This window comes from Rattus norvegicus, chromosome 5 (assembly GCF_021556685.1).
Source record: "Rattus norvegicus strain SHRSP/BbbUtx chromosome 5, alternate assembly SHRSP_T2T, whole genome shotgun sequence".
NCBI classification, from domain to species: Eukaryota; Metazoa; Chordata; class Mammalia; order Rodentia; family Muridae; genus Rattus; species Rattus norvegicus.
The window spans coordinates 120,099,041-120,170,982 of record NC_141538.1 but is presented as its reverse complement, the minus strand read 5'-3'; the positions used below and the strand labels follow the sequence as shown (position 1 = coordinate 120,170,982).

General features: G+C 44.6%; 1 protein-coding gene, 2 long non-coding RNA genes and 2 pseudogenes across 3 annotated transcripts; 3 read left to right on the top strand and 2 right to left on the bottom strand.

Annotated features, from left to right (window-relative positions):
- Nucleotides 1-6,853: 6,853 nt before the first annotated feature.
- On the bottom strand, nucleotides 6,854-9,220 carry Foxd3 (forkhead box D3). Its single transcript, NM_080774.1, is given in 1 exon segment — nucleotides 6,854-9,220. A coding segment is annotated over 1 exon segment (1,410 nt). The 5' UTR covers nucleotides 8,897-9,220; the 3' UTR covers nucleotides 6,854-7,486.
- Nucleotides 9,221-9,506: 286 nt separating this feature from the next.
- LOC102556374 (uncharacterized) lies at nucleotides 9,507-11,910 on the top strand. Its single transcript, XR_015620381.1, has 3 exons — nucleotides 9,507-10,274; nucleotides 10,454-10,554; nucleotides 11,213-11,910. It is a non-coding gene; the product is annotated as an uncharacterized LOC102556374 (long non-coding RNA).
- Nucleotides 11,911-45,939: 34,029 nt separating this feature from the next.
- On the top strand, nucleotides 45,940-52,157 carry LOC148005938 (uncharacterized). The gene is made up of 3 exons (XR_015620380.1): nucleotides 45,940-46,186; nucleotides 50,096-50,227; nucleotides 50,846-52,157. It is a non-coding gene; the product is annotated as an uncharacterized LOC148005938 (long non-coding RNA).
- Nucleotides 52,158-52,160: 3 nt separating this feature from the next.
- Nucleotides 52,161-52,957, top strand: Nsmce1-ps1 (NSE1 homolog, SMC5-SMC6 complex component, pseudogene 1; annotated as a pseudogene).
- Nucleotides 52,958-53,095: 138 nt separating this feature from the next.
- Nucleotides 53,096-53,524, bottom strand: LOC148005937 (large ribosomal subunit protein eL21 pseudogene; annotated as a pseudogene).
- Nucleotides 53,525-71,942: the final 18,418 nt, after the last annotated feature.

Below are 71,942 nucleotides of genomic sequence, written 5' to 3'. Positions count from 1 at the left end.
CTGGACTCTGCAAGGATGCAGAGAAGGAAGCTGGCGGAGCCATGCAAGGCTAAGATTAATCGGGACCACACAAACCGAGACATACGTTTGTAAGAACCTCTATCAAATGATTCCCACTCACTCACATTGGCTGGATCCCAGTTGGAAAGTTATGACCAGATAATATGAGATTTTCCCTTTGCTCATATTAAATGACAGGCATGAATATCTTCTAAAGACATCTTAGTTCCTACTTTCATAAGTCAAATGGCTTTCGTGAGTTGTAAGTTAAGAGATGACTTTAGGGAGTGATATGATACAGGTTCTCAAATAAACAAGGTTGAGCTTGAACATATAGGTATGAGGTTGGTCTTGTATTCTTGATCCCAATGTCCCTCTTGGGTGCTGGCTTTACATGCATGTACCACCACACCTGGCTCTGAAAGATGACTTTTATGCCAGGGACACAAAATGAAAGAGCAATTTATTTAACCTTCTTTTTACATTTTTATTTTATGTGTATGTGTGTTTTGTCTGTCTGTACATATATATGTATGTATGTATACATGCATGTATGTTTACCATGTGTGTGCCTGGTGCCAGCAGAAACCAGAAGAGGGCCTTGCATTCTCTGGAACTGAAGGTGTAGATGGTCGTGAGCTACCATGTGTGTGCTGGGAATGTAACTTGGGTCCCTGGAAGAGCAGCTGGTGCTCTTACTGCTGAACCATCTCTCCAGCCCCATTGAACTCTCTAAAAATATTTTTTATCTGAAGGTAGTGAGGCACAAAATGCTAGCAACTATTCTGTGAGGCTTGTCACCTTTGTGGTCTGCATTCAACCCCAGGTAAGGTGGTATCCACAGGGATCCTTGGAGAAAGGTCCCCAGACCATACTGGGACACCCCCCATCCTTCCCACCCCACCCCCGCTCCCGGTTTTACTGTAGCTGCCAAACCACCATGGATTCTTTTTTTTTTCTAGATAAAGAATCCCAACATATACTAGGACCATCTTTCCTATAAAAACTTGTGCAAAGAGCTCTCAAAGCTATTACCCTTTCCCAGGGAAATAATCTTTTGAAACAAAGACTTTCAAGTAAGGATGCCCTAAATCTGAAGGACTACTGTGTGAGGTAATGGCTTTCTTTTCAGAATGAACGCTGAAGCACCCACTGACTGAAACACGCAGTTGGAGGGGGCTCCCATCACATGGGAGCAGAAGTAGCTGCTGGTATTCCAGGCAAGAAATCTTTGGTCGATTTTATAGTGGCAGAAAAAAACATACTCAGAAAATCCAATGAACAGCTCACGTGTCTTACACGTTTTAGATTTCTAATAAATGCTTTTTAAAATTTTTCGTCTAAAAAATTGACAGGGTGTTTATAAACGCTTTTATTATAAAGAAAATGCCCGGAGAAAAGGATGGAAAGAAAACAGTCCCTCCAACTCTTAAGACCTGGTTTGATCAGTTCAGAATCTCCAAGTCCTTCCATGCTTGAGGTCAAATGCTTCTAATCTGAATGTCCCCCCACCCCAACCCCAATCCCTTGTGCCCAGCAGTGTTAGGTAGTGAGGGGTTCATCAGAGAACCAGAGAGCACGAATAGCTAATTTATTAGTGCACACCAGAGAAGAAGTCACTAACCTAAATTGGAAGGTTGAGGAAGGCTTCCTGGAGGAGGTACAACGTTCCGGCGTGGAGCCTGAGAGCAAAGAGAAACCTTAGCACCTGAGGTTGTTGTACTAGTGCAAAATTCCCCGTGAACGAGACAGAAAAGGACAGAACCCTTTGCAGAAAAGGATGTAACAAGGGCAAAGGGTGTTTTTTTGAAGAAGAAGACTTGAGTCTTGCCTACCATCTGTTGAGAGGAGTGGGAGGAGTCTTGAGAGAAAAGGAGCCAAAAGTTGCTTCTCAGGACTAATGCGGGGTCCCTCTAGGCCGCACAGGCGCGGGCCGTGGTGGAGTGAGGGTACTTCTTGAGGTTCTCAGCCACAGCCGAGCGTGGCTTAAGGTGGTCACTTACCTGGGATCCCAGCTGCGGCTTCTGGTTTCTGCTGCGAGGTTAACTCTGGGGAAAATTGCCTCCCATCGGTTGCCACCCGAGTGCACGCTGCTGGACCACGTAGCACCCAGCCCACTGCGTATCCCTCTCCGAGCCTCCTTCACAGTGGGTAGCCTTCCTAATGCGGTCCTGGTCTTTCTCCCATTTACACTTCTAGGCTGGGGGAGCTGGAACTCTGGAGGCTGATGTAGTGGGTGATGCCCAGAGAGCAGGTGCTGGACACCGATGACATTCACTCCTGACACTGCAGCGATGTGGCTGGGCTGCCGGCCAAACCGGCCAAGAGAGCTTTTGGCCTAAGTCCCTGCGTTTTCCCCTCTTAATTCTCCGGGAAAGGTCAAGCCGCCGTCGGTCCGGGCAGAGCAGTTCAGTGCGGTACCTAAGGCACGGGTCCCCGAGATGCTAAGGGAAGGCACCCGGGATTGAGGGAAGGCCCCAAGGCTCAAGTCTGACGCCTTCCCGCAGCTGCCCAACCCCTGAGCGTCTCTTAGCTTTTTCTTCTCCAGCTCTCCCACCTTCGTTTGTCCCAGGGCTGGCTGTTTTCTTTTCCTCAGATGGCGCAGTCCTTCCCGGGTAAGGAATGTGTTTCGATCATAGGACTACGAACAGAGCTTGACCTGGTGGTTGACTTTGGGCAAGTCACAGAGTCTTCTGGAGCTTTGTAGGTGGAAAGGAGAGGGCTCTCTTTGGCACTTGCTGTAAAGCCGGTATTCTAGGTGTGGGCTTTGGAAGGAAATGGTTCCCACCACTGGAGGGATGGAACTGTATGCAGAAACACAAAGTCCCCTGGGGAAAGCAGCTTTTGGCATCGGTTTTAGAATGAAATCGAGGAAGCGGACTAATTTAATTCTTCACAAAATGTAGGGGAAATATAATTCTTAGAAAAATTTAGGGAAATTCCATGTAAAACATCATGCTGATAAATAAAACCTGGATAGTTGTGCTCGTCCTACGTTTCTTTTCAAATTATATTTGGTACAGAGTCCTCTTTTGGCTAGCTTTACTCCAGAGAGCAAAGAATGACTCAGACATTCCTAAGAGAAGGGGGCTGCGGAGAAGGGACTTGAGAAGGGGGCGGCGGTGGAGAATAAGCTAGCTGTAGGTGCCACCCAGCCAAGAGTTGGAGGGCGGGGAAGGAGGGTGGTCTTTTAGGCGGTTTTGTGATGTGATTATCTTTAACTCACCTCGGAGGCCAGCCCTGGAGCTAATAGGCTTCTGTCAGCGGAGGTCTTTGATTTCCCCACTTGCCCGGGTTAGTGGAAGCAAACCCACTAGTGGAAAAGTAGACTACAAGGCCAGACAGGAATACCCACTCAGCGGTGCGGGTGGTAGGGTGGGTACTCTCCTCCCAAGGCATAGGGTGTGGTCCAGGACTCTTGGAGAAGCCCCTCTGAGCTGCCACAGGGGACTAGGACTGGTTCTGTGACCCATCCTGGAAAACTCTTGAACACATGAAATCGAAAGGTTCAAAACCAAGGAGAACACTACCGATATTTAGAGCAGGACTGTTTCTGTCTAGAGACCATGGGGGCGAGGAAAGGAGAGAGACCGGCGAGACCGTGGAGCAATTCATAGATTACACCCACCTCCCCCCCCACACACACACACACGACACGAATCAAACAACTGGAGAGATTTAATAAAAACAAAACACAGGCCGCTTGACTAAAGTTAAAGGATATGCCTGACTGGGATGCCTTCTGAGAGACCTCTCATCCTGCTGCCTCCCCACCCCCGCCCCTGCTGCAGCCTGCACCCCCGGGGACAAAGGTGGAGTTGTGTAGACTCATGCCTCTGTAGCTGGCTTTCCTTCAGGTCACACTCCCTTCCGGCCAGTTTCTCAAGGCACTGCATTTAAAATGCCCCCCTTCACACACATACACATGCTCTCTTCGCTATCAAGGTTCTTCCCATAAAGCCGTGTAAAACAAATAACTTCAAATGTAATTCTTAATTGCTTCAGAGACAGTGCTTTCCACCACTAAATTTCACTGTTTCATAATTTCTAGGACAAATTCTCCTCGAGACCCTGTCCCTTTCAGGACACGGGCCAAGGAAAGCAGCTTCTCAGAGATTCGACCTGGTAGTTCCAAGGACCTGAGATGAAAGATGGTGTCAGGGGGCTGGTTCAGAGCCTGGCTAGGAAGAGGTCCGGGAAGGGGGTGGAGGGAGGGGGCTGTGGGTCTATCGTTGGATCTTCAAAAACAGCTCGGGAGTTTTCCATCTGTTCGTCGCCCCCTACAGGCCACATCCGCCATCGCAGCTACAGTTCTGCTCCGCTAGTACGAGTATTTCACATTTTTTTCCTGAACCTTCAGAATCCTCCCTGCTTTCCCGCAAGGGACTGGGTGAAAGGCCTATTCGGGAACTCCACCCTGAGGTCACACTAGGAGCCCCAGGCTTTGAGAGTGAATTGATTGTCTGGAAATCCGTCCCCGAGGAAGCCAGGAATGCTTAAACCCGACTGTAACTAAAAGGCTAACATCTTCCCTTTTATACCCAACCTGCTTCCTTTATTTATACCCTTCCTTTCTTTTAATTTCTCTTTTTTAAGCTATAATAGAAAGCAGGTGGCAATCGCACTGTTTTAAAATCCCAGTTTTGGAGGGATTTCATCGCCTTTTATCACAAGTGTCTAAAAACATCCAACCTGGGTTTAAAGCTTGCTCCACCCTTACTAAGTGCTTGAGTACATTTATCTACCTTTTTTTTGTTTGTTTGTTTGCTTAACATTTCCCTGTCTTCTCTAAACCATCACCATTTAAACAGCTTAAGCTTAATTCTTTTCCAAGAATATGACTGGGCTCTACTTTCCCGGTATTACACCAGGACTTTCAGTATCCATTGGCTGCTGACGTTTGCGCAGGAGGCCTCCTAACCTCCTAACGGGAAAGAGACCGTTTGCTCTTTGAGCGAAAGTGGCTGGAAGGAAAGTTGCAGCGGTCTCTACACCGCGCTAATGCATCGCTGGAAAAGGCCCTGCAGATCTCAAGCGGCAGCTTGTGTCCGAGTGTCACGCTGCGTGCTCAGGCTCGGCCGGTATTGCTGCTATGCGCGGAAATATGAGCGAGTAATTTTATAAGTAACAAAGGATCAGGGATGGAATGAGGCCCCTGTTATCCAATGTCATTTAGAAGCCTTGGATCAGCAGCTTCTTGAGGCTAAAAGTGAATTCAAGAAGCCCTGCCTTTCTCTTTTCCCAGGGGTGCCAGCTAAATTTAGAAGTAACCTCTGTGTGTTTGCACAAATCGTGTACCATTTGCTGTTTGTGTAAAAACCGATTAGCCAGACACAACTGTGAAACAACTTGTGACTTTTATAGCTGCGACGCACAAACCAATTTAGATCCGTTTAGTTTTCCTTGTAAAAGGAGATTAGAAGGGACCCGCCCGAAGGAAAGCTCTCCTCGCTGAACGTTACAGTAGCTTCTCCACCAGTGCTCATTATCGGCTCCTTGTTTATCAAGTTAAAAACTCTCACCCCAGCAGCCTGTTTTATTTTAGGACTCCGCTCTGGGCGGAATGTTTACGCAGGGCACAATAACGTTTATCGTTTACCAGGAAAACAGACTCGGTATTTGCGAGGAAGTGTCTTTCAGAGCGACCCCCAAGCCCACGCCGGCCGCCGAGAATAAGGCTCGGTTTCCGAGTGGGAAGCGAGGAGTGGACACGACTTCTGACACTGTGGGGTTTTACCGACAAGACGCTCGCAGGGTGGAGTTGACATCGCAGCTACCTATGATTCTTCAGTTAAAAACTGATTTCGCTTAAGTAATTGTAACAGCTAAATTAATTACAAAATAATTAGAATTGATGCCGTTTGAGGATATGCTGGTGGTGACCCAACACACCTCCTACCTCTAGACGTTTCATTTCTACCTTACCTAAAAACATTGAAATAGCTGAAATGCTTGCCTAAAATAATCTACAAGGACATTTTCCATTCGTACCTTAGATCTCTCTCTCTCTCTCTCTCTCTCTCTCTCTCTCTCTCTCTCCCTCCCTCCCTCTCTCACTGAAAGAAAGAATGAAAAAGAAAAAGCCTAATCTGGTTAAGGTAGAAAAAAGGGCGTAGGTAGCATACACCTGTTTTTAGACGGGTATTTATTTTTATAATTTCTTGGCCTTCTGAAAAGCTCGAGAAGGGGTTATGGCTTCAGGAGTCCTCTAGATGTCTAGTTATGTGAGTTGATAATTGCAATGGAAACAAGAGGGATCTTGATATTTTTCTGGAAAAAAAAAACCAAACCCTAAAATCTATTGCCTATCATCGTAATGGAGATACTATTCCAATGCAAAGGCTAAAATACCATGTGAATTTAAAAATCAATGGGATTTAGCATTTCCACTTAAGGGGTGGAAAGGAATTCCAAAAACCCAAGGTTTAAAATGCTAAAATACAAGACGTTTGGAATTTTGCTCTTGAAAGGACAATTCAGAAGACCAAGTCAGCTTGCCTTGGAGGTGGGGGGGTGGGTGGGGGGCTATATTCTTTAAAATGAGCAAGTCTGCTGTTGCTTAGATTTTTAATGACAGCTTACTTTGCAGGAGCCGCTAGTCATTCCCAGTCGCTTGATATGGACGGGATTGGCATCCTCCTTCTGGCTTTATGTGAAAAGTCACATATTAATATAATTTAAATTAGCTACGCTTTTTCCATCTTCAAATCCAAACAGTACTACACCCAAATTGTGAACTTGCAAAGTTTGAAAAGGTCATTACTTAAGGCCGCTAGATTTTTCTGGGGGAAGACAATACAAATTCCATTGTAAAATCTTTCCCTTTGCTAGACACCTAATTAAAACACTTGGCTGAGCATTTTTAAAAATTTATTTACAAAATTGTGTACAACACGATGGAGTAACATTTAGAATACCATATATATTCATTCATATATAAACAGACTTTTATAATACAATGACACTTCGCCTTTTTGAAAAATTTTCTTGTATTTAAAATCTCCCAACGTCTTCATACATTCTTTTTCTCAGATAAAACTGCGGAGAGTGAACCTTCAAAAAAAATGAAAGTTCAAAGCTCTAAATCTACTGAATTGCTTTTTCTTTTCTTAAAAAAATAAAAACCCCAAAAGGAAAGTCAATGATTTTTATACAAATATGTACAAAGAATTTCCCTCCCACCCCCACAGTACTGAGAGCACAGGCGCCGTCGGGGTGCATTTTTGGAAATTCGGTTATCAGTTTTACCTGTACGGAAAGTTATTCCCAGCGGAAGCGAGTTGAGTTTGCTCCGCCAGTTTAGGTGAGCGAGGGGGATGGAGGCCGCTGTTGGTCGTGGTTGGGGAGTCGGGGGCGGGTTGTAGAGTCCAGGATTGGGTAGAGGGACCAGGAACAGGGCTGATGGACCAGGATCAGAAAGGGCGGACAACCTGGAAGCTCAGGCTGCTGCCAGAGGCCGCCGCCCGGCCCGGCCACCAGCTCATCACTATTGCGCGGGCCACTTGGCTTGCACTGCGGCTGCCGCAGCGGCTGCGGCTGAGGCTGCGGGTTGCAGGAACTGTCCGGACAGCGGCACGCTCAGAATGGGCGCGATGGTGGCAGTCGTCCGGCTCAGCGACAGGGGCTGGTGCGTGGCCATGAGCGCAGCCGACTGCACAGTCCCCGGCGGCCGCAGGAAGGACTGGGCGCTGCCGCCGCCCCCACTGCCCCCGCCGCCCCCGGCCCCGCCCGCGCTCCCGCCACCCCCAGCCGAGCTCCCGGGCGCCGCGGGTCCCGCGCCTATGATGTTCTCAATGCTGAACGACGGCCGCGCACTGGGCTCGGACTTGATGAGCGACGTGGTGCCCGCGGCGCCCGCCGTGCCCGCGGCTGCCGCGGCGGCGCCCAGGGTGTTGAGCTGGAGCTGAAGGCTCGGACCGAGCTGCGAGCCGAAGGCGGCCGCTTTGCGGCCCAGCTCGCCCGAGGGCAGCAGGGGCACGGCTGGCGGCAGCACCGGCGCCACGGGAGGCAGCGCGTACGGGTACTGGAGCGCCGCGGCAGCCGCCGCCGCCGCCGCTGCCGCGGGATGCGAGTAGGCGCCCGCCGCCGCCGCGGGGTGCAGGCCGTAGGGGCGGCCGTAGGGTCCTGCGCTCGCCGCCGCAGCCAGGCTGTAGGCTCCGAAGCTCTGCATCATCAGCGCCGTCTGCTCGCGCAGGTGCTCCTGCTGGTGGCGCTTGAAGCGCTTCCGGCGCCGCAGGAAGCTGCCGTTGTCGAACATGTCCTCGGACTGGGGGTCCAGGGTCCAGTAGTTACCCTTGCCCGGGTTGCCCGGCTCGCGGGGGATCTTGACGAAGCAGTCGTTGAGCGACAGGTTGTGGCGGATGCTGTTCTGCCAGGCGGGGAACTTCTCCCGGTAGTACGGGAAGCGGTTGCTGATGAACTCGCAGATGCCACTCAGGGTCAGCTTCTTCTGCGGGCTCTGCAGGATGGCCATGGTGATGAGCGCGATGTAAGAGTAGGGTGGCTTCACCAGGCTGTTCTTGGGCTTGTTCGGGGTCAGACCTCCCGTCGCCCCGCCGCCAGCGCCGGGCCCACCACCGCCTGTCACCGCGTCCTCGCCGCCCTTGCAACCGTCGGCCTCCGGCGCTCCCGTGTCGTTCCCCGGCCCGGTCGCCTCGGAGGGCAGTGCCAGGGCTTGAGGTTGAGACTGGCCGTGATGAGCGCTCGCCGGTAGCCCTTCGTCCGCCTCGTCCAGGCGCAGGTCCGGAGGCCCCGCGGGGCTGTCGCAACCCGCGTCGCTGTCTTTCTCCTCCAGCCCGTCGTCGCCCTCGCCCACCACATCGATGTCCACGTCCTCGGCCGTCAGCACCGTCTGGCCGGACATATCGCTGGCGCTGCCGCTGCCGGAGAGGGTCATCCCTCCGCGGGGTTGGTGGCGGCGGCCGGGAGCTAGCAGAGAGCGAGGAGGGCCGTAAGGGGCGGCGGCGGAGCTCAGGGAAAGGGGGTGCGGGCGCTCCCTGAAAAAAAGCTGAGCGGGAGGAGAGGGCACAGGTAGCTCGGGGCCCTCTCGGGTCAGCTCACACCCAGAGGCCTGGCATCGCGCGGTGCGGGCGCTGCGCTTCGCCGCCCGCAGCCGCGCTCCGCGAACTCTTGCGGTCGTCGACGCTTCCTTACGAGGCGGCAGCTACTGCTCAGGACCCCGGAGGTTTCTCCACGCCTCACCCCCTCACTTCATCAGCCTCTGGTTTGAGCGTGGGGTTCAAGAGCGGTCCAGGCAAGCGCGGGACGCCGGGCGCCAAGCAGCTCAGGAGGGCGCGGGCAGGGGCGACCGCGGGGGTAGAGGGGGGGGTGACAGGGAAGCCAAGCCGGGGTAGTCGAAAGTCCCGTTTTAAGGACTGGCCTGATAGATTACTTTCTACTTAAAGATCCAGAGGGAGGCGGGGCCACGTGACCGCGCGTGACGTCAGGGCCGCGGTGGAGCTGGCCAAACTCAAGTTGGTTCAGGGAATTGTCAACAAAAGGACGACAGAAGCGCAACTCCTCACCGACTAGGCACTAGCATCTCGCGGGCCCCGAGGGCTCTTTGGGCTGTTGGGAGACCCCTGCCCACGCTGGAGCCCGGCGCCGGGTTCAGGGAGGGCGTGAGTGTGGGTGGGTGAGGGTGGAGAGGGCGTGGGCCTAAGAGTGTCCTCCCGACCGTAGGGCTCCTTACCACCCTGCCCTCTCCGCCCCCTGCATTTTTCTGCCCTCCCCTCTTTGCTAATATTATATAGACCAACTGGCAATGCAGAACAAGGTTGTGATTTTTTTTTTAAAGAAAAAACTTACTATTTTGATTTGCTTTGGGGTTTTGTTTTCGATTCAAGGATTAAGGGAACACATCCGGCTTCCTTTTGCTAATCAGGCCTCAGACCCCCTCCTGTTTCAGGGCTATTCCAGAGAAAAGACATCTGCTGATCTGCCTCCCATCACCCCCAAATCTAACTACTCAAGTCTTACTCTAGCTTTCTGGGCTCGGTGTATGATATGTGTATGTATATATATATATATATATATATATATATATATATATAATTTTCGCACGGTCACACCACCATCAGCTGGGGTTTCCCGAGGTCAGAGAATAGCTATCGATTAACCTATTAGGATAGTTGCAGAGAAATAAAAAGGACGTAAAATAACAGGGAACCTATAAACAAAGACGCCATAACTGGCTGTTGGAGTTGTTAAACGACTTAGCACAGAAAAAGTCGAAAATGAGCTGGAAATGGAGCAGGCATTGGCAGCGGCCTTGGGTAAGTGGAGAGGGTTGGGGAAGAGGAATTGGGCCTTGATATTAGACGTGGTGCACCGACTGGGAGGGTTGGAAAACTGGGGGGAGTTGGCACGAACTCCAAGGACCACAGCGTCCCAGGGCATACTGGCGGGAGTGGGCTTACCTTTGCTGCTAACTAATGTGGGTTATCTCTTAAAGTATAGACAAACTCTCCAAGATTTAACTTCTGTAGAAACCTGCACCAAAGAAGACGCGAGGATGTGTCCAGAGCACGTGAAGTCCAAGGAATGTCAGCTATGGTAGGAGAGACTGGGAATTCCCAGAGATACTGGGGTGGGGACTCTAAAGTGACCCAGGGTCAGGGCCTGGTGCTGCCGAGGCTAGTGGACTGATTTGTCTGAGGGGAACTGGCGTTGCCAGACGCGAATGGTTCGGAGATGACCTTGGTCGTCCTGACCAACACCCCCACCTCGCCTTTAGGCCGCTTCTTTGTCAGAAGAGAGCACTTACCATGGTAGCTCTCTTGAAACCCGATTAATTTGTGCGCTGAAGGCCTAGCGGGAAGGACCTATGAGCCCCGGGTTATAAGAGATTGAGAGGAGGAAGTCAGAGAGGAAACAATTTCTGTATTGTTTATAGAAAATAGCGGAAAAGTTATGTACTTCCAGGTTGCCACGGTGCCTTTGATACCCATGCCCCGAATCCTCACCTAGACCCAGTTTCCCAGGCATATCAAAATAATAAGATAGTTTTAATATGCAAACTTGCTTTTTTACAGGCATTAGGACACACAGATTGACTGTTATCCCCATTACACAACTCTCCCACCTATACCAGTAGCTCTTTGCATATGGACTTCAGTGCTGCTCCGAATTGGGCGGATAGAGGTTTGGGAGGGGGAGGGGAGAGCAGTGACTATCCTGAGAGGTCTGGAATCTCCATGTTTTTTGTTTCCAGTTGATCTCGGTGTTACACCTGACCCTAACGCGTGCCTGAGTTGATTTCTGCAGCTGCACCATTTATGACCCGCTGGCTCAAAAAAAAAAAACAAAAACAAAAACCAAAAAACAAAAACAAAAACAAAAAAAAAAAAAAACCCTGACTACTCCGTTGACTAGACAGTCTCCTCGGGAAGCCGACAGGAGCTACCAGCTGGAGCTGACTGCCTAGCACCCTAGGCAAGAGGTCACAGTGGCGACTGCTCGAGCAACTCAAAGGAAGGTGGGGAGGAAAGGAAAACACAATCCAAATTTACAAATTTTGGAAAGCCTTTTGCCTAACTTGGATCGCCAGGCAGTATTGGCGGGCTCAAGGCTCAGAGCGGACCGACCGCGGTCTTGATGGTAGAGCCTCTGGCCGATGCTTGTGTGCGCGCGAGAACCCTGGCTTCAAGGCTGCTCTCGCTGTTGCTTTTTAGTTACTTTCCAAAAGAGCCTAATTTCGATTTCCCCGCTAGCCTGAGCTGCTCGGGAGACTTTCTCCACCTCGCTGATGGCTGCCTCTCCCCCTCCGCCAAGGCCGGATCTGGGCGGTCCATTCCCGTGTATCTCCTTGGAACCTCTCTGGGGAAAGGGGTGGTGAACAACTCCCAGCTGCCGGTTCCATTTGTTGCGCCTTTTTCCTTCGACACAATAAAAGTCAAATTAATTGATTCATACCATTAATTACGGTGCGCAGCGTGAAAAGCAACGCTTCCCCTCGGTTAGAGATCTATTGTGCTAATCTCTTGTTCAATCAGTGTTACCATCTGATGCTGGGTCCGGCCCCTACAGAAACTTTTCGACTCGATTAGCTAAATGATGAGGCGCTCAGGCTGCTATCCCCAAACCTGTCGCCCGCGCGGGCCTGGCGACTTAATATCGATTTCCAAAGGAGACCGCAGAGATTCCCGTGATCGCTCTGTTTGGGGACCCTCTGTGGCTTTCTTCCTGTCGTGTGGACACCAGCCTCTGCGCTAGAGGAAGCGGCTAAGCGGTAGTGTAGTACAGGTGGGAGACTGAAAGGTTCCGGGGGGGCCCTTATCGTCGCGGGAAGCCTCCTGAAGCCTGCTGGATTCCGAGCTAAATAGTTAGCGGTGAGACTGTAGTTTGCATCCAGAAACCCATGTCCTCAGTTACTGTGAAACTTTGGGACCGAAATAAAGAAGCGGAGAAAGTGGGAGATTGGAAAGTGGGACATTGGGGTGGGAGGCGTGACACAGGGAACCGAAATGGCGAGCGAGGATAAACGTTCAGTCGCCAAAGATTATCGGGGTCACTGAGGGAGAAGGGGGTGCACAATCTTAACACAGTTAAGAATGGGAGTGACAACTTGGGTCAGCTAGCAAACTTCCCAGGAGATATTTAAAAGTAAGGTGGCAGCCAGCGGACTCACCTGCTCAAGTGTTGGAACCGATTCCGCCTAATGAGAATGAAGTGGAGAGGCACCGGTTTCTCCTGGGACTGGCAGAGTTGGCAGTCCAGGGATGGGGAAGCCACTGAAACAGGTCCAGGAGTGGAGGGGGAACCTAGGTTCTAGTAAAAGAAGGCAAGAAGAATAGGGTCAGGATCGATAGACGGAAAATTGAGACGTCTCCAGAGGAGGAGAGATTTAGTGTGTGCGTCTTGGAAGCGGAGGATGTGGATGAAACAATTTATGATGGAGAAGGGGGAAATTAATTACAACTCAATTTGGATTCTTAAGTGGTCAACACGGGAGGAGGGACAGGGTCAGAGAGTGCGGGAAGCAGAATGGTCCACTCAGGCCTAGGCGACCCCAGGTGCTATCTCTCCCTCCAAGCCAGGGACTATGGTATCGCTTGACCAAATCATTGAAGCAGACGTGTAGTCATCATTCCTGCGCGCAAATGCACTTTTCTAACGATCCGGGAAGATGAGCTCAGCTTGGGAGAAGCTAGGAGAGTGTCCCTCTACCCTCTACCTTCTTTAGCAGAGAAAACAAACCAGGGTGGAAACACTGGAACTGAAAGACAGCCCTCTGTTCTGGGATCCACTACCCGCCCCCAAGTCAAAGTCCACTCCTTCTGGACAATTTTCACGGACTTATTAGACCAGCATCAGCCTTTTTGTCTGGATGTTTGCCACCAAGAAAGTTGAGAAAGGCAGAGCTGATACCTGGGGTCCTAAACCATGCAGATCATTTCCACAGCCCAATGGGTAGTGTTTTCAACACATTTTCACCCACAAACACTGCCCCTCCCATCCTCCAGAGCTCTTTTGGGGAGGGTTGGGGGGTAGAGGCTAATTTAATGTTCTTGTTTAAATTTAACATCTCAAAACTTCATTTATTTTCAGTACCTGGTACTCACAGTCCGAGTGCCTAAAAATGGCGAGAGACCAAAGGAAAGAAGAGAGAGGGGAGAGAGGGGATGGTTTCGAATTTATTTATATTGGAAATGTATAAACATCCATTCTGTAAAAGGCAACACGTTTAATTAACGATGAGAGAGCAGTTAGGGGCAGAAAGCTAGTAAAATTGTGTGATAAATTTATGGCATTGTTAGCGTGCTTTTAATTATGGCTATTATGTTAATTATTTCACATTAGCATGGAGTTATCAGCAGCATGTCAGATTTAATCAAAACGAGCCTTTCTCTCGAAAATTGTTCTTTTCATTCGTGAGGAGAAAGATCCTGGGCAGGATCAGGGCTTAAAAATGACTTGGCATTGGAAGCTAGAGTCTTGTCTACGCTGTTCGATGCGACACCGCGGGCCCGGCGTCCGCTGGGTCCCTCCAGGCTAACGGTAGCTGCTGGAGAAGCCGAGGGCTGGGTTTTTAGGAATTCACCATTTTCACCCCCTTCGGAGCCGACACTTCATCACGCGGGATCATTCTGTCAAACAATATGATGCTGCTCATTTTTATCTGTCCCGCTTTACAAAATCCCTATTCAGCCAGCCGAGGAGCAACAAAAGCCTCGGAGCCGCGCCGCGGCCGCTGGCTGCCCCAGCTCTACCGCGCGCTCGAGAAAAAAAAAAAAAAAAAAAAAAAAAAAAAAAAAAAAAGAAAAGAAAGAAAAGAAAAGGAAGGGGCTGGGGCGAGTCTCACCGATGCCCTCGGCTTGCAGCCCTAGGGGTTTCGACGAGCCTGAGCCGGAGTGCCCAGGTACCCTGTCCTCGGGCGTGGTCGTCCGGGCACGCCTTTTTGTGGCCAGCGCCGACACTCAGCAGTACTGCGGGCGCGCGCAAAAGCGCCTTTCCCTGGCGGCCAGACTCGCCCACCCAGGCCATATCGATTTCTTAATCACCACCGATCGATTTATTGGGAACAAATAAATAGCCCGTTTTGGAAACGTTTCAATTGTGGATCTGATGGTGGGTCTCTGAGACGGGCAGGGCGGGGCGCCCAGAGGACGCGACCACGGTGGGCCTCGAGGGAGTGCGTGATGACAACGATGCATCCTCATCCTGAGAGCCCACCCACCAAACCCCAATGCTCAGCTCCCCCTGGCGGCAGGGCATGACATCTGGATGCCCCGCCCTTCACGTCCAGGCACATGTTCAAGCCTTCTGACCCCTTTGAAAGTCCAGAGCATCCCAGCGCCGGACCTGAGACTCGCTCCCTTGACGGACACCCCTTTTCAGTTTCGGACAATCTAGTGGAGCCTCAGACCCAGGTTGCGGAAACCGCACCTCCTGGCCACTCCCTGAGCGAAACCACTCTGGCCCCCTCCTTTCCCCGGACAGGACCGAGGATCTGCCAGCTGCTACCTTATTTTTAGCGCCATTCCATTCGCGCAGTTATATTTAACTCGATCCACTCCTCCGAGGAGGTCGCTTGGACATCGAATTCTCCACATCGCTACTGGGTCCTGCCCGCCTAGCCTTGGGGGCAGATCCCTAGGGGCAGCGGTGGGGGGCGAGGGTGGGGAGGAGGAAAAGCCTGGCCTAAGAATCTTTGCCATCTCTGGACCCAGCGGGAGAGAGAACGATTCTGTAACCTTTGTTACACCCTTTTGCCAATGCCCCTTGGGGATTCTGCCTTGTGAGGGGGAGGGGAGGAGTGGGAGTATCCAGCCCCCCCCCCCCCGTGCCACTCCCCAAGGATTCTCTGCAGGGAAACATGGGATCCATATCCTACTTATGCATGACCCCAAGTACCTGAAGGACCTGGAACACTTATTAGAACTCTGTCCTTCAAAATCATGGTTTTGTGTTGATACAGGAATTCCCTCTCCTCTCTACTCAATTCCTTATCCTCTCTTCTACTCTACAATACACGCTTTGAGAGCCTTAATTTCAAACGGTGCCTTGGTTCCTCAGTTCCAGCCCAGACTATCTTTCCCTTGAAAACACCTCGTCTCTGGCTCGCACATATCCTAGGGAAAATACTCACTTGGAAAGCAGACAGAAACACCAATGCAGAGCAGTTCAGGTGGGAGGTCCAACAGAGTTTACAAAAACTGAAGCCTTGTGCCGAAGGTGAAAATACACACGTGACATGATCCAGGATCGTGAAACACACTTTTAACTTTCCATACTTTAAAAAAGCGTACCTTCCCAAATTTTTTCCCTTGGACCCCAAATTGGATGTTTCTGGCTCCCTCTCATTGTGGCTTTCCTGTGATGTAGAAACTTCTTAGAGCCATGCCTACAACCTAATTTGGAAAGACAGGGTATTTGTTTACAACTAATGCATTCTGTAATACTCAACTGGCCTGTGGTAGGCTCCAGGAAGTGCTAGAAATGAAAAGAATTGAAGGGCTGAGGAAGAGCCGGCTACAGAATCTCCCTTCCCAACTCAGATGCTATGGTGGAGAGAAGAGATGGCTCATGGGTGCCCTGACAGTGGAGGATGAGAAAGGATGAGGCCTTCCGGTTTAGGAGGGAGAGGTGGCTGAGGTGGCACACACCCTTAATCCCAGTAATTATAGCACTCTGAAGGCTGAGGCAGGAGGAAGGACAGTTTGCCATTTTAAGCCAATTTGGATTGAGTAGGGAGACCCTGGGTCGGAATAAATAATCAGGAAAACTGCAGATCAAACCAAAGTGAACAGCGAGAAGGAAGGCTGCCCACTTTGGGGATATGAATTAGGAAGAGGGAAACTAACAACTGTGAATCCCTTGGGAGGGTACTCTGTGGAGTGCCTACAGTGCTTCTGCAAAGCCAGGGGCATTTAGTAGGGAAATGAATGGTAGAAATGTGACCAGAGCACCAAAGAAGAAAGAGAGTACAGAAGTGGGGAATGTAAAAATGGAACTTTAGGGCTGAGGATGTTAAAAGTGACAGGCACTGCTCTTGCAGAGGGCCTGCATTCATTTCCCAGCATTGTGGGGTAACATAACTACCTGTAACTCCACAGCTTTAGGGGACTCTGACTCCTCTGGCTTCTTTAAGCACTCTACGCACATCTACATATAGGCACATATACAGAAACATAATTCACAATAAAAAATAAACCTTTATAAAAATTGGCTCTCTGCCTACAAGTTGTGACTGGAGGTACTGTGACCTCCTTTTAGAAGACAGGAGAGGATGTTGACCTATAAACACAGAGGAGGCATTTAAATAACATATGTAAAAAGTAAAGATTAGTAGGAAGATAATCACAGGAGAGATTGTTGAAAGGGCGAAATGGTAGACCCACTGGCTTTTCTTACTTTACCACATTCTTATAGGCCAGGCACTGGAATGAATGTGTGAATGAGAGAGCAAGCAGCGTCTTCAAAATGTTAACTATGCTAACTCCATGAGGAGTTTTGTTCTGTGCCCAAGCCCTCCACACTACTGTATCCCTGGCCTCCCCACAAAGCACCTCAAAGTGTGGGGGTCAAGCAATGGTAGCAAGAACAGATATGTAAGACACAGCCTGCTCTGATGGAGTAATTCTTCAAGGACTCCACAGTTAAACCACAGTTTGATAATATCATAGACTGTTACAGGAGGAGCAGAGGTGTATGTAGTGAGCAGCAGTTGGGCAGACAAAGAGAGGAAGGGTTGCAGGCAGAGAGCAGAGCCTGAATCAAGATGTGAAGCTATGCAAAACAGGGGCAGGAAATGGTGTGGGACCACTGAAAGAGGACAGGGCAGTGACTGGGCGTAGGACGGGTGGGGTGGAGGAAAATCATGAAGGTTCTTTCGTACTCAGCTTTAGCCTGGACTGGTGGAGCATATCTGTAAGCCCAGCACTCTGGAGGCAAATTCAATATTGCCTAAAGTTTGGGGCCAGCCTGATCTACATAGGTAGTTCCAGGCCAGTCTGGGATACACCGTGAAAATCCTGCCTCAGAACAAAACCCAACAAGATAAGTTCGGCATTGAGAGGTCGAGGCAGTAAGAGCAGGAATTGAAAACCAACCCTCACTACATGAGTTTGAGGCCAGCCTGGTCTACAGGAGACCCTGTCTCAAGCACAGACAAGCAGGTCTGGGACTTGTTCCTTCAGTAGGGTGCTCTTCTAGCATATGTAGAGCCTGGCTTCACTCTTTAGCACTGTCAACAGCAGCAGCAGTAGCAGCAGCACGGCAACCACCACCATCACAACAACCCCAAAACAAATAGTGTGTTCAGGATGGCTCAGTGGGAAAAGGAGCTTGCTGCCAAGTCTGTCAACCTGAGTTTTAATCAGCAGGATCTGCATGGTGGGAGGAGAGAACTGACTCCCAGAAGTTGCCCTCTGACCTTCACACATATGCTGCCACACATGTGCACACCTGCACGCACGTGCTTGTAAGCACTTAAGTATGTAATTAAAAAAAAAAGAAAAAGAAACGAAGTAAATCAAGTACGAAGTTGCTAAGAAACCAAAAAGAGGTTTTAAGTATACGAACAGGGTAACATTTTGAATGATCCTTTGGGGGTGAGGGAAGGATTAATCAGAGAAAGCAATTGAATAGAGAGAGTAAGGGGGTTATTTAAACTATCCGGAGATGAGAGGTAACACAGGTTTAAACTGTGGGGCTGGAACTGAAGAGAGAATGGGCTGGAGAAGATTTAGGAGGTAAAATTGGTAAGACTGTTCATGTTTTTTTTGTAGAGACTGTGTCCTGCTTTGTAACCCAGGCTTGACATTGTGGCAATTCTCCTGCCTCAGATTCCCCAGTGCTGAGGTGACAAGAGTATATCATCATACCTGATGTGGTGTCTGCTCACAGTAACTCCCATATATGAAATCTGGGTGTCTGGAAAGATAGATGGATAGATAGATAGATAGATAGATAGATAGATAGATAGATAGATAGAAAGAAAGGATACAGGCCATGGGGACTGCAGTTACCCAGCATGGAAAGTACCTTCGGCTCAATCTCCTGAACTTCAGAGTGGGGGCTCCTTTTCTTTTTTCTGGAGCTGGGGACCAAACCCCAGGGCCTTGCATTTGCTTGGCAAATGCTCTACCACTAAGCTAAATCCCCAACCCCCATGAGTTGGGGCTCCTTAATCTTTTGTTCTTCAGTCATTTACCTGGGAGCCAAGTTATCTGATCATGAATCAGTTGAGGCCTATTAGTCGCTTCCTCAGTTAAAAACCATTTGACACTGCCTCTTGGTTTATGGAAGAAAAACAGATTCTATTTTGCTGGCTGTGGCGGCATGGCTCTGCAGTCTTGACTTGCAAAGCTTTGTGTTCAGGGCAGCTTGGGATACATTGTGAGCACGGTCCACCCATCGTGAGCACAGTCCACCCGGGATTACAGAGGAAGACCCTATCTCAAAGAATATGAAAAGGCAGGAAGGATGAAGAGCTAGAGAGGGAGAGGAAAGGAAGAACAGAATGAGATAAGAGAAAGAGAAAAAGTGAAATTCTGAATTCTTTATAAAGGTGTGACTTCCTAACGCTGTGACCTTTTTATACAGTTTCTCATGTCCTGACCCAAAACCATAAAATGATTTTTGTTGCTACTTCATAACTGTAATTTTGCTACTGTTATGAATTGTGATATAAATATCCATATTTTCTGCTGGACTTAGGAGACCCCATCAAGGATGGTCATGACTCAGAGAATCACTGTTCTAACTGATAACTCTCTCATCCTCATACTAACAAGGCCTAAGCCTGCTTAGCTTCTGAGATCAGACAGGAGCAGACACATTCAGGGTGACATGGTCATAGACTAAGTTGATATTTGATATTCATTCTCTCTGTCTCTGTCTCCTACCCCCTCCTTCCCTATTCCCTCTCTCTCTCTCTCTCTCTCTCTCTCTCTCTCTCTCTCTCCCTCTCTTCCTCTCTCCCTCTTCTCCCTCTCTCCCTCTCTCTCCCTCTCCCTCTCTCCCTCTCCCTCTCTCCCTCTCTCCCTCTTCTCCCTCTCTCCCTCTTTTCCCTCTCTCCCTCTTCTCCCTCTCTCCCTCTCTCTCTCTCTCTCTCCTCCCTCTCTCCCTCTTCTCCCTCTCTCCCTCTTCTCCCTCTCTCCCTCTTCTCCCTCTCTCCCTTCCTCCTGTCTCTTTTCTGCAAAGGATCCAACTCAGCACTTTGTGCCTAACTGGCACGCTCTTAACCACTGAGCATTCTCGAATCTCCCCCTTCTCCCTTACTGGAGACTGGACCCAGGGTCTTGTGCACGCTAGCCAAATAAGCTACATGAGCAGCCTTTTGCTATGTTTCACTTTGGAGCAGGATCCCATTAAGTTGCCCGGGCTACCGTTGAACTTGCTTAGTAGTCCAGGCAGGTCTTAAACCTTTGACCCTTCAGCCTCTCCGTCCAGAACAGCTGGGATTACAGGCTGCCTTGCCAGGCTGGGCCTGCGATATATCTTTCAGTTTCCCTTGCATGCCCTGCTCCAGTCTCAGGGGACTACAGTCCCCTCTCAAAACACTGTGACCCCCATCCTTCTCTCGTTACCCTGTGACTTTGAGTAAGTCTCTCTCTCTCTCTCTCTCTCTCTCTCTCTCTCTCTCTCTTACACACACACACACACACATGCACACACACGCTCACACACACTCACACACACTTGCTCACACACACTCAACACACATGCTCACACATACACACTCACACACACTCACACACACACTCACACACACTCACACACATTCACACACACACACACTGTCATGCACTCCAGGCTGCCTTTGAAATAGTTATGCTGCTGAGGATGACTTTGAACTTCTGGTTCTTCTGCTTCCCTTTCCCTCCCAGATCAGATGCTGGAATTACAGGTGTGTTCCTTCATGCCCAGTTACAATGACATTATTATTCATATTTATTGTTACACCATTCTTTTTTTTTTTCCTTTTTTTTTTCAGAGCTGGGGACCGAGCCCAGGGCCTTGCACGTGCTAGGCAAGTGCTCTACCACTGAGCTAAATCCCCAACCCCTTGTTACACCATTCTTATTCCCCATTCCAACCTCTGCCACGTATTTCTTGTGGTTTTTGTGAATAAGGAATTCACAGATTGAGCAAGAGTAGACCCGGACTGGTGGTGCTTCCCCAGGATCGCAGGAGGTGGCCTAAACTTGCTGGCCCAGGGCCACTGTTGTTTGATTGGGGCCCATTACGTGGCTGTTTATAGAGATCTGTTCCTTGCTAGGTGGTCCTTGCCAACAATGAGTTTTAGACATGATAGTTGGCACTCCACAGCTAGTGAAGAAGAGAAATGCTAGCTGTGCCTGCCTAGATTTCAGAATTGCTGTGGTCCAGCTGGACTTGCTCTATGTTCCCTTTTAAAATACAGATACTGAAATTATCTCAAACATGGCTTCCACTGTATGCTCAGTACAGGAGAGAAGGCGATTTGTCTCCTTGCCCAAAGGTCTTCAGACCCTTGAAGGCTCAGTTCCATTTGAATTTTGATTTATATGATGAAATTCTGAACAAGTGATGCTATAACAGAATAGGCTTAGACTTTATATTCGGAGCCCTGTTTCCATCCCCACAGCTAGCCTTCCTCTCTTGTGAAGGACAGTATGTGACAATCATTATTTTAGCTCTGCCCTCCACCTACAAGGTTTGGACAGGGGGGAGTCCAAAGATCTCTTAAGTTTTTTTTTTTTTTCTCAGACCTGGGGATCGAACCCAGGGCCTTGCGCTTGCTAGGCAAGCACTCTACCACTGAGCCAAATCCCCAACCCCTTAAGTTTTTACTACTTCTTTCTTAGTCTAAGCTGCCAGTGTTCTGATGAGACGATTCTCGTCTGTCAATAAATTCACCTGGCCATCCACTGTCTTCTTCCCGTATTGATGGAAATGAACCCCATTCTAGTTCCAGAGGGTGAAACTTGCTTGATTTCATCCAGATATGATGGTTTCATTGATCTTGCCCAAGACTGATTAAGATATCTTCCAGTGAAGACCACTCGGCTGTTGGGACAGAAGGGTACAATTGTTCAGGGTGTTTAGAAAAGGTTTCTTTTCCTGACAAAAAGATGCCAGGGAAAAAGCCATTCTTCTCTGGACACTAGTGTGTCTACACTAGCTGTCGTCCTGTGACCCCCATGGCTGGTAGAGGAAGGGCTGGGGAGTACGCAGGCCTTTTGCTGTGTGACTGAGAAAAAGAACTAGCCGAGAGGAAATCCAAACTCCTTTTATCTAAAAACCTGTCAGTGGCTGTGATCAGGACTTCTGAGCAAGACCTTCTTTCCGCAAGGCTGTGCTGGCTTTGCACCCCCACACTGTGGAGTGTCAGTAGCTCAGGAGCAAGTTAGTGTGCAGAGCAGGGGACAGGAAGGTAATGTGACTGCTTGCCCTGTATGGTGGGTTGAGATTGCCCTGACACATCCTCTTCTCCTCGCCCCTCCCCTTCCCATCGCCTCTGGTACTCATTCTTGCAGCTGGCCTTCTTTTCACCAAGTGTTATTTAATTCCCCTAGCAGCCTTCACTAGTAGGTTCTCAGTGGGTTCCCTCTTTGTCTATTGATGGAGTCTCTTGTAGCTCAGGCTGGCCTCCAACTTACTATGTAAAGCAGGGGGCTGGTCTTGTACTCTTGACCTTCTGATTTCACCTCCCAAATGCTGGGTTTGTGCGTGCATGCTGGCCAAGCAAGCCCACAGCACACAGCTAAGCTTCCCACTTATTAGCTGTCAAGCCATGTGCTCATGGTCACATGGCTAAAAAGTGGCTCAAACAGGTGTGGCAATCAGTACTTTAATCCCTAGGAACAAATAAAGGAATTCTTTTATCTTTTCATGTTTTTTAAAAAAGATTTGTTTTATGTATGTATGCATGTATGTATATATGTTTGTATGTATGTATGTATGTATGTATGTATGTATGTATGTATGTATGTATGTATCTATCTATCTATCTATCTATCTATCTATCTATCTATCTATCTATCTATTGAGGTACTGAGGCTTCAGGCTTGTTAAGCAAGTACTCTCCCACTGAGCTGTATCCTGGTGGAATTCTTTCCTTTGTTTCTTTCTTTGTTATTTTCTCTTTTTGAGACTGGGTTCCTCTGTGTAGCGGTGTCCTGGAACTTGCTTTGTAGACCAGGCTGGCCTGGAACAGAGAGATCTACCATCACCACCAGCAGCTGGCAGAATTCTTTGAGAAGAATATTAGCCAGCCATGTGTGACGGTGGCCCTTTATCCCATCCTAGCACTTTGAAGGCTGACGTTGGTCAAAGGCAGCCTGGGAGGGGGAAAAGGCAATTTCGTTAACTCTTGGGTTTAAACTAGTTAAGTAATTAGTGAGCTCACATAAACAGAAAACGAGGCCCAATAATTTTGTGGGAACCAATATTGTAGCTTTAGCCACAAAAATGTAAGTGTTTGTTTGCTTCCCTTTGAACAAAGAAGATAAAATTCCTAAAGTTTAAAACAAAACTTCGATTCTACTGCCAGCTTCTCTCTCTCTCTCTCTCTCTCTCTCTCTCTCTCTCTCTCTCTCTCTCTCTCTCTCTCTGTGTGTATGTGTGTGTGTGTGTGTGTTGTGTTGTTGTTGTTACCCTCCCTCACTGCTGTACCACAATTGGGAAGCCAGACTAGATTAAGATTTCAGTCCAAGGCCTGCTCGCCCACCCCCACCTGTAACAAGCTGCTAAAAGGTGCCAGCTACCCCTGATATTTATCCTCTCCTGGAATATTTTATGCTAAGCCGTGGCCCAGACGCTGTGAATCTTCAAGTATTAGCTCAGATGGCTCTATGCGCAGGGTCCTTACAGACTGTTTAACAAAGAGCTGGTTTTTACGAGCAGATTTTCTTCCTAGGAACGGAAGACCCCTTTCAAGGAGCTACCCAAAATCAGTCTGCAGTGGTTTTAGCAACCTCAAACTCCCCGGGACTCTTTAGGAATTTAAATTTATTTAAACAAAATGTCTTAAAGAGGAAAATATTTTCTTTGTGATCTTACCTGGGTGTTGTTTAGTGAAAGTGCTATTTGGGTTGGAGGGAAGGCTAACCGTTTGTCCGCTTCTGGACAAAGGAAGTTAACTCAAGAAAGACCCCTGGTGTCCGAAGGCATTTACTTTATTTGAATATTCACTCTGTTATTTAAAAGACTTAGAAGAAAACAGCAATGCCTGATCTCATTTACATACCTATGCAGTTATTTACACAGGGCGTTTGGCCGGTGGTACTGTTTGCCTAAGGAAGAAAACATGGTAGCAATCTTGTCTCACAATGTTTACCATTTGCAAGCTGCATATATTTAGAGCATCTTGCTAAAATATTACATGACAGGAAATTTCAATAAGCATGTTTAAATGAATTCTAAGAAACCAGACAGAAAGGAAATATGCCCCTTTGCTTCAGAAACATTTATCTCACTGGGAGGAAAAGGGTAGAGGCAAACCTTTGAGTGATAGTCCAAGGGGAAGGTGCACATTAATCTAGAGTTTAATGTGTTTTCTAAATGTCTTAATTGCTTTTAAAGTCGTGTAAATAAATAACGGGCAAAGGATGTGAATTAATATCCAGAGAAAATAATTTTCCTGATACAAGGGCTCCTACCTCCAAGAATATTTATAAGGTACAAACAATTTTCTGCGAAAGTTATGAAATCTGCAGGGAGCAGGCCTGGATACAGCAGCTGCTAGTAGGCACCGGCTTTGCTTTGCTTTCTGTGGAGGCTAATCATTGCTCTGAACATTCACCTTATTTATATGGTTGTTATTTTCTTTTTATAGCCTGAAGACTCCTAGAGCTTAGGCTGACTTTGAACTCAGTATGTAGCTGAGGCAGCCGTTGAACTCCTTAGGTCCCTGCTTCTACTTTCCAAGTGCTGAGATTTATGACCTGCAATAAGCGAATGTTATTTTCTAAAGGAAGGAAGGAAGGAAGGAAGGAAGGAAGGAAGGAAGGGAGGGAGGAAGGAAGGAAGGAAGGAAGAAAGGAAGGGAAGGACTACACATGTCAGGGAAGAGACAGTAGTCTGAAGAAGCTTGCAGGAGCTTGGATTTCTAAAAGGATAATTAAGTACGTAAGCAAGTGATAGCCTGAGCTATCACATCTTACTGAAATTGTAATGGCGAGGAGAGTGCTTTAAGAGTTGAACCTGGGGACTGGAGAGTTAGGTAAGTGGTTAAGAGCACCGGCTATATTTCCAGAGTACCTACGTTCATTTCCCAGCATATTGGACAACCACCTGCAATTCCAGCTCTGAGCACGCGGGCTCACACACACACACACACACACACACACACACACACACACACACACACACACACTGTAAAATTAATTAACTAAGCATATTCTTAATATCTATTTGCCCTGCCCCCTTTGAGAAAGAGCTAGTCTAGGGTGGGCAGGAACTTGATTTGTAGACTAGACTGGTCTGGAACTCTCATCTGCATTCTCTTCCAACCTTCGCCCTCCCCCAGCTCCCAGTGCTGAAGTTAGATGGGTAAACAGTCAGGCGTGGACTGTGAAGCTTAACATTGAACTTCATTTGCCTTATCAAACTCAGTTAACTCTGTTATTGAGTAACCCCTTCCTGAAGGGTCTATGACTTTGTAACTTTAACTATGGTTACATTGTGAACCACTGTGGTAGGTAGTTTGAATGAAACTGACCCACATAGTCTCCAACTTTTGAATGCTTGGTCTCGGGTAGAGCTGTTTGGGGAGGCTTAGGAGGGGCAGTCTTGTTGGAGGAAGTGCATCACTGGAGGTGGACTTTGAAAAGTTTCAAGTGCACTCTCTTTGCTTCTTGATTTCAGTGCAAGATTTACACCCTCAAGTTCCTGTTTCTACCAAACATGCCTTCATCCTGCCATCCTGGATTGTAGCCCTCTGGAACTGTCAGCCCAAATAAATCCTTCCTTCTACAAGTTGCCTTGGTGTTTTATCACGGAAACAAAAAAAAAGTAACCAATACAACCATTGTATATAATAAAGGTCTAACTACGCATTTCACAAAACAAGATTTACACGGTATATGTTGTATCATGATTTCCACTCCTGGTACACAGAAAGAAACTCAGGGCTTGAAGCATTTTACCCAGGCTACCCTTGTAACTGTTTCTGTTATTGTGTAAGAAAATGTTACTTATGACAGCCAAGAGTTTGAAGAAAACACCCTAGACACTGAGCAGTAGTAGAACCTAATAAGCACATTCAGGTGACTTTCAGGAGTTTCAAAGCTAAGTTAAATGTCTCTGCCCCCTTGCTTTGTCCTCCAACCCTCAGTAAGCATGCCTTCTCTCCTGCCATATTTTTAATTCTGGTGCTTTATAGGTTGAAAGATTGAAAGGCATTTTTTTTTTTTTGGTTCTTTTTTTTTTCCGGAGCTGGGGACCGAACCCAGGGCCTTGGGCTTCCTAGGTAAGCGCTCTACCACTGAGCTAAATCCCCAGCCCCTGGCATTTTTTAAAGACTATTTTTTAGGGCAATTTTACAGAAATATCCCATATGCTCATGCCCTCTCATAGGCTTCCCCATTAACAATGTGTCATATCAGAGTAGACATTAGCTATGACTGATGACCCTATATGATGTGTCATTATCACCAAATCCCATAGTTTACATGAGGGTCACTCTTTGTCTCTAACGGGTGTGGGTCTGAACAAACATATGACTATCCACACATCATCACAGTATGCTGTTCTGAAAGAGCCCCTGCATTGTACCTCCCCCTCCCTGTCCCCCAAACCTGAGCCTCACTGAGCTTTTTATGGTCTCCACGATCTTGTTTGTACAGAACAGATAAGCTGGTAACAATGAAGCAGCCACGACATAACTGCTGTTGGATTCCTTGTGTACATTTTAAACATTCCTCTTCCTCTGGAAGAGTGGCCAGTGCTTTTAACTGCTGAGCTAGCTCTCCAACCTTTCTTTTTAAAAATGTGTGTGTGTGTGTGTGTGTGTGTGTGTGTGTGTGTGTGTGTGTGTGTGAGTGTGTGTGTGTATGTGTTAAAAACAGCTTATGTGGTGGTAGAGGACCACCTGCATGATTCATATCTCTCCTCCCACCATTATGGCCCCCAGGATGGCAAGCACCTTTAGGGCTACGCCTTCTCACCAGCCCAGAAAGCAATTGCTTAAGCCTTATTATGTGAATTAGTTATATGTTCTAACTTAACAAACTTTCAGACTAGTGTCGGAGTAACAGCATGTCAAATGATTTATTATAAGGTAGAATGTGTTAAGTGGCATACCAAGTGGCAATGCTAAGAAAACTGGTTACATGTTGACTCAGAGGGTAGAAGACTGAATAATCAGAAGTTCAAGGTTATCATCAATAATGTGGGCTACATGAGACTCTATCTCAAAAAGGAAGGGAGAGGAAAGGAAAGGAGAGAGAGACAGAGGGAAAAGAGAGAGGGAGAGAGAGAGGAGAGAGAGGAGAGAGAGGGAGAGAGAGAGAGGGAGAGAGAGAGGGAGAGAGAGAGAGAGAGAGAGAGAGAGAGAGAGAGAGAGAGAGAGAGAGAGAGAGAATGAAGTACTGCTGCCCGGAGATCAGAAGAACAAGAGATTACTTTCAGCCTTGGCTTGGAGGAGAGGGTAGGGGAGCCTTTCTGAGGGAGATAGCACTTGCTGGTGGATTTGAAAGGACAAATAGGATTTGAACATAAGAAAGCTGAGAAAAAAGCAAGTGGAGAGTGGGGCTGAAGCTCCTCAGGTCAGTGGCAAAGATGCGGAGTTCCAGTCAACTTTATTTTATTATGTGTGTGTGCACATGCGCATGTATTTCTTCTTCCTCCTCCTCTTCCTCCTCCTCCCTTCTTTTCTTTTGACACAGGTTTTCTCTGTGTAGTCTTGCCTGTCCTGGAACTCACTCTGTATACCAGGCTGGCCTTGAACTCACAGAGATCTGCCTGCCTTCTCAGTGCTGGGACTAAAGGCTTGTGCTACCACTGCTGAATGCCAAGTATTTCTAATAGTAGAGTTATGAGTTCAGAAGCTGATGGTTGGTATCCGTCCTTCATAACTGGGAGAAGAGGGTGGTGGTGTGGGAGTGGTGTCTCTGTGAAATCAAGAAGGAAGATCAATTTTAAAAAGAGAAATTCCAATAACTTCATGATGCATAGAATGTCTATGAGAGTCAAAACAGGGGTCATAGTTCAGGGGCCAGAGGCCCTCAGTTCTACCCCATTTGCTATAAGGAGGGCAACATTTAGAGAAAGGTTGAAGGTGCTGTAAAGAGATTTTTATTTTATTTTATTGGTTATGTGTTCATGTGTTTGCACCTGTGTGGTGGTCAGAGGGTGAAGCTAGCATCTTCTTCACTTGCTTTTAAGTTTTTGTTTATTTTTGTTTTATTTTGAATTTTGAGTCAGGGTCTCACTATATAACCTTGACTTTCCTGTAATTGACAATGCAGAACAGATCCTCTTGTCTCTGCCTCAAACTGCTAGGACTAAAGGCAAGCAATACCATGCCCAAATGCTTTTTGATGTTTTGAACCAGGGTCTTATGTGATCCTGACTGATCTGGAACTTGCTGTACAGACCAGACTAATCTCTCTCTCTCTTTTTTTTAAAGATTTATTTATTTTTTTTTTTTCCGGAGCTGGGGACCGAACCCAGGGCCTTGCGCTTCCTAGGCAAGGGCTCTACCACTGAGCTAAATCCCCAGCCCTAAAGATTTATTTTTATGTATATGTGTATACTGTTGCTATCTTCAGACACACCAGAAGAGGGCATCGGATCCCATAACAGATGGTTATGAGCCACCATGTGGTTGCTGGGAATTGAACTCAGGACCTCGGGAAGAGCAGTCAGTGCTCTTAACCACTGAGCCATCTCTCCAGCCCCAGACTAATCTTTAATTCGCAGTGATCCTCCTGCCTCTGCCTCCCAAGTGCTGGGATTACACGTTTATACCCCTACAACTGGCTTCCAATTTATATTTTGAGATGGAGTCTCTTACTGAACCTGGAGCTCACTGATTTGTACAGCCTGAAGGTGAGAGGTTAAAGTTGGCTATCTTCCTCAGTTCATCTGTATCTTATTCATCGAACCCAGAGCTCATCGATTCAGCCAATCAAATTAACCAGCTTGCTGTGGTGATCTGCAGTGTGTCAATCATGTAGTGGGTTATAAAGGTGGGCTGTCACTGCCTACTACCCATGGGTGTTACAGATCCACACTCCAGTCTTCATGCTTACACAGAAGGGCTTTCTTTATTGATTTATTTCCCTACCATCATCTATCTATCTATCTATCTATCTATCTATCTATCTATCTATCTATCTATCTGTTATTATTTATCTGCATCTCATTTCTCTATGTATCCATCTATTATATATTCATTCATTTATCTATTTATCTACCTATAATCTCTATTTCTATCTACTATCTACTATCTATCATCTACTTACCTATCTACATCTATCAATCTATTACCTATCATCTATCTATGTATCATCTATCTACCTATCTATCATCTATCAATTATCTATATATCAGCTATCTACCACATATCAAGCTACTATCTATTTATCTATCTATCTATCTATCTATCTATCTATCTATCTATCTATCTATTTATCATCTATCTATTATCTATCAGCTATCTACCTATCTATCTATCAATCATCTATCAATCTATTATCTATCATCTATCTATCATCTATCATCTATCAGGTATCTATCTATCTATCATCCATCAATCTATTATCTATCCATCTATCTATCTATCTATCTATCTATCGATCATCTATCAATCTATTATCTAGCTATCAGCTATCTATCATCTATCTATTTATCTGTCTATCTATCTATCTATCTATCTATCTATCTATCTATCTATCTATCTATCTATCTATCTAACTATCTTCTATCAAAGAGAATTTCATGTAGCCGAGGATGGTCTTGAACTTATGTAGCCAATATAAGAGAGGATGACATCGAATTACTGATGCTCCTGCCTCCTCTGCCCATCTTTGGCTATGTGCACACATATATTTATATGTGCATTTGTGTGTGTATCTCTGAATCAATGTGTCTGTATGTGCTGTGATGGCAGAGGGCAATGCTTGGAATTTGGCTCTCTTCTCCTACCATATGAGAACCAGGACTGAACTCAGTTCATCTACCTTGGTAACAGTCCCTGCTGAGCCTTCTTGCCACTCTTTCATATATTCTTATTATTAAATTGTGTTTATTACTGTGAGTGTGGGCAGTTTTTTGCAATGGCACTCCTGTGGCATTGGTTCCTACTTCTCTCTTGGGTTCCAGGGATGGAATGCAGCAGGCCTGAGCATTCCTCACTGAGCCATCTCACCTTCTCTCCACCAGTGTGAAACCAGGGTCTTACTATGGGGCTGACTCTGACTGAAGCTCACTGTGGGGCACAGCTTGGCCTCAGCTTGAGGATTTGTAGGAGTGTGCCACCACAGTTGGTGCAATGGTTTTTTTAAAAATTCTTTTTATTTTTGAGGATTTCATACATGCATCCAATGTGTTTTGATCAACCCCACCCCCAATCCCTCACCTCCAATTCTTGTCTTACAACCCTCCACCCCCTATCCCTGCGCCCTGTTCCCCTCTTGGATTCATGTACTGTTTGTAAGATTTATTATCCTTTCTGGTTGTTTATTTGTTACTTTAAAGACTCTTATATTTGACCAGACCCAGAGTTAGAAGTAGAAGCTTCTGTGTCTGTTCCTAATGCCTTTCCTTTGGTGCCCTTTATTTTCTTGGCTGAATGTGGTTCTCCAGAATTATCCTATTCTGCAGTCTCCTCCTTGTTTTTCTTGGTGTATTGCCTCTTCAGAGCGACGGTCTTACCCAGAGTGTGCCTGCTGTTGAGTAAGAGGCATTCTTGGCTATGGGGGATTGGCGAAGGCTGTACCTGGACTGACAGACAGACGCTGCTATACTACTAGGCCTGCATGGTTTGGGCTGGCAGAATGCAGACTTTCCCATCTCTCTAAAGAAGATGATACCGCCAATACGATATCAGCAAACCCTTAAAAAAATGAGACGCCCAGGGCCGAAGACCTCCAGAGTGAATGAGACACTGTGGCTCTGAAGAAACACTACACCTTGCTTCATGGGAAAACCTCATTCGTTGTTTCCACCACCGACCTGGGCCGTGTATCACGTCCACTCATCACCCAGTACAACAGCTGTGGCCATACAGGACGAGCAGAGGACAGCAAATATCCCCGAAGCCTGGAAATTGTAGCAGATTCACTGAAGGGCAGGAGCATCTCCGAGGAATGTGAAAAGGCATCCAACTTACAGATGGTTTCCACACACAGGGGTAAGAGGTGGGGGTGGGGGTGGTTGAGGTGCAGGTGGGCAGCCATGCTAAACCAACTGCAGGAGAGTCTTTCCACACCTACTTCAGGAATGTGATCCACTCCCCAACTAAAACTAAACCGGATATCGATGCAGATAGCCTTTCCCCAGGGCAGAGCACTCTGATAGACTAGTGAAAGTCATATGGAGAAAAGGGAGGTGCCCGGATTTACCATTTTCTTCAACACCTCAGGCAAAAACATGTTGTTTGCCAGGCAGGGGTGACGCACACCTATAATCCCAGGACTCTGCATCTCTGTGGGTTCGAGGCCAGTTTTGGTCTGCGGTGCTAATTTCAGGGCAGACAGGGCCACACAGAGAAATTCTGTCTCTAAAAACCGGAAGCCAACAAAGCAAAGCAAAACAAACAAAACAGAAAGCAGTAGTCTGTTGTTTCTCTTTGCTTTGGTGAGCTAAGACACAGTCTTCAAAGTGAGCGGTATCCTTTGAGGGGAAAGTTGGAATTCCCAAGAGAAATCATTCTGGCCCCTCATTTGCTGCTCCTAGAAATGAGCGGGTGAGTGCCCGGAGGGTGAAGAGATTGTGTGGAGTGTAGCCTAAATGGCAGCGATAGAAGTCGTACCTAGTCAACTTGGAAAGATTACTCCACAGGGTCTTCACTTGGAAGGCAGTATTCCTGAAACAATGTTAGTGTTTCACACCCTTCTAACAGGGTTGATGGTTTGGAGACCAAGTCCAGAGCAGTGCACCCAATTGGCCTTGAAAGCAGAGTGTTCAGGAACTCAGTGTGGATCGTCCATCACCGGCTCCGGAGTACTGAGATTACAAGCCTGCGCTCCTCACTCCGGGTTCTTTAACTGCTTTTTTGTTAGTATGCAAAGACCCTGGTCATTATTTTTCCAACCCTATTCCCCCTCCTCTGTTTATCCAGCAGCTCCCCCACGTTGTCTTTCTTCTGCTTTTGTGATGTTTATGTTTCATTAGATAAATATATACTTTTTTATTTTTGTTTCCTTGAAATTTCACTGCCCTACATTTTTTAAAAAAATTTATTTTATTTTGTTAAAAGACATTGATTTCATCATTTTTACAAAATATTATTTATTTAATGTATGTGAGTACACTATACCTGTCTTCAGACACACCAGAAGAGGGCATCAGATCCCATTACAGATGGTTGTGAGCCACCATGTGGGTGCTGGGAATTGAACTCAGGATTCTGTAAGGGCAGCAGGTGCTCTTAACCGCTGAGCCATCTATGTCTCCAGCCTGTCTTTTATTATTTTCTGAGACAGGGTGTACTGTAGATCCTGTACAAGAGCAGTAAGTACTCTTCATCGCCGAGCCATCTCTCTAGCACTGCAGATTTTTAAAATTAACTAATTTTGGGGGGTTATGCCTGTGTGCGTGGGAGCGGGCATGCGGGACCGGAGGATAATTTGTTAGACTTAGCTCCCTCCTTTCTAACATGTGGATCCTAGGCATTGAACCCAGGAGGTTGGGCTTGGTGTCAAGTGCCCTTACTGATTTTCTCTGACATTTGCACAGCTCCATGGGTTGTCTTTGGGCTTCCAGCTGTGTAAATATCTTCTCCATTGCTTTACTTTCAGTCTGTATGTGCCCATGAATGTGAAGGATTTTGAGCAGGTTGGTGACAGGTTTGTAATACCAGCACTTGGGACAGGAGGGAGGGTCAAGAACTTGAAGATAGCTTGACTTGTAGAGTGAAAGTCTGTTCCCCCTCCTCCTTTCTTCTTTCCTCTTCCTCCTCCTCATCCTTCTCCTTGTTCTCCTCATCCTAGTCCTCCTCTTTGTCCTCATCCTCCTCGTCCCTGTCCTCCCTCCTCAATAATAACGTTTTCATTGTCCTCAGTGTACTTGTCATCACTGATGTCTTCATCATAGTCATAGTTGTTGACGTCTTCATTGTAGTCATCGTCTTTGTCTTTGTAGTCTTTGTCCTGGTCGTCGTTGTCATCATCATCGTCGTCGTTGTCGTTGTCCTCCTCCTCCTCCTCCTCCTCCTCCTCTTTTTCCTCCTCATTCTCCTTGTCCTCCTCATCCTCATTGTCCTCATCGTCCTCCTCTCCACATCTCCCTCATCCTCATCCTCATCCTCATCCTCCTTGTCCTTCTCCTTCTTCACTGGTTTTCCAAGACAGGGTTTCTCTATGTCGTCATGGCTCTCCTGAAGCTCTCTAGCTAGACCGGCCTAGCTTCAAACTCAGGGAGATCCATTTGCCTCTGCCTGGCCCTGAGTGCTGGGATCAAAGCACGTACCACTAAGTCTGGTGGCAATGTTGGCTGTAAGTCGCTCAGTGCGTGGTCTTCCTGCCAATGTTGTCGGCACAGACCTGTAATCCCAGCCCAGAATAGAATGAGGTGTGAACGTCTTTATAGTTTAGGGGTAGCTTGGACTCTGTAGTAAGCAGCAGACCGGCCAGGAACAGCAGAAACAGGACAGAACTACATTCTGGGTGTGTTGGAGCATGCCTGTAATGGCGATGTTCTGGAAGCAGAGGCAGGAGAATCAGCAGTTCATGGTTGTCTTTAGCTACATAATGAGTTCACAGCCAGCCTGAGAAGTCTGAGACTCCATTGCAAAGAACCAAACTCAGCAAAAAATTTCCCACCTTTTCCTCGAAGTTCTAGAGCAGGCAGAAGAGTCAGAGACAGCCCCCATTCCCACTGTTAGGAGTCCCACAGGAACACAAAGCTACACAGTCATAATGTATATGGAGAGGGCCTGAGTCAGACCCATGTAGGCCCCCTGATTGTCAGTTCAGTCTCTGTCGGCCCCTTTGAGCCCTGGTCAATTGATTCTGTGGGCGGTTTTCTTGTGGCGCCCTGATCCCTCTGGCTCCTACAACCTTTCCTCCTCGTTTTCTGAAGGATTCCCCAAGCTCTGCCTAATTTTTGGCTGTGGGTCTCTGCAGTTGGCGAATGGAGCTGCTTTGTGAGGACTATGCTAGGCTTTGTCTATGAGTATAGCAGAGTATCATTAGAAACACCTCTTTGACTTTATTATTTTATTTTTTGCAGGTGGTATTTGATTCTATCCTAGATCTCTGGGCTATCCAGCCTCTGGTCCCTGGTCCCTCAGTTAGTGTCAGGCATGGGCTCCCTCTCATGGTATGGGTCTCAAGTTGGACGAGTCATTAGTTGGCCACTCCCATTAGTTCTGCGTCACCTTTACCGCAGAACATCTTACAGGCAGGAGAAACTGTAGGTTGAAGGTTCTGTGTCTGGGTTAGTGTTCTAGTCCCTTCACTGAAGTCTTGTCTGGTTACAGAAGATGATCGGTTAGGACTTTGTGTTCCCCAAGTACTGTGACCCCCTAGGATCACCCTTATAGATTCCTGGGAGTTTCCATTACACTGTTCCCTTTAGTGTGTGTGTGTATGTGTGTGTGTGTGTGTGTGTGTGTGTGTGTGTGTGTGTGTGTAGAGGGGTGGGTTGAGACAGGGTTTCTCTGTGTACCCCTGGCTGTCCTAGAACTCACTCTGAAGAACAGGTTAGCCTCAAGCTCAGAAATTTGTTGGCCTCTGCCTCCCAAGGACTGGTAGTAAAGGCATGTGATTGCCTGGCTGTGTTTTCTCACTTTTCGTCGAGTTATTTTATCAGCATCGTAGGGGATATTGAAATCTGATTAAAATCATGCATTTATTTACTTAGAATTCAATCATGTATTTTTTTTTAATCCATACTGAAATTTCGTTATTAAGTGCATAACTCTTCAGGATTTTTATACCGTTTTGATGAGTTGGCACCTTCATGACTTTAAATTTTATTTTTGTTTATATGCATTCATGTTTGTCTGCATATATGTATGCCTACCACATTTGTGCTTGGTGCCTGTGGAGGCCAGAAGTGGGGCAAATCAGAGTTCCTGGAGCTGGGATTAGAGAGGTTGCAAGATTGCACATGGGCACTGGGAACAGAATCTGGGTCCTCTGCAAGAGCAGCAACTGTTCTTAACTCAGGAGCCATCCCTCTGGCCCCAGAATTGATCCCTTTTCCTTAAAAAACTTTTGTTTTATTTATTTAAAAACTTCTGTGTGGGTATCTGTGGGGGGCGAATGAATGTGGGTACCCTCGGGGCCAGGAGAGGTCACCAGGTCCTCTCGAGCTGGAGTTGCAGGCAGCTGTGAGGCACCTAACATGGATCGGGGAACCTGACTCAGGTACTGTGGTAGAGCAAACAAGTGCTTTCCATTGCTAAACTCTTTCTCCAATCCCGACCTTTCTAGTTTTGTAAAATAAAATTTTATAATATAAATGTAAAATAAAATAATCTTTGATGATAAATAGATTATTAAATATACTTTGGCATTAATATTGTTTCCTTTTGATAGTATTAAAAGGGCATAACTTTTTTCAATTTTTAACTTTTTTTTTAAGAAAAGATGTATTTATTTATGTGTATGGGTGTTTCGCCTGCATGTATACCTGTGTACCATGTGTGTGCAGTGCCCACTGAAGCCAGGAGAGTGCCTTGGGTTCTTTGTAACTGGAATTGCAGTTACAGGCAGATGCTGGCACCTAAACTCAGGTCCTCTGCAGGAGCAGCGAGTGCTTTAACTGCAGAGCCACCTGTCCTGCCCCCTTAGTCTATATCTTCACGTCTGTAGTGCATCTCTTGATTTCAGCCTTCTTTGCTTGTTTGTTTGAGTCAGGGTGGCAAAATGTAGTTCAGGCCGGCCGGAGCTTAGACAATCTTCCTGCCTTGACCTTCTTAGTTCTGGGAGTATAGGTGGGAGCCACAGGCCCCACTGGGGTCTTCTCTTTCTTTTCTTTTTTTCCTTTCCTTTCCTTTCCTTTCCTTTCCTTTCCTTTCCTTTCCTTTCCTTTCCTTTCCGTCCCTTCCTCCCTCCCCCTCCCCCTCCTTCCCTCCTTCTCTCTCTCTCTCTCTCTCTCTCTCTTTCTTTCTTTCTTTCTTTCTTTCTTTCTTTCTTTCTTTCTTTCTTTCTTTCTTTCTTTCTTTCTTTCTTTCCAACTTGATACAAGCTAGAGCTATCTGGGAAAAGGAACCTCAATTGAAAAAAAAAAATGCCTCCACTGGATTGCCTATAAGCAAGTCTGTAGGGCATTTTCTTGATTCCAGATTGATGGGAAGGGCCCCACCCACTGTGGGTGGAGCCACTCCGGGCAGGTGGTCCTAGGTTCCACAGGGAATCAGCAGGCCAGCAAGCCAGTAAGCAGCTCTTCTCTGAGTCGCTGCTACGCTGCTACCGTGGTTCCTGCTGTGGCTTCCCTCAGAGATGGACAGTATCCTGTAAGTCAAGTAAACTTTTTCCTTCCCAAGTTGCTTTTCCTCGTGGTATTTATCACTGGAACAGAAACCTAAGACGTTTTCTTTGTTATTTTCCTCTCTTTTCTCATTATCGTCATCATCACCATCATCATCATTTATTACTAGTGTGTGCACATATTTGCATGAACTAACCTGTCACAGTGCAGTGTAATCAGAGGATAGCTTGTAGCTTGTGTCAGTTCTTTCCTCCTGCTCTGTTGGTTCCAGAGGCTGAACTCAGGTCTTCACCTATGGAGGCTAGCACCCCTTCCCTGCTGAGCCATCTCTCTGGCCCTGCTGTTCTCTTGTTTCAGTTCGATGGTCCCCGACTTGGTGTTTGTACACTGCATCTGCTGTGATTATTGGCCGTGGTCTGTTAAATCTGCCATTCAGTTACTTGTTTTCTTGTTGCTTCCTTGAATGCTCTTAAAAAATAGTTGAGCACTTGCTTATTTGTGTGTGTGTGTGTGTGTGTGTAGCAGGTGGTACAGCAGGTATGTGGCAGGGCAGTTAGAGGACAACTGTCAGAAGTCAGGCCTCTCCCTTCAACATGTGATTCCCAGAGATTAAACTCAGATCATCAGGTTTGGCAAGAATCAGACTTGGCTCCATTTTACCCAGCGAGCCATCTTGCTCGCCCCGAGTGTCATATGTTATGTTTACTTTAATGTTGGAGATTGAGTTCAGGGGCTCACACATACTTTCCTAGATGGGTTGATCATTGATTTAGGCTGACTTCGAATTTACTTATAGCTCAGCCTGGTCTTGAACTTGAGATCTGTATGCCACTCACATTCAGTTGAATTGAGCACTTTTTTTTTTTTTTTGAAGTGGAGTCTTAGTATGAAGCCCTGGCTAGTCTAGATTTCGTGACCCTCATGTTTGATGCTAATGCCTTGTTATTAATCCTGGCTCTAGAATGACTATGTCTTATTATTACAGTTTAGGTCTTTTGTTTTTTGGCCTAAGTTGTCATTGTTACTTTAGTGTTTGCATTGAAATGTATAGTATAGACTTTTATCATAATTTACATTCAAATGATGCTATACCACTTCATATATAGCATACTTTACACCAACACACATATTATCCCCTTCAATATTTTGATGTTGCTGTTTAACACAGGCTCTCTTTTTGTTTTTTGGTTTTTTTTTGTTTTGTTTTGTTTTTTTTGTTTTTTGTTTTTTTTTTTTTTTGGTTCTTTTTTTCGGAGCTGGGGACCGAACCCAGGGCCTTGCGCTTCCTAGGCAAGGGCTCTACCACTGAGCTAAATCCCCAACCCCTTGACACAGGCTCTCTTAAGATTTATTTTATTTTATGTATGTGAATACACTGTCACTGTCTTTAGACACACCAGAAGAGGGCATCGGATCCCTTTATAGATGGTTGTGAGCCGCCATGTGGTTGCTGGGAATTGAACTTAGGACCTCAGTTTCCCAAGTACTGGAATTTAGGCACAGGGCCTGGTTGAAGTAATCAAATTTAGAAGAGGCCAAGACTAGTCATTTGAGATGATGGTAGGTGCCAGTAAGCCAAGTACTTGGAAGGCTGAAGCAGGAAGATGCTACCAGTTCAGGCCTGTCTGGGCTAGCATGTAATACCTTTATCTTTTTTTTTTTTTTCCCCGGAGCTGGGGACCGAACCCAGGGCCTTGCGCTTCCTAGGCAAGCGCTCTACCACTGAGCTAAATCCCCAACCCCAGTACCTTTATCTTAAAACAAACCAGTAAGCAAACACAAAAGTAATTTGAACACACTTGTAATTTCTGAGACAGACTGGATGGAGTAAGAAGATCAAGAGGCTAACCTGAGCTACATGCTCCAAGATAAAACAAATCTAACAGTATAAACAAATGAAACAATAAGTAAAAATGATCTTAAGAAAATTGAACCCCTCAGTCTTTCTTCTAAACTATTCCCTTGCTTTGGTGCTGGAAAGACACTCAGCGTTAAGGACCCTCACTGCTTTTGTAGAGGACTTGGGTGTGGTCCTCAGCGCCCACATGTCAGCTTATAACCTACTATAAATACAAGTCCAGGGATCCCACACCTCCTCATGACCTTCTTCCTTACTCACCTGGGAAACCTGTGGTACACATACATATAGTCAGGCACTCATTCTTAAAATAACATTTACTTATTTCAATGTTTGGAGGACGTACTTTATTTTTGATTTGAGACAGGTTCTCATTTTGTGGACCTGATTAGCCTGAAACTTGATTTGTACCCAGGACCAGCATTGAACTCACAGAGATTTATCAGCCTTTACTCCCCAAATGCTGGGATTAAAGGCATGCACCATCACACAGAGCTGAGAAATATAATTTAACAAAGGAATACCTGATTAAAATGCTGGGTAGAATTTGTAGGTTTCATGTATCTAAAATAATGAATATTGGAGAAAATATGTATTATTTTTAATTTCAGTCTTTATGTCAGATAGTAAAGTTGGGTCTCTTCTTTCCATTTCCTCATTATAATAGACACTCTGCTTCCCATGGTGTGAGTGTGTGTGTGTGTGTGTGTGTGTGTGTGTGTGTCCGCCCGCGCATGTGCATGCACGTGCACCTGTGTTTTGGATCCCTTGAAGCTGGAGTTACAGGAAGTTTTTGATCTGCCTGATGTGGGTGCTGGGAGCTGAAATCCAGTCACAGAGATCCTCCTGCCTCTGCCTCCTGAGTGTTGGGATTAATAAGGCACCACCACACCTAACTTAGACCAGATCTTTAGCAAGATCATAGAAGACTTCTCCAAACTAAGGAAAGATATACCCCACAGACACAAGTACACAGAACACCAACTAGATTAGACTAGAAAAGTAACTAGAAAAGTAACTCTCTACCTCATATCATAATGAAAACACTAAATATACAGAACAAGGAAAACTTTTAAGAGAAAAAAAAACCAAGTCACATATAAAGGAAAGTCCAGCAAAGCTACATTGCTTTCTCAATGGAAACTGAAAGTCAGAAGAACACGGGCAATGCACTCCAAGTTCTAAAGGACCATGAAGCCCAACATAGACTACTAAACCCAGTAAATTATCTGTCATTGTTGAAGGAGAAAGGAAATCTTTCCATGAAACAAACAGGCTAAAAAAAAAAGTCATGGGGCTGGGGATTTAGCTCAGTGGTAGAGCGCTTACCTAGGAAGCGCAAGGCCCTGGGTTCGGTCCCCAGCTCCGGAAAAAAAAAAAAGAACCAAAAAAAAAAAAAAAAAAGTCATATACAGCACAACAACAACAACAAAATCCTACACAGAACACTGGAAACAATACTTTGAACTGAAGAGAGGAATAACCATAGTCAAGAGACTCAAGGCGAAAACAAGTGAAGCCATAATTAGTGAGTTTCAAAGCACAACTAAGAAACAAACTAGCAAAAAGGCCACAGATGACCACAACATACACACACCTTTTAATAATAACTCTAAATGTTAATGCCCTCAATTCTCCAATCAAAAGACTCAGGCTAGCTGAGATAAGAAAGCAAGGTCCATCTTTTTGGTATCTACAAGGTACATTTTAGCTTTAAAGACAGGCACTGGCTTAAAGCAGACAGATAGAAAAAAATATTATTTCAAGCACATGGTATCAGGGAGCAAACAAGTATCACCCTGCTGATCTGACAAAATGGACTTCAGTGTAAAACTAATCAGAAGGAACTAACAAGGGCCCTTCATTCTAATCATGGGACCAGTTAAGCAAGAAAATATTACAATATTGAACATATGTGTTCCAAATTCTGGTGTGCCCAGTTTTTAAAAAGCATATTAATAGAGTTGAAGACACAATTTAACACAGACCCAACAATAGACTATTTAAACATCCCATTTTCTCCAAAAGATGGGTCATCTATAGAAAAAAATAAACAGAAGCGTCAGAATTAACAAACATCCTACATCAAGTGAATCTAACAGATATCTATAGAACATGTCACCCAAACACCAAAGAATATACATTCTTCTCATCAGCACATGGGAGTTTCTCCACACTAGACCATTTGCTGGGACTCAAACCTTAACATACGAAAAAATTGAAATAATTCCATGGTTTTGTTGTTTTGGTTTTTCCAAGACGGGGTTTTTCTGTGTAACCCTGGCTGTCTTGGAACTCACTTTGTAGACCAGGCTGGCAACTTAGAGATCCACCTGCCTCTGCCTCCTGAGTGCTGGGATTAAAGGCGTGTGCCACCAGCAGCCCGAAATTCATGTATCAACAAAACTTAAAATGAATAGCCAATGAAACTCTAGTGGAATGTAAACTCATGGAGATTAAATAACTTACTACTGAATGATGAATGGGTCAAAGAAGAAGTCAAGAAAGAAATAAAAATGTTCCTGGAGCTAAATGTAAATAAAAATACAGTACAGCAAAGTTACCACCAGAAAAAAACACATTAAGAGCAGTTCTAAGAGGAACAGTTACAGACCCAAGTGCCAACATTAAAATAAAAAAATCAGAAAGAACATGCATAAATGATTTAATGATACAGCTCAAAAAAGTTGGGAAACAAGAACAAACCAAATCAAAACCCATTCAATTACTTTGATTGATTGACCGATCAATTGATTGATTGTGTGTGTATATCTGTCTGTCTTTCTGTGTGTCTGTTTATAGATCAGAGGAAAACTTTCTGGAGTCTTTCACTATGTGTGTCCTGGGGGCCATACTCGGCCTGTCAAGCTTGTGAGCACATACTTTTACTCCACGAGTCCTGTGGTTGATCCCATAAACAGGGATTTTATAACTTTATTTTGAACCCTGTCATCACCTGAAGGGTCAACCTGTCCAAGCCAAAGAGACTACAGAGAGCCTGGCTGGCCGAGTGGTGGGGGCAGTGGCTGGTGCTGTGGGATAGACAGGGGAGGAAGAAAAGTAGGAAAGAAAAAGAAGGAAAAAGCAGAACTAACACCTATCATCCTGAGTCCGTCCATCAGTCCCCAGGTGCTGCTCAAGTGTGGCCTTCATCTCGGCAGCGGGCCTCTGAGACAACGCTAGCAGTACCTGTGTTTTCCTGATGGGACCTTGAAACTAAAGGTCGGGCTCTGGGCATAAGTCAGTGTGACCCTTAAGGTTTGAGCCCAGGTCTTAGTGGCTTAGCCCTCTTGCTGTGACAGGTAAAGGAAAGAGCTCCGCGCTGGGAGTGAGAGAGGAAACCTAGGTTGACCTCCTGGACCGCGCAAGCGCTCTTGAGTATTTTTAAAATTGTAGTCAAATCTTTAGCAGCGGAGGACCCCTTCATTGAACCTGCTCGCTCTCCAATGGGGCCCCACAGGTCCTGCTTCAGTTCCCCACAGGAACCAGTTAAACCTTCCCAGTTAGTGTAATCAGACAAAGGTAACTGTCACCTTTCGTTTCATCCTGTGCTTTTATTTTTCAAATTCTGAAGTCGACCTCTGAACTCAATCTGCACTTGCCTATTGGTGCATAAGTAGCTGTAATATCACAGTAAATTAAATTCTGTTTTAAAGGGTATCTATTTAACAATCTGTCAGAAGTTTCACAGCATTTGATTTCTTGTCTTCTCTGTCCAGTGACAGGTTTATCTCAATGTGGCTTGATTAATGAAACCTTTTATTTGGTATAAGCACACCTATTATAAACATAATTTCTTAATGCTTGCTTAGGCAACATTGAGGCCTGGAGGCAGGGACTGAAAACTTACTTGTAGCTTCTGCAGCTGCTTCAGAACCCCTGGGTGAGGCTGAGCGGGGAGGCCAGCTGGGCGCAGCATAGTGAGGATAGAGTCAACTGAATGACAGAGAACCCGTTTTAGAGCCTTGGCTCGATTCCCGATTAACCCCGCCTTGTTTAAAAAAAAAAAAATGTTTCCTACTTACTGCCAACTAATCAGCCTCCCCCTATAAAGCTGCCTCGCTTTTGCTGGCCAGTCACGGGGGGCGTGGCAGCAGACTCTTCTGGAGCAAGGAATTTGCAAATCCTTGGTACCTAAGACGTGGGATGAAGGCAGGAATAAAAGGAAAACGGAACCAGAGTGTTAATGAAGCCACCGGGCCAGGCACTAGTAGCTCTTGAGAAGTAGAAACGACTTTATGATGGATATTCCTCAGCAACCTTTCCAGAAACACCTTTCCAGATTGAATTGTTTGTTCCTGCCCTATGTTCACCTCGCAGAGGAGCTTCGGTTCCGGCTGGGTTGAAGCCTTTGTATCTTCCGGGCTCCGCAAATTCTGGGGGGAAGACTGCCTTGTATCTCATAGACTTGAGTGTTTTTACTGCTTTATTTTGCTGTTAAGCACGTAGGAGCACGAACAGCGAACACAGAAAATAAAATGTAAAACTTGTTTCTGCTGCAGAAATTGTCTTCTTCTTCTTCTTTTAGCTAGAAATTTTTGCACTATTAAAATGACAGGTTCTTGAAAGATATTACACCCTCCCCTTACCTGTTTGTGACTTGCTAATAAATGCTTGAAATGTTTTTATGCACCTTTTTTCTTTCTTTCATTAAGTGTTGTTATTTTTAGTTTGTGATACTTGTGGTTTTAAGTACAATGACACCTCTCTAAAATGAGTGTTGTTGCTATTAACAATAGAGAACAAAATATTATTTTGTTCTTAACTATAATTAAGGTTTCGAAGAAGACCAATGAAACAAACCCATTATTTAAAAGTCATGATCTTGACATTCTTTGTTGAGATTTGAATAGTCAAAAATATTGCATAAAATATTTAACAAATTATTTTATTTAGTGAGTTACTAGCCTGACTATTGAGGCTGTGACTTTTCATTACCTATGTATGCTTACACAGACTTTAAAACACCCATTTCTTTTTGAGAGTTTTAGTACTGAAAAGGAAAATATGAAAGGGAAAAGTTCTGATACAGGGGCAGCATCAGACTTTTATTATCCATTTAGCACTAATTGTATCCATTGTAATGATACATACAGAAAGATTGAGTCTGGCCTAACTTTCAAAATTAGAAGAATATGCAATAAAATAAGAAAGCAAGCACAGTTTTAAAATGACGTTAAAAGAAAATTATTGTCAGTAACAACTTGGTTTCTTTTGGAAAATACGTGCACGTATTTTCTCAATTTAGATTGTCCTCTTTCAAGCCAACATAGGAACTTCTTTAACGAGACTCTGAGCGGAGGAGTATTCTAATTCTCCAACATGTATCTCAGTTTTTAGTTGATTTTGCATCATGCTTTTTAACCTTCGACAACAAATATTGTTGTACCATGAAGACAGCGAATCCAAACAATTACATATGTAGTCCAAAGGCATACCCAGGAAAATCAATATTTGACATCTTCGCAGTTCCCTCCCTGCAGCCCCGTTCAATAGCTCGCATTCATTACACACTCAGATCTCACTCAGACGCGCCTTTGTCACTAGGAACCCATTCTTCCCCCTCCTCTGACTTCCACATAACTTCTTTGCCCTGTACTTTTACAGATGCCTTCTGGCTATAAATACTAATGAAATCTCTTTGCTTAATTCGATTTTGCTGGTACACTTACAGTTATGACCTAACTTTCCCACGAGAGAGACTGATTGAACATTCCACTACCTTATGGATGGGAGCAAACATTCTCAGAGAACTGGCCTGACGATTTCCATAATTACAGAATTCACAGCCTAATGACCTTAAAAAACAATAAAAAGATCTCTTGTTAATTCCATTTCTGTCACTGACATTCAAGATATTTCATTTTTCACGGGACAACAAATTTACTTTTTTATTTTCCAAAGAGCAGTCTCTCCTTTCCCCCCAGATTAAATTTTCTGAATACTGAAGTATTCTATTGAATATTTAGCATTTCTTTGTCTTTTAAAAGTTAGAATATTTATGATCCTTAGAATGAATTTGACTGATTTATAGCAATCAATTATAAGAGTACGTTTTCAAATAGCCCTTTTAAAAATGAAGAATAGAATAATTAAAAAGATCACAAGTCCTCCCTTGCATATAATTATTTCATTATTTCATTACAATGCAGAAATTATTTTTGCTGACTGTGAGCAATTTTAATTGAGTGAGATCTGTGTTAATATACGATAGAGAGCAGTTCTTCCTAAGGAATAAGACCACTAATTGCCTAAATTTTTATTCAGTACAGTGAGTCTTACGAGCCATATTACAATGTAAACTTAGTCAGGGGTAGAGTGGGTACAATACCCTCCCTGTGATGGAGACATTCAACGAGCATGCCCCATTGGCTGATTTATTCCTCCAGCAGGTTTATAGCTTATTAACCATTTGTTTTGTAGAAAACTCATAATCTGTTTAGATCTTCACAGGAAAAGCTATGACAATAGAACATTAAAACTTAGATCTGAAGAATACTGTACTCAACACGAATAAGGCATCTTTCTCAAAACCACAATTCCTAAGTGGGTGTGCACACACACACACACACACCATACACATACACATACATATACACACCACACACATACATATACACACACCATACACATACACACACATATACACACACACCATACACACACATATACACACACACACCACACACCACACACACACATATACACACACACCATACACTCACATATACATACACCATACACATACACACACATATACACACACACCACACACTATACACACACATATACACATACCACACACCACACACACACACATACACACACCACACACATACATATACACACACCATACACATACACACACATATACACACACACCACACACACACATATACACACACACACCACACACCACACACACACATATACACACACCATACACATACACACACATATACACACACATACACACACACACACCACACACTATACACACACCATACACATACACACACATATACACACACATACACACACACACACCACACACTATACACACACATATACACATACCACACACCACACACACACACATACACACACCACACACACCACACACACACATACACATACACACACCACATACCACACACACACATATACACACACACCATACACACACATATACACACACCATACACATACACACACATATACACACACATACACACACACACACCACACACTACACACGCACATATACACATACCACACACCACACACACACACATACATACACACCACACACCACACACACACTTATACACATACACACACCACATACCACACACACACACACAGATACACACCACACACATACACACATATACACACCACACACACACATATATACATCACACACATATACACACACGCCACACACATACCACACACCACACACACATCACACACACACCACACACACACACACACACACACACACACACATATACTTTCCCTCTTAAGCAAGGCCTCATACATCTTAGGCTGGCCTCAAACTCACTAGCCTTGAACTCCGATCTTTCTGATCTATTTCCTGAGAGTTAGGAGTATAGATTGAGACACAGGCCTGATTTCATGTCTAGCTTTTTAGTTTTTGAGATAAAATTTGCACATACACCCTAGGCTAACTTCAACCTTGCTAGCTTTAAATGTGCAATTCTCCTGTCTCCATCTTTACCTTCTAAGTACTAGTAGATATCTGGCTGACGTGTAGTCTTACTCATGCATACTTTGAACTGGATAAAAATCTTTAAAAACCTTTTTTTGATAGCTGGGCAGTGGTGGTGCATGCCTTTAATCCTACCATTCAGGAGGCAACGCAGGCAGACATGAGTTTGAGGCTAGCCTGGTCTACAGCGTGAATTCCTCGGCAGCCAGGCCTAAACAGAAAGACAGTCTCAAACAACAACAACAAAACAGAAAACAAAAACATCAAAAGAAAACAAAAGAATAGACCGGAAAAAGAAAGTAAAGTAGGCGTGGTTCGTGGAACAATGGAGGCTTTAATGTGTACATCTGTGTTCATTTCTTTCTGAGTATGCGATTCATCTCTCAGTTTCTCAATGGACAAAGAATCCAAACAGTTAAGGGGTACTGCATTCAAGGATGTTTAACATCCTTCCTATTCTTAAATTCAAATTCCATCCCCCCTTTCTGAACAACATTTATCAAAGCAGCAAACAAGCACACAGAAGCATCCTCCACCTCTTCCGTGATCCAGTCTGTGTAAGTGTCACAAACATGCTTGAATTAATGGTGCTGTTTTATGGAGTATGGGTTGTTTCAGATGCATATTGCCTGAGGTGGGGTCCTCTTAGAGCCAGGTACTGAGTCAGACACCAAGAAGAAAAAACTGTAAAGGCTCAGAGAAAGCAGCAAAGAAAGAAAGTGAAAGCACCGGAGTAGTTTCCTTGAGCCTCGCAGTTTAAACCGGTTTGAGGCTACGGACAGAATCCTGGTGTGGACTATGACAGACATACATACATACATACATACATACATACATATATATATATGAGAGAGAGAGAGTACACACACACATATATAATATATATCTGGCCTCAATTTACTCCTAATTCTTAACTAATTGGAATTTAACTATTCCTTCTACCCTAGTAACTAAGTATCAACCTGATTAACATCTCCTTCTAGTGTCAAATGAACATATTTGAGTCCAAGTAAAGAGAAGACTGTTAGTGCTTCCCTTGGAATGGTGTGGAGGGAAGGTAGTTACTTAGTGCAGTGGAAAGTGTCTTTGGTCAACTGGATAGCTTTATCCAGAAGCAAGAAACCTCTACTCAGAGGAGGAAATTCTATTCTGAAGACTTCCTGACTGGGAGGCAGGGGATTTGCTGAGGACATTGACATGGGGTTTGTCCTCACCTTGTGCTCGAATGCTTGTGTGTGTGTGTGTGTGTGTGTGTGTGTGTGTGTGTGTGTGTGTGTGTGTGTGTGTGTGAGAGAGAGAGAGAGAGAGAGAGAGAGAGAGAGAGAGAGAGAGAGGCCATACCAGAAGAGAGGATGGGGAATCTTGGCTCCTTGCCTAGATTTTCTTTGCTGTTAGGATCATGGTGTTTGCTAGAAAATTCAATTCCCCCCCCCCCCCATGCCCACCACCACAAACAATGAAGTGATACAGTAACACTATTGCTTATGGGCATTGCGGAACTGAAATGTTAAAACATATGTAATGCATCTTCAATAAAATTCAGATTTAAAAGTCCCCTAATGATGTATGTGTTTGACAGTCTTTAATAAAAACTGATTAAAGGAATTTCAGTCATGGAGAGCTTTAATAGTAATGATTCTTTTTCCTTCATGTGGAGGGAATTTCAGTGTTATAAAATAAATCAAGGAATTATTAGGACATTAGAAACAGGGCTGCACCATTTCTTGGGTATGTAGGCTTTTGTGTTTTGTTTTGTTAAATACTTGACTTTTCTACCATACGTCCAGGGAATGCCTGTCTTACTGAAGTTCTTTGAGACAGTTCTTTCTGGAGCACAGCTCAGGTGCATTAGATCATTCGGGGACTTAGATAATTCTCTTTTGAGTAATTCGATTCATGGCTTGATTTCCTCTTCCTATCGAACCGATGTCTCAGCAAAGGGCTAGAGGATTCTGCTGTTTGTAGCGAAAATCTTGAGCCAGGACCATTAACCTTGAAGCTCTACACACTTTTCAGGTCAGGCAATTACCACAGTTATCCTATTTACTTATTTAAGACTGTGGCAAAGGGTGCTTCCAAAATGGACTGATGAATGTGAGTAGAGGAAAAAAAAATCAATTTTTTTTTTGAGCGGACAGATTCAGAATTGCAGTGATGGGAAAGAATGCTAGGATTCAGTTAAAATGTCTCTAAAACAGGTCAGAGCAGATAAAACAGTCTGAGGGATTGGAGTGTACCCAGAGAGAGAGGAGAGTCCAGTGTTCGAAGTGCAACAATGCTTAGTATTTGGTCAAGCTGCAGTGTTTGTAAAGCCCTGGGTTGACTCACGCCAGAACCATCTCTGAAACTTAATATGTAGAACAGATCTACGGACAGCTACTCTCCTAGAAGTCAGAGGCTTCCTACCTGTTTGTGTGTCGTTGGGGATTTAGCTCAGTGGTAGAGCGCTTGCCTAGCAAACGCAAGGCCCTGGGTTCGGTCCCCAGCTCCGGAAAAAAAAGAAAAAAAAAAAAGCTGTCTTTCCTTCTGTCTTTCCTTCCGTTCCCAGTTGTTTATTTGAGAAGGAAGTGCACCAGAAATTACCTGTTTGTGTGTCTCTCTCTTTTCCATGTTTCTCAGCATGACTTGAAAATCATTCATCCACTCCAATTCTAATGCGTATTATATTATATGCATATATAATATGCTTTTTAAGATTGTTTTGGTTTATTTCATATGTATGAGTATGGATGGTAATGAGTGCCCTGTGGGTGCTGGGAACTGAACCTGGGTCCTCTACAAGAACAACTAGTGCTCTTAACCACTGAGCCATCGCTCCAGCCTTAAGCTCTTTCTTTCAATGAGTATGGTAGGATTCATTGCCACAGGGACCAAAATGACCTGCCCGAGACTGAATCAGCTAACAGCGTCAGGGATGAGCCCAGTCCAGCGTCTGTTCTTACTTCCTGCTTCTTTTTTGAATGTAAGGTAGGAGAGCAGTAACAATCCGTAGTAGGGGAAGTCACGTGATCAGAGGCTGCCAGCACGAGTGGAGAATCTGAGTCCAGATATTATTCACAATCTATGTGTAAGAGAGCTTTCCCAGCCTCTCTCTTCAAGAAGAGTTTACTATGTAGGCCAAGCTGGCCTCAAAACCAGGGTCCTCCTGCTTACGTCTCCTGGGTTCTCAGATTACTTCTGTGATAAAGTTAGAGAATAAAATTATTTTTATTCAATGTATTTATTTCTTCATCATCATTGAATGTGCAAGCATGTACGCATACCACAGTGCAGCACATGTGCAGGTCAGAGGATGACTTGTGGAATTGGTTCTCTTCTCCTACCCTGTGGGTCCTGAGGACCAGACTCAGGCTTGGCAGCCAGTGCCTTTACCTGCTGAGCAGTCTTGCTGGTCAACAGATTCTCTCTCTCCCTCTCCCTCTTCTCCTCCTTCTTTCTCCCTCCCCCTCTCCCCTTTCTCTCTCTTTTGATAGGCTTTAACGTGGCTCAGACTCTATTTGATTTGGGGTGTGTGTGTGTGTGTGTGTGTGTGTGTGTGTGTGTGTGTGTGTGTGTGATGTGGATTTGTGACTGGAGGTATATGCAATATCATACAATGCATGTGGAAGTCAAAGGACAGCTGTTGTTGGTTTATTTTGTTTTGGAGACAAGTTTTCTTTGCGTAGCTCTGGTTGTTCTGGAACTCAATTTAAAGACTAGACTGGCCTTGAACTCACAGAGCTTTGCCTGCCTCTGCCCCCTGAGTGCTGAGATTAAAGGAAAACTTTGAGAGTTAGTTCTGTTAGTTCTCTCCATACACCATGGGTTCTATGGAGTCAACACAGGCTACCCGGCAAGCCATGTTAGCCACTGAACCATTTCGCTGTCCCCCAGACTGTCATTAACTCTTTGTGCCTCCGCCTTCCAAATATTGAGATTAGAGGCAGGCATTGCCACACCTGCCTTGGTAGTCTTTATTTTTCATTTTACCAAATTGAATATTTAATTTTTGCATGGAGTAAATACAAGCCCTAGGCAAAATGACATACTTCACTCATTCACATCTTGTCATCTTAAATGAGAATTGTGGTGGTCTCTTGTGGTTTGATGTGGAATGTCCCTCACAGCGACTCGTATGAATGCCCAGTGTCCAGTGCCTCGAGCTCTTTTGTGAGGGTATAGGAAGTTAAGGAGGTGGCGACTACCTGGAAAGGTAGGTCACCTGGCCCCAGTTCTTGTCTCTCTGTTTCCTGCTTGCTCCTGGGTGGAGACTAGCCTCTCCGCATGTCCACATTACCATGATGCTCTGCTCCTGCACAGGGCCACACCATCACGTATTGGACCTTTTGGAAAGGTGAACCAAAGTGACGTTTTCTCACCTTAACATCTGTCTGTCAGGTGTTTGGTTATGGTGACGATAAAATGGATGAATATGGTGGCATTCACCCGTGATAACTTTCTGCTGTTACCTCATCTTTCCAACACAGACGATATCCCTTCAAATCAAAGCAAGACTTGGGGTGCAGACAACGACTCTCCGTGTTTCTCAACTCTAGCTGTGCGTTGGACATAGAAGCCAATCCACAGATGCTCGCTCTGAGTTCCTCGTGACGTCTGCTGTCGGTGTGACCTATTTCTCTTGCTTTAAATTTTTCCTTTCTAATTTGAAATCCTCAGTCTTATTATAATGTCCCCTGAACTAATTTTTTCATTGTTCCACTAGATCTATAGTTCATAAATTTGTTGAACCATGAACAAAAGCAAAAGGCTAGGCGCGTGCAGGTACGAGCCATATGCACTGCTTTAATGAGCAGTCACCTTGACATATGGAGGAGGACTGCCCAATTAATTACTGGGTTTGATGGAGTTGTTGTCTGCCTGCATGAGTTAGTCCTGGGGCCCATTTATAGTGGTAAAATCCTGTACTGGGCAGGTCTGACCGATAAACAAAGTAAATAAATGAACCAAGTTGATTTAGTAGCTCACATAATTTGCTAGTCTACCATAAAAACATGACACTGCTTCTTAACAGGAGGTTTTCAGACTTTTTGGAAACATGTAGAACGGTGAAATTCCACTCACGCAGTCTTGGTTTTAGCAATTTACTAAGTTTCTTCAGCACATAGAAACAAAACACTTTTGTCCTTGAGAACCAATGATGTGGGTTACCACAGATGGTCAGGTGGGCAGATGCTTATCTGTTAGTGCACTATTTTGTTTGTTTGTTCTTGAGACAGGTTCTCATCTGACTCAGACGGGCCTCCAACCCCCTGAAGGATGATCGTGAGCTTCAGTTTGCCTTCTGCACCTCCTGAATGTTGAGATTACAGGCGGGCACCGCCACACCCGGTTTTCTGCAGTGCTGAGCGTCGAATCCAGAGTCTCAGGCATGCTAGCCCCAACCAGTGGAGCTCCATCTCCAGCCCCTCAGACAGATCCTCATCTGGAATCCCAGGATGGCCTCAAAGCTACATGCTTTAGCCTCCCACATACTGAATATGTGCCACTATACCCAGCATCAACCCCATCCCTCTTCTTTTCTTTCTCTTTTTTGGAAAGAGGGATAGGGAAACTGAGTCTTGTTCTATAGTGAAGACTGTTCTGGGCCTCCTTACAAAAGGAAGGAAGGAAGGAAGGAAGGAAGGAAGGAAGGAAGGAAGGAAGAAAGAAAGAAGAGGAATTTAAAGCAAAAATGTAGGCATATTTGAAAGATTAGGAAATGGATTCTTTTACTTAATTTTTATCCAATGCACCTGCTGAATTTATTCCATGATATCCAGAGACGCCTACTTTGTTTTCTGAGCTGCCCAAGTTTGTCACCTCATTTCAGCTTTAGGACATCAGCTGGTATTGAAGACTCTCTACTTTAAAGTCACAGAGACCTTGGTCAGGAAAGCAGGCCAGCAGCCCCTAGACTAGATTTGCCCAAGTTCATTTTGTTTTGCTCTTTCTTTGGGTAGTTAATTTTTTTTTTTTTTGCAGTCCTATATGCATTTAAAACTTGCCTAGTTTATTTGTACACCATCCCTTCCACTGTAGGCTTTCCTCTCGTTACAAACTCTTGTTTAACAAAAAGATTACCAGTATTGGGGTTGGGGATTTAGCTCAGTGGTAGAGCGCTTGCCTAGCAAGGGTAAGGCCCTTGGTTCGGTCGCCAGCTCCGAAAAAAAGAAAAAAAAAAAAAGATTACCAGTATCTTCCAGGACTCCATCTTTTTCATTCTTAATTATCATTTTATGGTGTTGGAAATTGAACCCAAGGTCTCATACATTTTTGGGGCTACATTTTCCCTGTGTGAGTTAGTGGGGGCACCACATCCTCTAAGATTGCATCCCTCTCTGAGATCCTGCTGGGACTGCCACAGGATGCTGAGCCCTTCCTTACCCTGGCTTTGGATCTCTTGATGTTTCAAACTGGTACTCACTCGTAGACTTTAACCTTCTCTAGCTTGCCTGTCTATCTAGGTCTATTGAACACATTTTTTGGGCTTTCTTTCACTTTTTTCTGTTAATTAATTACTTAATTATTAATTAAAAATTTAAAGGCGGGGCTTTAGATCCTTCCGACATCCAAGGCAGCACCGGAAGAGCTGTGAGGGAGGTGCACCAGCACTTCCTCCAGCTGCTGCTGATTCACGGCGTGCTGGAGGAGTGGGAAGTTAGGCGTCTGCAGAGCCACTGTTACATCGTTCATGACCGAACTGCTCCTGTAGTTAAGCTGGAGGACTTCATCAACAATATCAACAGTGTCTTGGAGTCCTGTGTACTGAGATAAATGGGTCACTGAAGACCCATTTATGCGCTGGCGAATCTTGCTACAGCTTCAGTTTCCAAAATGTCCAGAGACCAAGCTGGATCTGTATAGAAAGGCTTAGGAAACTGATCGTTAACTCAGAAACTGGCTTTGCTTCAAACATTTTGAACCCAGTTGTTAGTCGCAGAGGTAAAAAGATGAGGAAGGAGAAAGTGGAGCAGGTGATGCGGAAGTTTGTGCAGAGCAAGTGGCTGGGGGGAGGAGGGGCTTCACCTTGCATGGCCAGGCTATCTTGGAGATGGAGCGGTTCATCCGTTTAATCCGAGAGAGCTATGAAGATATGCAACATCCGCCACAGTTTCCTCTTCGAGGGTCAAAGCTGAGTCGTGTGGTATTAGGATGCATTTGCTTTGGATGGCCAAGTACTTCCAGGCTGCCTCTGAACCACACTGTCCCCACTGTAATGACTACTGGCCCCACGACATAGCAGAAGTCTTCGACACTGAGAAAGAGTGGGAGGCTGGCATCTCATGTCAAGCAGAAAGTTCTTGAGGACCCGGCAGCATCCTGCATCGTTCTGGCTCTTGGTGGGCTGACCCTCAGGGCCCATTTAGAACTGCGTTCCTGGTTGATACTTGCTTTTTTTTTTTGCAGTCTGGGTCCTTTATTTCCTTTGTGTCCATTAGGCCATGAATCCGTATGGAGTGGACTCCAGCAGCTCAGGCTCTTTCCTGTTAGTCCTCACAGTGGGCTTCTCTGGGTGGCGCAGGCTGGCGCTTCAGCTGAACCCAGGTGCCCTTCTCTTTGGCTTCCTTTTTCTTCTGATCGTTCTCCTTCACACGCTTCAGGAAGCTGTCTCTGCTCTTCGAGTGCTCGATGTGCTCAATCGGCACATTGATCCTCTTGGCCAGAATCTTGCCTTTAACTTGCTTGTTTACAATGATGCCCACGGCATGCTGGGTGACATTGTAGACTCTTCCGGTTTTGCCGTGGTAACACTTATGGGGCATTCCTTTTTGAACAGTGCCCATTCCCTTGATGTCTACAATATCACCCTTCTTGTAGATTCGCATGTATGTGGCCAAAGGAACGACTCCATGTTTCCTAAAAGGCTTAGAGAACATATACCGAGTACCTCTCCTCTTTCCTTTTGTGTTCGTCATTTTGGCGAGTTACTGGAAGATGGCTGCCCTGGCGGAAAGGAAGGATACTTGCTCTTAAAAGGTTTTTAGTAAATGTTTCCTGATGGCTTAAAAAAATTTTTTTTAAAGGCGTCATTGTTTCTTGTTCATAGTTTAACCAGATCATGATAATTTTTTTTTCATTTTTTAACTTTTTTTTTCATGTAACTCTTTCCCTGCTCATGGTCCCCTTCTAATAGCATGCACTCATATCTGTTAATATTTTTCTTCCTTTCCCCCCTAGTTCTTCTGGGCTCTATTAATTGATTAATAATTGATTAATAATATTGATTACTAATAAATAATTAGTAAATAAGAGTGTTTGATGCGTGAGTGTGGGCATGCATATACCATAGCATGAGTATGGCTCTCAGAGGACCACTTTGGGGAGTTGGCTCTCTTTCACCATGGGTTCTAGAGCTTGAACTCAGTTCCTTGCGTGGCAAGTGCTATCTGCTTGGGCATCTCACGCCTGGCTCTGCTATCTTTTACTGGTGCTGGGATTTCAGGCATCTTCTACCCCAACTGTCACCTCCTAATGGCCCTGTCTTTTGGCTTCAATCCTAGTCTTACCCAGCAGTGCCATAAGGCCTAAGCTGTGGCCTGTTCATTGCTGCCAGCCAGTGGCCTCTAGTGCTCCAGTTGAGTCACCTTTCCCTTGCTTATCCACTCCATTTAGCTGGTTTTTTTTTTAGCTTTAACTTGACTTCCAGCTTCCAGAATTTACACAGTCTTGGAGGTCCCTCCTGCTATTTTGAACTTTATAGAACTGCTCAGTACAGTGAGGTGTCTGGCTCCGAGTCACATAACCTGGGCACAGTCTTGCCTGACTCCACAACTCTGTTAAAGAGGATGTTTTTTGTATAGTCAGCCAGGTAGTGGTGACACACGCCTTTAATCCCAGCACTTGGGAAGCAGAAACAGGATGAGTTTGAGACCAGCCTGGTCTATAGAGTTCTAGGACAGCCAGAGAGACCTTGTCTTGAAAAACAAAAATAGAACCAACCAACCAAACAAGAAGATTCCGTTACCCATTAGCTTTTTTTAGTGCCAAATTTCTCAAATTCATCACAACTCCAGGTATTGGCATTTTGAAGGTTCTCACAATAGTGGTTCTGTTCATGACACTTTTATAATCACTCATAGAGTGATTCACATCAACAGATGTAGAAAAAACGGAAACAGCTGTGAGACTGTGAGATCCAGAGGTAAAACAATTTCCTTAAAGTCACATGGTAAGGCCGAGGATATGGTCATTGGTGAGTGCCTATGTGACATGGACAAAGCCCTAGGCTTGATTCCTGGCACTACAAATAAATGAATGAATGAAAATAAGTAAAAGTAACCAGGCGTCGTGGTGTGTGTCTTAATCCAGCACTAGGGAAGCAGAAGCAGGTAGATCTCTGTAAGTTCAAGGCCAGCCTGATCTACACAGTGAGTTCCAGGACAGCTAGAGCTGCATAGTGAGACCCTGTCTCAAAAACAAAAACAAACTTTTATATATCTATACAATTATATAAATATAAATATGAACATATACATATATATACATATGTGTGTGTGTGTGTGTGTGTGTGTGTGTGTGTGTGTGTGACTCTTTCCTTACAGCACTTTCTTAGGACATGTTTTTATGGGTTTTCCTCCCAAGTCCCTCCCTATTCAGAGACACAGACAAGTAAGACTCCTATCTCCCAAGAAGAGCTTGACTCAGTTGTAAATCTGGTATTGGCTTTGATTTTCAAAATTTTTGTTTTCTGAGGCACAGTGGCTAAAGAGAAGAGTATTGACTTTGGCCGGAAATAGATCCTGCTGGTCTTTCCTGTAGTAGTCATATGACCTTGCCCAACCCAACCTCCCCGAGATGGTATTTTTTTGTTAATGATAACGTTAGTATTTGCATTACAGTGTAACCTACAGCACTGGAGGTGATATCTCTCAGGAATTCCACAGGTTATTGCCGTTGTTAACTTACCTCAGCTAGCACAGGAGCCATCAAGGGACCTGAGAAGACTTCATTCTAACCTCTGTGGTCTCAGCCTGTTCTTCCTTTTAAACTTTTGCAGAAGTAGAGGTTGGGCTTGACCTCCCATGGAGCTCGTGGGAGATGTGCCACACACTGCCAGGACTTTCAGGGCTAGTACCTGCCATACCAGGTTCCCTGGGTGACACTCCTGTTTTGTGCATTGAATGGTAGTGTCCACTAACATAGGTGGGACTCTGTGTTACTCAGAGCAATGGCAGGAAGGTGATATCAGATGCCAGTGAGTGGCTGGTGGTCTGTCCTGGAGTTGGTCGCCATTAGAAGGCATTGGTCCCAAAAGGCCACCTGGATCTGGTTAAGAAAAGTACAAGGAATGAAAACATCTAGTTTTTTGTTTTTTTTTTTTAAGATTTATTTATTTTAGGTATATGAGTACACTGTACTATCTTCAGACCCATCAGAAGAGGGCATCAGATCTCATTACAGATGGTTGTGAGCCACCATGTGGTTGCTGGGATTTGAACTCAGGACCTCTGGAAGAGCAGTCAGTGCTCTTAACCTCTGAGCCATCTCTCCAGCCCAAAACATCTAGGTTTTAAAAAGATGGCAGGACTTAAGATGTCTCTCCAGGTAGTGTGTTTAGCATGCTCAAGGACTGGGTTGCAACCCACAACAAGAAACAACAGAGGAGCACCAGTGACACCAATGCCACGAGGGTCGATATTTCTGGAGCTAGAACACTGGTCTCAGGTGAGTTTTCATTCTTTTTTTTTTTCTTCGGAGCTGGGGACTGAACCCAGGGCCTTGCGCTTGCTAGGCAAGCATTCTACCGCTGAGCTAAATCCCCAACCCCATTTTCACTCTTTTTTTTTCCTCTTCCTTTCTTCACAATTGCTCCACCCCATTTTTTCCTTGGGGAACTAATGTCAACAGGGGATGAGCCCTGAGAGATTTACGATGCAGATGTTGTCACTTTTCTTTTCTAGTGTTCACTGTGATAGTCAAGGTCGGTGGGTGGTGCCTCCATACGCTCCGCTCCTGCTGAAAGCAACTTGAGAGAACCTCTTTCTTCTGCAGCACAGCAATGGCTTTGGAGCATCGTCGCCTTTAGGTTCCCAGGGGAAGCAAAGGCAATGTTCTCTGGACCTTCTGAGTAGCAAGGTCACACCCTCCCCCAGCCCTGCCAAGACCTTATTTCTGGGATCTCACCCTTCTGTGCCTAGGAATCTCAAAGAATAAAACGTGAAAGGGGTTTTTTATGCTGAGCACAACTCCAGGCTTAGGTGCTAGTGTGCCTGAGACCTGGAATTTCTCTTTGGCTCTCAGTGTGAGTCATGATTGTTTCCCTTGCGTCACCCTCCACATGTGACTTTTCATCTTCCATGCTGGCTTTGCTCCGGGAGACTGTGCACTGCCCATGCCAAAGACCCGCTGAAAGGTCACCCCGGAATGCCTCTGCTGAGAGGAAGGAGCTCACTTAGCAGTGCGGGTCCTGAACTATGTGTGTTCCTTACCGCTCCAGCTTGGAGGGTAAAAGTAAGAATAAGGAGTTCTAATCGGGCCCCAAATTCAGATATTTGGAATGATAATATAACCAGAAGATTTTTTTTCTCCCTTCTGAATTGCTATAACCAGCGTGTGAATCTCTGCCATCCTCCGCCAAGCCCAAAATGGAATTTACGATGAGCGGTTCTTAAATAGAGTGATCTGGAGGTACTCGTTCCTGCTTTGGGAGATCCAGCCCAACCTTTTTCCAGACAGTTTCTTTAAATACAGCCTGAGACGCCTCAGTGTCCTCCTGAGTGTGCATAAATGGACGCTGCTCAGCCCGTATCAGACGGGCTTGCCCTTCATTTTATCACATGGCTTGACGTATCAGCACTCCCGACACAGCTCCAGCCTGGGCACAGCGAGCCGGGGAGACTCTTCTCCTGCAAATGCACATCCTCAGTGAGTTTTTGTTATTGTTTCAATGTCACATTTTCCAAGGCTGTTCCTGAAAGTCTTGATGCTTCTTACACACACACACACACACACACACACACACACACACACACACAAAGAGAGAGAGAGAGAGAGAGAGAGACAGAGAATAGCACATACTGTACCACATACCATGCATACACACACCCCATAACACAAACACACACACTCACATATACATATACACTAACATACACTGTACCACACACCATGTTTGCACACCCCCCAATCACAAGCACACTAAGTGTGGTCCAATGGCTAGCTTGGACTGGCTTTAAAGTAGCCGGGCTAAGTGTTTGTATCTCCAAGCTCAGTCACTGCTGCAGGCTAAGAGACGGCCCGTGGCAGGTAAAGTGTGATTTAATTTCTGTTCAGCACATAGCAGACAGCAGACAGTGGGATTAGGTGGAATGCTCTGTTGAACTCTGCCTTTTCTTCTCTGTGCCTTTTATTATAGGTACCTGTATATTAAAACTATGTAAAAAGTCGTTTTGGGCCAGTGAGGTGGCTCCTCAGGTAAAGGTGTTTGATGTGGAGACTAATAGATTGCTTGAGCCCCAGGCTCTACGTGGTTAGAGGGAAAGAACCCAGTCCTGTGGGTTGGCCTTCTGACCTCTCTCGGGGAGGCAGTGTCATGGGCTTACTCATACCAATACCCTCCCACAAATAAATATAAGCTATTATTTAAATATAGACTAATTTGATGTGCTTATTAAATGTATTCCAAGATATGTCCCTTTTATTGTCTACTTAATATAAGCTAGAGTCATCAGGAAAGAGAAAAAACCTCAATTGAGAAAAGTCTTCCATCAGCTTGGTCCATAGGCAAGTCTGTGAGGACATTTTCTTTTTCCTTTCCTTTCCTTTCCTTTCCTTTCCTTTCCTTTCCTTTCCTTTCCTTTCCTTTCCTTTCCTTTCCTTTCCTTCCCTTCCCTTCCCTTCCCTTTCCTTCCCTTTCCTTTCCTTTCCTTTCCTTTCCCTTCCCTTCCTTTTCCTCCCCTCCCCTCCCCTTTCTTTCTTCCTTTCTTCCTTTCTTCCTTTCTTTTTCTTTTCTTCTCTTTCTTTCTTTCTTTCTTTCTTTCTTTCTTTCTTTATTGTGTTTTCTTGATTAATCATTGATGTGAGAGGGCCCAGCCCTCTGCATGCAGTGATATTCCTGGGCAGGTAGCCATGGACTGTATAAGAAAGCAGGCTGAACAAGCCATGAGGACTAAGCCAGTAAGCACTGTTTGTCTGTGGTCTCTGCTTCAGTCCCAGGTTCCAACCCTGGCTTCCCCTCAGGATGGACTGTAAGCTCTAAGATGAAAGAAACCGTTTGCTTCTTGAGTTGACTTTGATTGTGGTCCTTATCACCTTAAAAGAAACCCTCCTAAGACACACTCTAACAAGATTTTAAATTTAGGCCAAACATGGTGAAACATGCCTTAAATCCCAGCACACTAGAGGCAGAGAAAGGTAGATCTGTGTACTTGAGGCCAGCCTGGTCTACAAAGTGAGTTCCAGGACAGCAAGGGCTACACAGAGAAACCCTGTCTTAAAAGAAAACAAACAAAAACCAAAAAAAAAAAAAAAAAAAAAACCCATTTTTTTAATTAAAAAATTTCTTTATTTCACATGCACACATGTGTGCGGGCATGTGTGGCATGGTACACGTGTAGATGATTTGGGGGAACTGCCTCTTTCCTTTCACCATGGGGTTTCTAAGCATTGAACTCAGTTTGTCAGACTCTGTGCTTTGCTGAGTCGCCCCTTGGGCCCAGGAGTTAACAGCAAATATTTTTTGGGTATATATGAAGTACTGTGAGCAGGGCTGTGAGGAATATAAATAAGCGAGTAAACAGACTATCCCTTGCTTTTTAGAAGTTTACAATCAATAAATGCTACCAGATTGCATGCTCAAAATATGGCTAGCCAGACAGGCTCCTACCCCACAAGGAGCTTCTGTCATGCCATGACAAATGGATAAGCAGGTCGTTACGCATGTTACAATTTGAAGCGTTTAGAGCTTTCTCAGGTTTAAATATATACATCTTGGTTAAAAATTTGAAGAGTGTGTTTGAGGTTTTGTAAAAACCTGAACACCTAGTTAACTAGCCCCTGGGACCTGTGGGGGGGGTGGAATCTGTCTCAGGAATAGCAAGTGTATGAGATGTAACCAGGAGACAGAGAGGAAGGGGGAGGGAGCACAAGCGGGTTGATCATTTTCAGATGACATTAAATTATCTTTTGACACCAGCTGTATCTTTTTTATAACAGAAAATGGAAACAACTCTGTCCTTGACCTTCAGAAAGAAACCGACTTACCTAGCTTAACTATTCAAACAAACAACTGTGTACTCTCTCCGATTCCTGTGATGATTTTGATTTACTGTAAATGACGGAATTTAATGAACTAAATTATGCTATTTAAATGCATTTTGTGAATGGTCCTGTAGTTTGTTTCAAAGCATTATGTCTATGCTAAATTGTGCTGTAAACGATATGGTACGGAACATATGTGCTGTACTCATAATTTAACTGTTGTTCGGCAGTGCTTCTTGCGAGGACGCACTGAGGAAGGAGCCTTTATTTACCTGGTGAAATGAAGGTGATACCTCAGGAAATCACTAGGTCTTGCTGACCTTGGCAGAATTACAGTGCTAATATTTTCACATGGATGAACTCTTCTCGAAGAATTTCTCTAATGTATATGGCAGAAATAGGCTTTCCATTATAGCTGGGTATATATGGTAGATCCTCTCTTCTCATTTTTCCCCTTCAACAAACATTTACTGCAGTCATTGCAAGGATAATTCCGCCTCCGCTCCCAGCATCTCAGTGTAATAGAACAGGGGGGCTTGTCCTGCAGGGATGCTGGCGGCCTTTCCAAAAGGGCCCGAGTTGAACAGCACCCCGCTGCATGTCTCTCTAAACAATTCCAGAAATAAAAGACATAGGATACTCAGGACAAAATGCTGCTTTATTGTGGATGCAGGAGACGCTGACTTCACTTAGGAGTAAATGGGCTTCCTGGCAGAATCCACATTGCGTTCCAGCTTCCTCATGTGGGGGACTTATTTATGTTATTATCGTTATTATTTTTTTGTTTTGGTTTTTGGAGACTGGGTCTCTCTTTCCAGTCCTCCTGGCTATCCTGGAATTTGCTATGTAGATCAGGCTTCATGTGAGATTTTCAGTGCGGAAGAGTTTGTGTTTTCTATGGATTGGCTTTTCATGAGCCAGGTAGAACATACCCACTCGTTCTTTATAAAATCACCAGTCGGGTTAGAATGGAAAAGAGATGGTTGCGTTGTTCTCGTAGGAAGGAAGCATTAAATAGAAATAAAATGCATTGTCCAAGAACGAGTATAACTAAGACCATTTTATTTAATTTTTATCTATTGTTTTATTGTGTGCAATATGTTTATGTGTGGTACACATATGTGGATGAGAAAAGCAGATGACAATTATGCTTGGTCCTTCTACCCTGTGGGTCCGTGAGAGAGCTCAGGTCCTAAGGCTGAGAGACAAGTGCCCTCACCCATTGATCTATCTTGCTGGCAGCCTAGGGATGTGTGTGTGTGTGTGTGTGTGTGTGTGTGTGTGTTTAAATTTTTTATTTTATATTATTTTTTAAAGAAGTCAGTTTAAAAGCTTATTGGTAGTGGGCCAGTAGGTGAGTATAGAAAGGACGGTTGCCACTAAGCCCAGTGATGATCTGACTCCTGGAGCCAGGAAGGAGGGTACTGGTTCCTGAGAGTGGTTTTCTCACCTCCCTATACACATGTGTGTAAGCACACATGTATGTGCATATACACAGGCACACACACACAGACACACAGACACACAGACACACACACACACACACACACACACACAAAACTAAACACAATCAGTTAAAAAAAAGTTTATCCCTAGAGAGAAATCCACCAAAATCTTGAACCATGTGGGATGATGCTTCTATTTTCCCACTCGAAGGTTTGTCCTCACAATGGCATAATCCTACTCATTGATGGTAGAAAAGAAATAATTGCTTGCATTGGCAGCTGTAAGTCCTGGGGTTCAGGAAAAGTTGGCTGACAGTTAACATCTCCCTTATCAGTATGTCGGCCTTTGTGTCCTATGGACACGGATCAAAGCAGTAGTAGCAAGAGAACAGCATCCAGTGATGGCTCACCATCACCTTATAACCTTATTTAACCTTGATTACCTCCGTATTAGTCCCATCTTTAAATACAGTAATCACTCGTGGCTTCAACGTGTGGACTTGGTGACACAGTGGAAGAAAATTTAGTCCCCAGGAACCTCGATGAATGGCAAGTCAAGTGATCTGCTTCATTTCCCTCTCTGTGAGAGTTCCTACTCATGTTGCCTAACGAAGTTACCAGTTGTGATGGCTGATATTGGTTGTAGACTTGACCATATCTGGAATCAACTGAAACCCAAGGTGCTGGATACTCCTCCAGCAAGAGATTTTCTTTTCTTCTCTTTCTGTGGAACTTGAAGATAGGGTTTCTGTTGTGTATCCCTGGATGTCCTACAACTTGCTCCGTAGACCAGGCTGCCCTCAAACTCAAGAGATCTGTCGGCTTCTGCCTCCGAGTGCTGGGATTAAAGGTGTGCTCACCTTAATCAGATTATTTGCTTAAGGTGGGTAGCACTTTCTGGTAGCAGCCCAGAAGGAAAGGACACAGAAAAAGGAAGCCATTTTGCTTGGTTGCCCTCGCTCTCACTGGCAAGCCCACCTCTTCCGCTGCTGCAGTATACACTCAATTGTATTAGAACCAGCTTCTTCTGGCTTCCAAGATAGACTGAGGCATCTTTCTACCTATTCTGTGCCTTTAGAAAACCCTGACTAATATGGCAGAATATCATGCAAAACCATGAATGTTTAGATAGTTGAGTTGAGTTTTGTTTTGAAGATTAAACTAAGAATGTATATATGTGTGTTTTTGTGCATGAAACTTCAGGTTCCCAAAGATGCTAGAAGGCAATATCAGCTCTCCTGGAACTAGAGTTACAGAGAGTTATGAGATACCGTGTAGCTGCTGAGCCATTTCTCTAGTTTGATTACTAAAATGTTTAAAATACAATACAGAGATGGCTCATCAGGTGAGGGCATACTCCCCTGCAAGCCAGGTAACCTAAGTTTTGTTCTTAGAACTCACAGTAGGAGAAAACAGAACCCTAAAAGTTGCTCTTTGGTGCTTGTGAAGGCATGTGTGCACATGTGTACACACACACACACACACACACACACAGAGGTATGGGGGTGTGGTTGGGTAATGTTTGATTGTGATTGCTTCTCTTTAAAAAAACAAAGGAAAAAATGTTGATTTTTTTTCATAATGACCTAAAATATTTGGCAACTTAAGTTTATAATAAACCTCTCTTCCAGCAACAGTTTGGAGTTTGATTTATTTTGATGAGTTTTCTGTGTTTGCTGTTTGTTTGTTTGTTGGTTTGTCTGGAGCTTGAGAACCTGCTGCCTCCTCCTTGAGTCACTGCTGGGATCACAGGCAGGAGTGCCTGTCGCCACATCTGGCTCTGATGATGCTTTTGAAGTAGAGTTTATTTTAATTTTTTTTTTAATCAATGCACGAAAGGTTAAGAGATGAAATCTAGAAAGGTTAGGTCTCTAACTGAACTGTAAAAGGAAATCATAATATAGGCAATGGGCAGAGAAAATTAAGCCAGTGGGAGAATGTTCTCAGCCTAATGAGATTGCCTCTGAATGTAGCAACTTAGAATTCGGAGTATGCGAACGGCTGGTTAATTCTGATGAGTTACTGCAAGGAAAGAATGACTTTCTGCCTTTTTGCTGGGCTGTGTTTGGCATTTTCACCGGTGATTCATTTAACATGTCTCCTGGCAATATTCTCTGTTTATCGCAGAAGCAGGAACAAATGCTACAAATGACGCTTTTGGTTTTTGTTTTTTGTATTTTTTTTTTTTTAATTGTGGGTCAGCAAGATGGCTCAGCTAGAAAAAGTGCTTGCTGTGGGAGCCTGAACCCACTCTGGAAGAAGAGAACCAATCCCTGGAAGCTGTCTTCTAACACGCACAAGTATGCTGTGACACGTGTGCCTGCCTCCAATTAGAAGTTGAAAATATCTTAATGGCAAATAAAAATTTAAACAAACATGACGTTGGATCTTATTTATTTGTTTTGTTGTTATAACAGCTTTTTTAAAATTTTATTTTTATCTATGTGTGCACATGAATGCAGTTGTCCTTGGAGAACAGAAGATGGCGTTGGATCCCACTGGAGCTGGAACTATGGTTATGAGCCACCATGTAAGTGCTGGGAACTGAATTCAGATCCTCTGTAAGAGCAGGCAGCAAGTTCTCCTAACTGCTCAGCCATCTCTCTACCCCATGCTTTCTTTTCTCTTCCTCTTCTTCGTCCTCCTCTTTTTGGATGTGATGATCTGCTCAGGAGTCGGAGTCATAAATTTTATCAGGAATGCGGAAGTGTCTATGAACATCCCTGATACCTGAAGGTCATGTCTCTCTGACTGGCTGCCATGAGTGGATGTGAATGGGGCAAACAGGATTGTCTGCAAAAGCAACATGAAATTACAATGCCGTAGATTCTATATATTTTGCGAATCCCATAAATAGGGAAGGTTTGCTGTTTATTCTAGCACAGTGTTGGGTTGGCTGACGTATAGCTGAAAGCTAAAACTAGGGCAGGTAGCTTGTCATTACAAGAGTTACTTCTTCTTCCTCCCCTTCTCCTTTCCCTCTTCCTTCCCAACTTCCCCCTCTCTTCCTATTTCTCTTCCCTTTTTTTGTTCTGAGATAGAGTTTTGTGTATGTTTGGCTGGATTTGAACTTGATGAAGCCAAGGAAGACCCTGATCTTCTGGCCTCTGCCTCCCTCATCCTGAGATTACAGGCACGAGCCACTGACTGCACCTAGTTCTAAGTATCATGGATTCTTGAGACAAAACCCTCACAATCAGAATGACATAACAAAACCAAGAAATATTAAGGGACTTGTTTGAAGTCACCCAGGAAATTGGTGATGGGCCTGAACTACCTTCCCGTTGGTCCAACATTTCAGCTATACAAGAAAGAGAGCAAGTGTAGCCATCCCATTGAGAACCCAGGCAAAGGAGGCCTCCTCAATGACCCCTGAACCTTGAGGGTTATAGAACGGGATCACCTGACTGCTGAGACACACGTTAGGCCTCTCTTTAATTTTTTTTTTTAATCTTATTTATTATAATTGTGTGTACGTATATGGAGGTCAGGGGAAAACCTGTGGGAGTTGGGTTTTTTGGATGTGTGTGTGAAGGAATCAAGCCTAGGTTGTCAGGCCTGTCAGCAAGGGCTCTTACCTGTTGAGGAATCTTACCCACCCCTATTTTTGATGTTTTGAAAACCTAAGATGTTTAAGTATTATTCCTATTAATCAAGTGTTGGCAGGCTGCTTAGGTGTACACCAGATTTATACCGGGATATGATTAGATGATTTAGATATAATCCTAGTGTACAAACTTAGGTATAAATCTGGGCGTCAGTAGGGAGTGAGCCTCAGACCTTTTGGTCCTCGGCTGCCCTCCCATTCTCTCCTCTGGGACTCTGTCGTGAATTTAAGCCAGCTCGGGTTGCTCAGGACTGCCCCACACTTAACTTTTCCTTTCTCAGCCACCCATGTTTTCTTTTTCTTATCGTACGAGACCTGGAATTATTACTGTTATTATTATATATTTATCTGGATTTTAAAGTTTCTCTGTCTTGGCCAATGATAACATCCTAAAAGTAAGGCTGTGTTAGGACTCTCAAGCGAGAGGAATAGTTTCCAACTTTCCATTCGTACACCCTAGAAATATTTAGTCTACAATATTTAAAGGCATTTGTGTAAACAACCGAAATCTTTCTTTGGGGAAATTAAAACAACAGGACTTGATTGCATAGCGTGATTTTGTATTTTGCAGATGTTAATATTTAATCATATGCAGAGCCATTTAGCTTAAGTGCATTAATGTAACTCATTTAAAAGAGGCCAGTAATTGTCCTATTAACTCCCAGTCTGGATGTTATCTGCTCTACCCTGCTGGCAAGGCCAGAGGGGGACGCTTCTATTGGCACCCACAGAGATTGCTCTGATCTGTTGAAAATCCTGTTAAATTCTAATTACTTAGGAGAACCAGCCAGGGAATATCTAATGAGCTCGAGGAAACCCACTAGAAGGATTTCTGTGCTACTGGTGACTGGGTTGCTCCTTATACCAGCAGCACATGGATGCAACTTCTGCCTTATCAAATGTGGCTCTCGTTTCTTATGGTCACATGTCATAGATTTTCTTGGTTGGTGAAGATAGCTTAATCCTATAAAGGAGAAATGATCAGGCGATGTTTAAATACGTACAGGTCATTTCCTGGAATTATTGCTCTCATCTTCAGATGCTTAAAGAAGTGGGCACTGTGTCTTAGCAAAATCACGGTGTGGGGATAGCAGTGCGAACACAGTGCTCCTAAAAGTTTGGTCTTTTAATCTAGAATGAGAAACATTCGTAAAGAGTCTTGGAAGCCATGATTCTCTATAACCCCCTCAAATTACTGTCAAGCAAATCCATGTGTGAAGAAGACACAACGTGCCTTGCTGTTTGGTAAATATTGCCCTGAGAATCTTTCTTTGTATGACTGACATTTCCTTCTCTCTGGAGTGCTTAGCAGTGCCTTTCTGTGGCTAACCCAGCTTGGTATGGTCGCATGGTTGGCGTGTTCCTCTTCTGTTTGCTTGGGACTCCATCTCCCTAAAGTTAGATGGCTGGTAGATGTGCTGTTTCAGAGGACAGGCTTTAGCATTAGATCTGAAGTCTTCAAAAAACCGATTCTTAACTTTCACACGTAACTAACACACTTCTTCACTTTCCCCTCCTCCTTGTATCTCTGTGCGATGGGGCTGTTTACTACCTCACCCAGGACTGTGTGAAGCGCAGGCCGTGAGGGTTCTGTGAAGAGGAGCATGCGCAGTGCTCAGCAGAGTGTGTTCCGGGTTACAGCAGCTCAAGAAATGATAGTTATTTTCGAAGACTAATTAAATTTTGGAATATGAAAGAATTGTGAAACCTTTCATTAAAAAACGAATATAGGGTGAATTCCTATTACCCCTAATGTACTTCTCTCCTCATGTTCATTTGAAATTTGTTGAAAGAATTACAAGGGACCTATTTTTAGCAGCATTCCCGTGAACTTCATTCCAAAGTTTATCAAGTTTTTCATCAATGTATCATTTTGCAACGTAGATTGATGCCAGCAGATGACACCAGAAACAAAATGTGGTTTGGTGATACATTACCTAGAAAAATCCCTGTCCTGATGACAAATTATTATTGGAATATTATATAAGATTTTAATGATTGAAGAGAAAAAAGACTATTACATATTATTTCAACAATTAGCAATGTAATTATTATTTAAGATTATTCTTTGGACTGTGGGGCTTGGCAGTGGAAATGCCTGTCTTGATGTTGCTGTTACTTTCTGTTGTTTCCTTGCTATCAAGGTCAGATTTTCTCTTTTGCCTAAAATGTAGAAGGAAGCAGTGTTTGCAATCAGACCACTGTGAGGCTGCGGGCTCTCTTACTGCAGTGATCTGTTCATCATAATTTGACAAGGGTGGTACTTTTTGTACTTAAATTTTATTTCTTTGGGTGACTCGTTAGTTCATATAGCAACTTTGTAAGGTAGCTAAACTGCACAGTATCATAGAAAATTAAAGGAAATATAGGGGTTTGTATATATGCGATTTTATTGCATTCTAGTATAGAAGATATACAGATAAGTTATGATGTACATTAGAATATTTCAACAAAATCATATTTGCTCAATATAACTTGCTAATAGTTCGTAATTTGACTATCTTAATACACTGGAATTTTCCTAAAATGTTTGATTGAGTGAATTGTTCTATTTTCTTGGGGGAGATGTCGGAATCACAGGAACTTACAACTGTCATTGTTAAAAATGTTACATGTAATAGGCGTCTTAAAATTATTTTGTCTACAGAAAATATTTCTAAAGGTTTATTGGTTTTGATTTTATGTACGGGAGTGCCTGCATGGATTAATGTACCACCTGTGTGCCTGATGCCCCTGGAGAACATGTTAGATCCTCTGAGACTGGGAAGTCTGTAAGGGCAGTAACCACGGAGCCATTTCTGTAGCCCCTAGTAAAATGAGTTAAACTTTTTAAAAAATTAATTTACATGTGGTGAGAGTGTGTGTGTGTGTGTGTGTGTGTGTGTGTGTGTGTGTGTGTGTAATGGTGCATGTGGCAGAGTATATTCATGGAAGTCAGAGACAACTTTTGGGAGTCAGTTCTCTTTTGGGTTCTGGGACTCAGGTAGATAGGTAATTAGTGTTTTCAGTTATTTTATCTGCTGAGCCATCCCACGGGTCCTGTTTCTGTTTTTTGGATAGGGTCTCATAACTGGGCTGACCTTGAACTCAGAGGCAAAGATGACTTGAACTGATCCTTCCAAATGCTGAAATTATAGGCCTGTACCTCCCATGCCAGCTGAGGGAAAGTAAGTCTCGAGGGCTCCTCGGGCATGATGGGATTAGCCCTTTAAAAAGAGCTTTAACCCCACTCCCACAAAATCAGACATAGACCAGACCAACCACACAATAATAACCAGAAAAAAACACCATGAAAAATCCATGACGGAATTAAAACTAGAAAAACATTTGGCTTCCTAACTTCTCTCCTAACCTGTCTTCTGTCCTTCTGCTGTCTCACCTAAACTCTCCTTTCCCGGATCTCCTTAGGCACATCAAAATGTAACCCCCTGTTAAAGGGTAAAGTTCACACTGGAGCCCACTGTTTGAGAATGGCTGTCCCGTCTGTAAGAAGACCTATTGACTTTGGATCCTTGCAAAGGCTTATTTTCGTGGCTCCATGATGCTTTTGCTTGCAAGTTTTTAACAATAAAGTGGTGGCGGGTGATGCTTGAGAAGCATCAGTCTCTGTTGTACACTGTTCCTGCCTTCTGAGGACTCGGTGCTAGCCCCTTTCTTCAAACATCTTGCAGTCAGGTCGCATTCATAAAGCAGAGGGCCAGTCCTGAAGTCAGTCCCCACACTGAATGTGTTGGTGCCTGGATTCCAGATCTTCCCAGCCTGAACTTTAAGTACTTCTCTGTTACTTGTAAATGATTCAGTCTCAGGTGTTTTGTTACAGTAGCTGCAACAGGTAGCGGTATAGGAATGCAAAACAAGACAGGCAAGAAGGATTAGCACAATCATTATTAAAGCTAATATTCTGATACAAGGTCATTTCATGAAACTGCCAACTCAGCCTAAACCCTTGACAAAGTTCTTGGACTGTGGACAGCATATAAACTTATGGGTTGGTCCTGGCTCTTCTGGGGAACTCATACATATAACATGAGTAAAATGGTTCATCTTTGTTAACAGAAAACAAATGTAAACACATACATTTAAAAAATTGCAGAAAACATAATTTTAACAACAAAAGTAAAATTGGTCACAATTTTAGGTAGGCTTTCTTACCCTGTGATTTCCCCAAAGTTAAACTCCTCTGTCAACATAGGGTATATGTCTGTCTAACCCTGTGTAAGTGTGCGGCCCTGTGTTTTGTCCTTCTCCCTCTTCACAGCTTTGCCTGGAGCTTGGTGTAACATATCACACAGCTAATAACGCTACTCCACTATGAGTTTACATTTCTCTGTTGACTCTCATGGCAATCTGGCCCAAAGCCAAGTCTGTTGAGCTTCCTGTTTGAAAATGGACACCGTGTTTTCTGAGAAAACCTGATTAAATTATGCTGAGGGTCAAAAGACAGTTTTCTGACCCATTTGAAAGACCCATTGAAATAATCTGATTATTATTTTTCCCTACAAAAAAGAAACTTTTCACCTGACTTAATCTGGTGGGTTGGTTTGTTTTTGTTTTGTTTTGTTTTTCTTGACTGAAAATGTGATAAAGTGACCTCCAATTACCACAGCTTCAAATATTTTAGTTTTCTGCATTTCTCCCCGCTGTCCTATCTGGTTCACCTTGGTTGGTGTTGGGCCTTGCTTTCTCCTCTCTGTAGTATTTTATTACGGAAAAATTAATTGCACAATATACCTGTCACTCCAAATACTGAATTATGTTCTTTTTCAGTGTCAATGAGTGTGGGGTCCAATAGACCAGTTCTAGCAAGATGTGTCATTTCAGTTCTTCGAGGACATTTATGCATCAGGGGACAGTGGATAGTGTTTAATTTTCAAATTTAGCTGTAGTTGAAAACCAAATCAGTTTATTTCTGTTCTGAAGTACAAATATGACCGGTTTTTATCGTTGTTTACAACTTGGAAGATTTCATTAGACTGCAATTTGAAAATTATTGCTGTGTTTACTCTGCAAACTAAAACTTCAAGCCCTATTACGCTCATTCTGATTTATGCTGCTAATAATGTTCCAGAATAGTTGAATAATCCTTAAAATGAAATTACTCTTCTCCAGAAATTTATTATTATTATTACAATTTATATTTCATTAATTTATTTATTTTGTGGGGGAAGTGTGTGCCACGGCCCATATTTAGAGGTCAAAGGGCATCTTGCTGGAGTTGGCTCTTGCCTACCACAGGTTCCAGGCATCGAACTCAGGTTGTTAAACTTGGCAGCAGCCACCTTCAGCCACCGTGTCAACTCTGGAGAGTTACTATTTCATCTCCAAAGAAAGTGCAATATTGTGAAGCTGTCCCCCGGAAAGGCTAAGGAGCATCCTTCTTTGACTTCTTAGATATAAGTGTAATTATGACTTAAAAAGATTGATTTGAAAGGCAAATTTTTATCTTGTTTACTGAACTCCAGAAAACTTTGCCTCTCAGGCTTCTCTTGGGAAGGAGAACAATTTTGTACCTCAGTTTCCCTGAAGGTAATACCAATCTTTCTCGCTGTTTCCATGCTCTTTGTTATGTTAGTGAGGATATTCTTTTTTGCAAGAAATGAAAACCCATTCACTGGAGCTTGAGCAAAAACTCTTCCCAAGAAAGTGCTGGCCCCAAGGCTGTGGATTTGAGATAACTTTGTGGCCTCTAACCCAGATCAGTTAAGTGCTCTTCCAGACTCCCAGACTTTAGCACACGCATGAGGGCAGTGCAGTTCTTCTCAGTGAGTGACTCTAGTGGGTGGCAGTCTGTGCTGTGATTTCAGGCTGGGAGTCTATGTCTTCTTCGAGCTTGCTTTCCAGAGACTTATGCTGGAGCCCTCTTCTCTCAGGCAGCCAAGGGGAGTAGGGATGGGGGAGATCATGGAGAACCAGGGCATCTCTGCCTCTGGCTAGAATACAGCTACAGCTGTCTGGGAATCACAAGTGTGGAGCATGCCTGGAAGGGAATTTTATGTCAACTCGACACAGGATTCTCAGCCTTCCTCATTCTTCGACCCTTTAATACAGTTCCTCACGTGGTGGTGACCGCCAACCGTAAAATTATTTCATTGCTACTTTATAACTGTAATTTTGCTTCTGTTTTAAATTGTAATGTAAATATCTGATATGCAGGACATCTGATATGTGATCCCTATGCAAAGGTTGTTGTTGTTGTTGTTGTTGTGTGTGTGTGTGTGTGTGTGTGTGTGTGTGTGTGTCATGACCCACAAATTGAGAACCCCTAGGCGGGAGTCATCTGAGAAGAGTGAACCCCAATTGAGAAAATGTCTCCATGAGACTGGCCTGTAGGCAAGCTTATTTTCTTAATTAATGATTAAAAACAGAGGGCCTGGTTCATTGTGGGTGGGGTCATTGTTGGGCTGGTGGTCCCAAGCTTTACAAGAAAGCAAGTTAAGGAAGCCATGGGGAGCAAGCCAATAAGCAGCATCCCTCCATGGCTTCTGCATCAGCTCCTGTCTTAGGTTCCTGCCATGTTTGAGTTCCTGTCCTGACTTCCTTCAGTGATGGACTTCGCTACGGAAGTGTAAGCCAAATAAACCCTTTCTTCTCCAATCTGCTTTTGCTTCACCATTGCAATAGAAACCATAACTGTGAAAGAGAAGGGTGGGAGGTTTGGAGCTCTGCTGGTGGAGTGTTTTACGTAGCGTTCATGAAACCTTGGGTTCAGTCCCCAGAATGTTTACATCTGGGCTGCTGGACACCTGTGATTCCAGGACTTGGGAAGTGGAAACAGGAAGATCAGAAGTTCAAGGTCATCTCCAGGTGTATCGGCAGTTTGAGGACATCTTGAGCTACGTGATGTCCGTGTTTCAAAACAACAAAACCAAACAGAGTTGGGGGAGAGATATTTCATAGAAAGTCATTTATGGTAGAATTTCCTGTCCTTAACTGGGAGATGCCTTGGGTTGAACGGATGCTCTAAGGCCTTCAAATCAGATACAAAGGCCGGGAGAGATTTCACTGCCTGGGAGCTTGTTGTGTCGCTGGGCTTTTTGCTTGTGTGGACAAAGTTGACTCACAGGGTCTTACAGGAAAGGTTCT